We start from the raw sequence: 72,089 nt of genomic DNA on the forward strand, positions 1-72,089 counted from the left end.
GGAGGATCAAGGGCTCAGACTCTCCTCTAGCAGCTTCCTTTACTTAAGCATAAGGGAAAAAGGGAAGGAACACATCCTTATAGAGTGGACATCACAGAGTGAACTCTGCAACTACGATGTGAGGCCACTTGGAAATACAAGCAAGCCGAGCGGCTCTGAGCCCTGCGTTGCCTGGGACAGGGCGCAGGTAATTAACATCTAGGAGCAGAGTCAGAAAAAGCTGCGTTCGAGTCCTGTCTACACTGCGCATTGGCAGCAGGAGCCAGGGCAAGAGGCTTACTCCACCGACCCTCGCTCTGTTTATAAACATGGATGGGATCGTGCCTATCTCAAATGACGCTGCAAAGATTAAATGAGACGTTTGCAAATGTCCTTAAATCTTACGCACACGGCACTCAGCAGGCCTTCAATAAATGGTACCTATTACATGCTAGCTTTAGTGTTCAGTTCAGCCTCTCAGTCGTGTCTGAGTCTTTGCGACCCCATGGACTGCAGCAAGCCAGGCCTCCCTGTCCATCACCAACTCCCCGAGTTTACTCAAACTCAGGTCTATTGAGTGGGTGATGCCATCCAACCATCTCATCTTCTGTCGTCCCCTTCTCCTCCCACCTTCAATCTTTCCCAGCATCAGGGTCTTTTCAAATGAGTCAGCTCTTCCCATCAGATGGCCAAAGGATTGGAGTTTCAGCTTCAACATTAGTCCTTTCAGTGAATATTCAGGACTGATTTCCTTGAGGATTGGCTGGTTGGATCTCCTTGCAGTCCAAGGGACTCTCAAGAGTCTTCTCCAAAACCACAGTTCAAAACCATCAATTCTTCGGCGCTCAGCTTTCTTTATGGTCCAACTCTCACATGCATACAGGACTACTGGTATGAAACATGTTTTCAAGTTCTAAATAAGCAGGAAGCTGGTGGGGATAAGAAAATGCAAAATTAAATGCAGAACTGGCTAGAATCAAAGGAGGTGGGGACATGCATGAATTTTAGAAATTCTCCTACCGCTAAGGAGGGATCAAATCTTGCCTTAGCAAAGCGAGGAAAACAGGATTTGGCGCCTTGGGTCTCCAAGGCGTGGCTTCCTACTGGGCAGGAATTACATCACTCACATGGGCGTGGCTCCAAGTGTGACGTATCCCGCAGCGGTTGGTCAGGGAAGCGGCAGGAGGTGGGGGCGGAAGTAGGGCGGGAGATGGGCGGGGTGGGTGGCGGAAGGGGCGGGCCGGGGGAAGCTTTTCCTGTGAGCCCTTTTCCGGTGCCAGGGGCCGGAAGTTGTGGCCCGGCTGTGTCAACCCGGGGGCTGCGGGCTGGGGGTGCGGCTGAGACCGCGACCATGGGCGGGAAGAACAAGCAGAGGACCAAGGGGAACCTGAGGGTGAGTGCAGGGTGACCCAGCTGGCGCGGGAGTCCTCTCATCGCTGCGGCTGGCCCTGTCTGCCCGGCGCATGGCCGGAGGTTGTGTGGAGCGCGACTGTGGGGTGGCATGTGTTTGCGTGTCCAGTGTGACCTCTCTGTTGTGTGTGCGTCCCTGCGGGCGGGGTGGGATATATCTGAGCAGAATGGGGATGTTAAGCAGAGGGGAAAGATGTTACGTGCCCAGCTGTCCCCAGTTGAGCACACTTCGTAGCCACCCCCCCGCCCCCACTCCCCCCACCCCCGTTTTCGTTAAGAATTGATTCAGTGTCAACTTCACCTGGAAGGCTACCTGGCCAGGGTAGCAGGGGGTAGCATCCTGAACAAGGGAGTGGAGTGAGAGATAGTTAAGGTGAGCCTGGAGTGCACGGAGTCTCGGATCACGTCGCTCCTTCCCTCAAAAGCCTGCTGTGGCTGCCCACATCCATCAGGGTATAGGCAAAGCTCTTACGATGATATATATACGCGATATGGGGTCTGCTCCGGCCCCTTTACATCTCCGACCCCATCTTTAGCTTCCTTGTCTCTCACTCCATCAGGCCACACTGATCTCTTCCCGAACCTTGACCTTGCATGGCAGGCTCCCAACGCTCTTTTGTAGGTGGCTCCAAATCTTGCTCGAGACATCTCAGTGAGGTCTCTCATGATCACCCTATTTTCAGTTGTAACCTTCCCCTCCACCCCCACCCCGCCACTGCTCCCTGTTCTCTTTTCCTGCTTTATTTTATCCCATTGCATATCCGACTTCTAACATACTATTTGTTGGTTGTCCTGCTTCATTTACTATCTTGCTTCGTTAGAATATTAGTATAGGACCTAAGTATTTTATGAAGGTAGGTGGTGGTTTTATCTGCTGCTATTTATTATCTTTGGAACCTAGACCAAGGATTAGCATATAGCAGAAGTTCACTAAATACTTGTTTAAACCCCAGGGTAGACTAAACATACAAGACTGAGAATGTCATAATGGTGTATTTTTATAAAGATATTTTTATGGTACTTTAGGTTTTTAATAGCGCAGTCTAATTTCATGAAGATGCTTCTTTCTGATCCAGTTCTAGTGATTTCAGTACCATGGTTTTCTTAGATCTGTCAGTCTTCTTTTGTGGTTAATAATGTCAACAATAGTAACAGTAACTAGCCTGTATCAGTACTCTTTTAAATAGTTTACTTCCATCCTCATTTAATTTTAATTTTTTATTTAAAAATTTTTCTCAGTGTTTAGTTTTAAAATGTTCCAAATATGAGGATAAGTTGCAAGAATATTGAAGCAACAACTTATAAGTTCTTTACCTAGAAATAACAATTGGTAGGGCTTCCCAGGTGGCACTGGTGGTAAAGAACCGGCCTGCCAGTGCAGGAGCCACGAGAGATTTGGGTTCGATTTCTGGGTAGGGAAGATCCCCTGGAGGAGGGCATGGCAACCCACTCCAGTCTTCTGGCCTGTAATCCCATGAACAGAGGAGCCTGGCGGACTGCAGTCCATGGGGTTGCAAAGAGTCAGACACGACTGAAGCAGCTTAAGACACACACACAAACCAGTTGGTAATCCGGTCACGTTTGCTTTCTCTTTCTAAATATATGTATTTTGCCAAACCATATGACAATTAGCGGCAGAAATCATGACCCTTAATTCCAAAATACTTCAGCGTGTACATTCTAAAAACAGCAAATTTCTTCTTCATAGCCATGAGAAATTATCACATGCAGAAAATTTAACTTCAGTATAATACTATTGTCTAATGATATACAATATTATGTTCACACTTCTGTAGTCATCTCAGTATTATTCTCTATAACCTCTGTTTTCGATACAACAACTTTAAAAACATTGGCGAGCCATTGAAGGATCATTCATTCCATCTACATCTAGGCAGTTTCTTAGTGCCTTTTTTGTTTGTTTTTTTGGAGGAGCATTCTTTTATAGCATGAACAATTTGGCAATTGACTTGCTTAACGTAGACTTGTCTAATTGTTCCTCATAATTGGATTCAGGTTAAACAGTTTTTGACAGAAATCCTTCCTTGGTGATGTGTCTTTCTTAGCGCCTCTCACACCAGGGAGACACATGGTGCCTGCCTGTCCCATTACGTGTGGTGTATGTTTAATCACTTGATTAAGCTGATGTTCATTGTATGGGTTTCTCTTTCCATTGACTAACAGCACATAATCTGTGGAACGGTAGTTTGAGGTTAGGACTAACCTCTTGCAGAATTTCACTTAATGGTTTTGAGCATCCTTTGATGATTCTTGCTGAAATCAGTTATAATTATGGTAGTTTGAAAACTTATGTTTAATCATGACTTCACCCTAAGTAATGATTTAGTTACTGTTACCTCATTTTTTTTTTTTTTTTTTCAAGTCTTGTGTTTTCTGTATTTCCTCAATACTGCTGGGAGCTGCTGGATTCAGTTTCAACACACCTTGCTGCTAAGTCGCTTCAGTCATGTCCGACTCTGTGCGACCCCATAGAGGGCAGCCTACCAGGCTCCCCCGTCCCTGGGATTCTCCAGGCAAGAACACTGGAGTGGGTTGCCATTACCTTCTCCATGTTACCTCATTTTAATGGAGAAGGCAATGGCAACCCACTCCAGTACTCTTGCCTGGCAAATCCCATGGATGGAGGAGCTTTGTAGGCTGCAGTCCATGGGGTCGCTAAGAGTCAGACACTACTGAGCGATTTCACTTTCACTTTTCACTTTCATGCATTGGAGAAGGAAATGGCAACCCACTCCAGTGTTCTTGCCTGGAGAATTCCAGGGACGGGGGAGCCTGGTGGGCTGCCATCTATGGGGGTCACACAGAGTCGGACACGACTGATGCAACCTAGCAGCAGCAGCAACCTCATTTTAAGCCACCTTCCCTAGTGGCTGAGAAGCTAAAGAGTCTGCCTGCAATTCAGATGACCTGGGTTTGATCCCTAAGTCGGGAGGATCCCCTGGAGAAGGAAATGGCAACCCACTCCGGTATGCTTGCCTGGAAAATCCCATGGATGGAGGAGCCTGGAGGGCTACAGTCTACTGGGTCGCAAAGAGTTGAGTCAAAGCTATGGTTTTTCTAGTAGTCATGTATGGCTGTGAGAGTTGGACCATAAAGAAAGCTGAGCACCAAAGAATTGATGCTTTTGAACTGTGGCGTTGGAGAAGACTCTTGAGAGACCCTTAGACTGCAAGGAGATCAAGCCAGTCAATCCTCAAGGAAATCAGTCCTGAATATTCATTGGAAGGACTGATGCTGAAGCTGTCAATACTTTGGGCGCCTGATGCGAATAACTGACTCATTGGAAAAGACCCTGATGCTGGGAAAGATTGAAGGCGGGAGGAGAAGGGGACGACAGAGCATGAGATGGATGGCATCACCGACTTGATGGACATGAGTTTGAGCAAGCTCCGGGAGTTGGTGATGGACAGGAAAGCCTGGTGTGCTGCAGTCCTTGGGGTCGCAAAGAGTTGGACACGACTGAGCGACTGAACTGAATAACTGATCCCCTTTGCCGTATACCTGAAAATAGCAAAACATTGTAAATCAACTAGATTCCAATAAAAAATAATTTTTTTTAAAGTTTGCTGTTAAAAAAAAAAAGATCAAATTGTGAAAAGGCATGACGTATGCAGAGACCTTTGTTTTGAATTTGGGACTGGAACACACATGGTGGAAACAAAATTAAGAGAGGAGAGGAGGGAAGTGGATGAGGGGAGAAACGAGTGGCAGGAAGGTGACTGGAGAGGTTGAGTCCAGATGGTGAAAATCTTGAAAGTCGTCCTGAATTTGGTTTTTAAACTGTAGACTCAGGGTTGCCACCTCAAATGCCTCTAGAAGCTGGGCACAAAAGAATGAAGTAGGTGTGGTATAAGAAAGTTAACTTCCAGAAATAGAATCCAAGTTCTTAATTTTTGAACTGTGGGTACCAGTCGCTAATCCACAATGGAGAAAGTAACGAGAAACGGTAACTACATTTTAAATTCAAATCAGACCTTGAAAAAGATATAATTAGTTAAAAATAGTTTGTTATTTTTGAAAGTAGAAATCTGATACCTTTTCTTCTGCACTATCAGCTCTGATCTTAAGGTCAGTTCAGCCTTGACTCCTTCAGCTTTTTATACTATTTCATTATTCTGTTTCACAATGAAACTTTACTCATGAGTTTATAGAGAAAATTTCAGTGTCTTAGTGGCATCATGGTTGGTTTTCAAAGTTATACTTCACTGACTTCCTTTGTAGATCTTTTAAAAAATTAATTAATTTTATTTTCTCTTTGGCTGTGCTGGGTCTTCATGGCTACACACGGGCCTTTTCCAGTTTTCCTGGGTGGACTTCTCCCTGCAGCGTCAGTGTGGTGCACAGGCTTGGTCGCCTTGCAGGACGTGGTGTTTTCCTGGACCCGGGCTTGAATGCATGTCCCCTGCATTGGCAGGTGGATTCTTAAGTCCGTCTTTGCAGCTCTTTATTCATGTGTCAGTATTGAGAAAGGTGAACTGAATAATGTTAATTCATTTTAATGAAGTCTTCAAATAGAGAACCTTTTTTGAAATTAGTCTTAAATGCTTCTGTTTTGGGGGGAAAAAAATGAGTCCATTTTCATTTCTGGTCACTCATTTCAGTTCAGAAAGTAGTCCAGGTTATTATTTCTTGATAAATGAGTTTCCCAAACACAGTTTTGCTGGGTATCAGCAAACTAAATCACACATTTGTATTTTCCGACATTCTTACAGAGAAATAAGAAACAGATGAGTTTAGATGGGTTGTGATGTCATCCTGGACATTGAGCTGAGGCATTTTCGTATTAATGACAGTGAATACATTAATTTCTTTCAACAGTTTAGGTATTTTCTGTATCTGTCACAAAGAATCCTACTGGAAGCTACCGTATTATGTAGCTTCCAACAAACCACTGACTGATTCAAAACTAAAGAATGTATCTTATATCCTGACCACTGTATTTATTTTTATGTCCATAACTAATGTAGTTTGTAACCATTTTAGCCCATTAGGCTAGGCTTTGGTATGTGGAAATGAGTGTGTCTGCCCACAGGGAACTCTTGGTCTAGAAGTTGCTGTCATTAGACTTATCCTGTGATAGTTGTTTAGTAATTTCTTGAATGAGTGAATGAATGAAAAGATATAATCCATTTATGAGTTAAGTTTGTGTCACTACATAGCACACATATATGTGTATACATACTATTTATAAAAAAGCTTGAAATAAAAAACTTCACAAAACAGTACTTATTCTCACCACATGTGATGTATTCTGATTTTTTAAATTTTGTTCCTTTTCTTTAAAATGACCTACAGGAGCCTCTAATGACTTGTGCGTGTGCATGCTCAGTCACTGTATAGTGTGTCTGATTCTCTGCGACCCCGTGGACTGTAGCCCCACCAGGCTCCTCTGTCCATGGGATTCTCCAGACAAGAATACTGGAGTGGGTTGCTATGCCCTCCTCCAGGGGATCTTCCCAATCCAGGGATCGAACTCATGTCTGCCCATGTCTCCTGCATTGCAGGTGGATTCTTTACCCACTGAGCCATCTGGGAAGCCCCTAATGGCTTGTAGTCATAACTTCAAAAACGTTGTTCTGATGTTTAGGAAACTGGGAAATAGCTCCTAGGATCATTATCATTAAGTACTCGTGACAGAGTATTCATCTTTGGGGAACATTACAATAGAGGCATAAGCTATCGGGAAAATGTCCTCAAATGAGTTTGCTTCCTGGTGGGAATTGTCAGGGAATTATTCTAAAGAACTCAGTTAAATTTTGAACTCTTCCTGAACTCTGACTGTTCCTCCCCCTGCTCTCTTACCAGCCTTCAAACAGTGGCCGAGCCGCAGAACTCCTTGCCAAGGAACAGGGAACGGTGCCTGGATTTATTGGTTTTGGAACATTTCACAGTGACCTAGGCTATGTTCCTGCTATTCAAGGAGCTGAAGAAATAGACAGTCTTGTGGATTCTGATTTCCGAATGGTGCTGCGGAAACTTTCTAAGAAAGATGTCACAACAAAACTAAAAGCAAGTTTTGTTTTCATTAAAATGATCAAGGGAATCTTTTTGTTAAAATGTCATTGGTTTTTTTTTTTCCTGGCCAAATTGCACAACCAGAGATCTAACCTGCGACCCCTGTATTGGAAGCATGGAGTCCTAACCACTGAACCGCCAGGGAATTCCCATCATTAGCATATGTTATATAAAGAACAGTGAAATCATTTACCACTAATAAATACTTCTACAATTGTACTTTTTTTTTGACACATTTTATACTTGTCTTTTGCATTATAAGTCAGTTTGTTGTTCTGCACTTTTTAGAATCACTTTGGAATTCTGACTGTACATTTTTTCCTATTAGATAATGTAATTTTGACCCTATAATTGTAAGTGGGTTTTTTTGTTTGTATATGTTTTGTATTTTTTAAAAAGGGGGGAAAAAGAAACGTTTCTCCCATAGTGATCTGTGATGGAACTCTTAAGATTAGTATTATATGGGACAAACAGAAACAAAGTATTCTCATGTTATGTAAAATATTTCTGCCATTTTAAAAAGCAGAAATATAATCAATAGTTAATATTATGGCTGTTGATTCATTGCTAACGATTTTATTTTTTTTATTATTTTTTTGTGTGTGTGTAATAAAGTTTTATTAAAGTATAAAGGAGATAGAGAAAGCTTCTGACATAGGCATCAGAAGGGGGCAAAAGAGTACCCCCTTTGCTAGTGTTAGCAATGGAGTTATATACTCTCCAATGAATCCAAAGAATGTCTGGAGGCTGCAAAGACCTCACCAGACCCACTCCCATAATTTACATTTTAAGATAACAGAGTTGGCCAGAAGGTTTAATCCAAAGATTGTCCTCAGGCAGTATACATCCTTGTAAAGACCAGATCTACTCCCATAATTTATGTTTTAAGATAACAGAATTAGCCAGAGGGTTTAATCCAAAGACTGTCCTCAGGCAGGATACATTATTGTTATATAATCCTAAGGAATGTAGAGGAAAAAAAGTAAAAAAGTCTGTCCTTTCTTCCTCCTTGAATATCCCAGACCTCTCTCTCCTTGGGGACCCCTAGACTTCTTATCAACCTGCCTAGGAAATGATTCTCTCATTCCCCCCTTTTCTTTTAGGAGAATTATGTTGCCTAGGGAAAAGGGGTGTCGTTCTCATTCCATAACTGCTTCCGAGCTGACAAGGGGCATTGTCCCTAAATTGGGGGGGAACATATTCTCCTAATCCTCATAGTGAGGATGTCTGATCCAGGGGCTCCAAGTAATAGTTGGAGGAGGCTGTGGCACTCATAGGAGCTCGGACAACTATTTGTAAACTAAAAGCTTTTAGACAGTTAGAAAACCCCATTATACAGTTACAGATGTAAGGCAAAATAGTCATTAAACCAAGTTAAAATCAAATAAGTCACATTATGTCCATAGTTACATCAGTCCATCTTAAGGTTGTTAGATGTCATCAGTTTAAGAAGAGGCATCACATGCGATTGTTGAAGGTATTTGCAGACTTGGAGAAAGTCCTTTCCTTGAAGTGGAGATGTCCACCATGGGAAGCCTTCCACTGATGAAGAGGGGAGTGCTCCGCAGACCCAGCAGTTAGACCGATTGTGGAATGCAACATAGGAGTGAGTCCAGGACAGGAAGGCATTGTCTTGAGGATCAAACGGCAGACTGAGGATTTCTGGAGACAGCAGAAGTAGGCTCACATAGATTATCAGGCCCATCGGAAACATACAAAGTCAGAGCATAGAAAGTAAAAACATAAAAAGGACAAACAGAAACAAAGTATTCTCATGTTACGTAAAATATTTCTGTCATTTTAAAAAGCAGAAATATAATCAATAGTTAATATTATGGCTGTTGATTCATTGCTAACGATTTTAATAAATGACTTTTAGGCCATGCAGGAATTTGGAACTATGTGTACAGAGAGAGAGACAGAAGTTGTAAAAGGAGTTCTTCCATACTGGCCGAGAATTTTCTGCAAAATTTCGCTTGTAAGTATTCAGACTTCCCTAGTTTATTTCTGTTGTGTTGATGTTTTGTTTTTGTTGAAGTTATGAGGACTATCAAATTTTTATGATTCATTTTTGGTGAGGGTTATGGATTGTTATGTCAGTATGGTTATACAGATTAGATTATGTAGGTTGTGCAGAGGAGTATGTGTTTTCGGAAAATAGGTCGTTACTATAGAATTACCTAGATACTTGTGAAAAGTGAAAATGAAAGTCATGTCCAACTCTTTGAGACCCTGTGGACTATACAGTCCATGGAATTCTCCAGGCCAGAATACTAGAGTGGGTAGCCTTTTCCTTCTCCAGGGGATCTTCCCAACCTAGGGATCGAACCCAGGTCTCCTGCATTCCAGGCGGATTCTTTACCAACTGAACCACAAGGGGAGCCCAAGAATACTGGAGTGGGTGGCCTAACCCTTCTCCAGCGGATATTCCCAACCCCGGAATCGAACTGGGGTTTCCTGCATTGCAGGCGGATTCTTTACCAACTGAGCTATCAGGGAAGGCCTCCCTAGACACTTTTAAGTCATAGTAAATTTTGACAGGGCTTCCCTGGTGGCTCAGCAGTAAAGAATCCGCCTGCTAATGAAGGAGACACAGGTTCGATCCCTGGGTCTGAAAGATCCCCTGGAGAAGGAAATGGCAACCTTCTCCAGTATTCATGCTTGGGAAATCCCAAGCACAGAGGAGAGTAGCGGGCTACACTCCACAGGGTGCAGAAGAGTTGGAGGCGACTTAGTGACTAAACAGCAACAAATTTTGACAATGTAATTTCTTTGTATACTTGCTCTGGAAGAATGAGAATGAAATGCTTCATTATCCCAGGAGTAGCCTTGACTCCATCTTGAATATAGTTCTTTTTATCTCATTGGGAAAAATGAAAAATTAATCAGTTTTTCTATATAATTATGGATTTTCCTTTAGTTCTGCACACAGGTGAATTCTTATTAATGGGTCTTCATAGAATACCCAGAAATGTCTTTATTTGTTTTTATGGGTTAGAACTGTTTTAAACCTTACTGTGTTTTCAATAGGATCATGACCGCCGGGTTCGAGAAGCCACACAGCAAGCTTTTGAAAAACTTATCCTTAAAGTAAAGAAACACTTGGCTCCTTATTTAAAAAGTTTAATGGGTTATTGGCTGATGGCTCAGTGTGATACTTATACACCAGCTGCCTCTGCAGCAAAAGATGCCTTTGAAGCAGCTTTCCCTCCGAGCAAGCAACCTGAAGCCATAGCATTTTGTAAGGATGAAATCACAAGTGTAAGTCCTAAGAACCTTTCCATGTCTATTTTTTAAAGTATTTAAGGGATATGAGACATATTACAAAGGCACCTCTTTCATCTAGTATTGTGAAGGAATGAGAAATGAAAATAGTTTCAGTGGAAGGTTGCCTTTTTTAAATGGTGTATAACAAAATTGACCATTTTGGCTTTTTAAACATAATTAATTTTTCAAATTGGACCATTCTTAAATTATTTAGGTTTTTCCTTCTTTATTTATTATCTAACTTACCATGTCTAAAAGATTGAAGTATGTGCTTTGTAATATATAAACTAAAAAAGAATCCATCTAAAAATTAAATCTAAACTTTTTTTCTCCCATATTTTCAAATCAATACATGTATATAGATATATTTCATCCTGATAATCCTTTGTATTTATGTACTACAGTTTATTTAACGTCTTTCACATTTGTATACCTTTGGGGTTTTTCCCCATTTTTTTATGGTAATGAACACTGCTTCAGTGAACATTTTTGAATAGATCTGTTCATAAGCTGTAGGTATGGGAGTTACCAGAACTTCTAGTAATTGAATATGTTGGGTCAAAGGATAAGAACATTTAAAATTTTTATAGCTATGGATAAATTGCCCTTCAAAAGGCCATCCAAATTTATACTCCCATTAACAGGTATACATTTCTCCAACACTTGGCCAACACTTTTACCAAACTGATATTGGCCATAGCTTTTATGACTCAGTTTGTGTGTGTAATACTGTCCTTTTTTCATTTTTTCCCTCATTTGCCATTCCTAATATATGAACTAGAAAAAATAAATTCCAGACTTGTTAGTATTATAGCAAGAAGTAAGAATAGGTGAGCCATGAGTCCATTGAGGAGAGATGAGGTTTAAAAAAAATCATGCCCTCATTCATTCCCCTATGTAGTACTCTTATATTTCCATAGCACCCTGTGTATAATCCTACTTAAACATCCTCTCTCTCTTTGCCTCCCTCCCTCCTTCCCTTCCTTCCTTCCTCCTTTAAATTAATCACCCTTTCTGTGGTTCCTATTACCCTTACAAATTCAAATTGCTTCTCTTGGCCTACAGGATTCTTCATGATCCCTTATTACATATCTGATCTCTTTGCCCAGCATCTCTCTACACAGGCACACATATGCATTCTAGTTCCTCATTTAAATTCTTGGTCTTCATTCTTTGTTTTTCTGGGGTACCAAAGTTCATTTTTTAGAGTGAGGGTTTCTAGCTTTAATCATACTCTCAAAGGGAGTTCTCTGACCCAACTGTAAATTAGGAATTATTGGTTTATTTAAAATATCAAGCATAAATGTTATGAGAGTTAAGTGTAATGAGTTTGAACACTTAAAGAGTTTTAGGAAATGGGTTTTGAGACAATTAATTTGGCTCTTCCTAGTTTTTTGTTGTTGTTGGTTTTGTTATGATTGGATAACTGATCATTGAATACGAGGATTAGTTCCTATGTTGTTTTACCTTTAGTTGGCTGTGTCACAGCTATACAGATACTGGTTTGAACTCTTCTGAGTTCAAAATCAATTTATTAGCGAGGAGTAAGACAAATGAGATTAAAATGTCATAGTGTCTGTCAGATCATGGGTTCTGGCTCATACCATTGGGTTCCAGTCCCTCTCTGCCATTAGCTGGGGTGTTTGACCATGAGCAAGTTTCTCGGCCTCCATTTCCTCATCTATTAAAGTGGGAATTCCCTGGTACTTCACTGAGTTGTAGTGAGGATTAGTTTAGGTAATGCATGGGATTCCTGGTGGGTGGAAAAGCTCAGTAAACGCTGGCTATTGTTATTGCTGATAAAATTGATACTGGAGCTGTGGACTTGCTGGTACTCCACCCCGAAGTAAGCAGTCTTACTCTGCATTTCAAATGGAACCTTAGACCGTCCTCTGTGATGGAGCAGAACACTATGTGTGTTCTTCCCTGTGAGCAGGGAGGTGCTCGAAAAAGCCGGGCGAGGGAAGCAGAGCCTGATTCTGTCCCAGACCTACTAATCAGCTGTCCTTTCACTTCACTACTGCCTGCAGAGAGGAATGTAAAAGCAAGAGGACAAGAGTATTTAGGGAGAAGTTCCTCCTGGCGGAAGCTAGAGATGTTTGAAAGAAGTACCCTATCCTTCTTTACCCTAACAGCTGCCAACCTTGGGAATTAGTAAGGGAATAAATTGGTGAAATTCAGACCTTTTAGTTTTGCTTCTTTTGCGAGGAAGAGGATTAAGAACTTTTAGGTAAGATGTAGTTTATACTCTTGTCTCTTCACCAAACAGTTCAATAAGATCTCAATCCCCCCCTGTAGGTGCTACAGGATCATCTTATCAAAGAAACACCTGATACCCTCAGTGACCCACAGTAAGTTGTATTGTGTCTATGTGACTCAGGTTAAGTGAAACTCTGTTGCACTCATTGGTCATAGGTAACAAGAGGATAATTTCAACATGATGTTGAAAAAAGGGATTCTTTAAAAAAGAGAAAAAGGATTCAGAATGTAGAGATGAAGATACTTAATGCAATGTTATTTACCGGGTGCAGTTTTAAGTGCTTTTACCTGCAGGTTGTCCCTCTATTTAATTTGAATTATCTGGGAGCTCATACATTTGGTTCTTTTACAAAAACATGTTTTTAGATTTTTTTTTTCCACATTTGCCTTTTGACAGTCTTAGAAGGAAACATTTTAAGGTCTGGATGAAAATAATTGAAGAACTGTGAATAGTTCTATTAAAAGAATAGTAAGATTTTCCATGTGCCTTTTACTCTTGTGTTCTAATGAAGCTATTAAGAGTCTGTAAGGGAAAGCAGTCTTAGATGCAGTATTATTCTCCAGAATCATCCAGTTAACTGCTACTGAGGGTGATGTATACATGTACACTTATTTCAGGCCACTCCTTTTCATCTACTTTAACCTGGTAGTATTCAAAAAATATGTGATGAAAACTGTATGTATATTCGTATTTTGTGGGGCTTTGACACACGGAGAATGAGCATAGAAATAAAGTAACTTTGGTAGATACTCAGTGATAAAACGTCTAAAAAAGAAGTTCTGCATGCGCAGCTTGTCTTATTCTCAGGCCTTATGTATATTTATTTTCTTTTGACATCAAGAACTGTTCCAGAGGAAGAGAGAGATGCTAAATTCTATCGAGTCGTAACTTGTTCCTTATTGGCATTAAAGAAATTGCTTTGCCTGTTACCTGATAATGAGCTTGACTCTCTGGAGGAGAAATTTAAGTCTCTTTTATCACAGAATAAGTTTTGGAAGTATGGAAAACACAGCATACCTCAGGTATCTCAGACTTCTGGTTTTAAGACATTTCGCTGATTCCTTTTTCTCCCCGATCTTGTTAGTTTTCATTTATGCTTAATGTTTATTGTTTATCTTTAAACTCTGCAAACACATTTTTGTGCTGGGACTGAATCGCCTGTCTTACCAGAATGTTACCGTATTTCCATTTTTTTTGCTTAGTTATTTGGACCTCAGATGCAGAATTGAATCGTCGTCTTCCTCTGTTCATGGCACTTCAAAACTTGTGTGTGTGTGTGTTTAATGCTTTTTCATTTAATGGATTTGTGTTTTCCCTTTTGTCTTTCTCCCTTCTCCACCTCCACCAGCTGACCATTCTAAATGTGATTAATCTGTGTGCTTTTGCCTGTGTAGTTGTCTCATTGTTGATGATAATTATATTCTGTGAAGTGCACAAACCCTGCATACTGAAGCATTGCTCTTAGGGTTCCTGTGAGTCTCTGGTCACAACATTTCGGTAATTGGTCAGTACATTACCTTATTTTATGTTTGTCTGTTTAAAGACACCTTATTTAATATATATTGTTGGTTCACTAACTTTGAACTCCCACACAGCATTCATGCCTGAGTGAAGTTTATCTAATTTTCTTTGTTAGGCATGTCCCAACCTATGTGTTTTTAATTCAACATGAACAATTCCGTGTTATATTTCATCTCGTTTATTGCTTTTTACTTGGTAATTTTTTTTTAAAAGTACTGAACTATTTCACATTCCTGTATGTGTACAGTTGGTCCGTGGCTTCTCACTGATGGGTAGTACTCAGAAGTTTGCGTTCATTCCATTTTATACCTGTTCACTTCCCCAGTGATAGACACCCTGGTTGCCTCGGACTCTCTGCTCCCACAAATAAGGCAGCAGTTAGCATCTTCATTCATGTATCCCCGGATCTGTGAGAATTTCTTTTTCTGAAATCCTCTTAATTTTTGAATTGCTGAGTCAAAGAGTATATGCATACTTAATTTTCTGAAGTAGCACCAGAGTGCTCACCTGATGGGCTGCATTGCTCTAGGCTCAACCAGCAATACGTGATGAATACTATTGATATGTATCTTATATTGTAGCCAGGACCAGGCATCATTCAACTTCCTATTTTTTTATCAGTCTCAAATGAAGCTGTCTTTAAGTTTAATTACTCTGTTAACTGGCGACTTACCATCTCTTCATAAGCTTTTGAAATGTTTGTGTTTCCTCTATAAACTACTTGTTCATATCTTTCTTCTCTTTTTTTTCTACTAGAATTCTTTTTCTTATTCTATAGGAGTTCCTTGTATATTTTCAGTATTAGTCCTTTTGTCACTTTCAGGCATTGGAAATTATCCCCCATTCTGTTACCTTTCATGTATCCTCTTTTATAAAAAAAAAAAAAAATCTTAATTTCGATGTAATCAAAACCACTGGTTTTGCTTTATGAAGACCTTTCTCACTTAAGAAAAATTTTTTTTTTTTTACTTATTATTACTTTGTGTTTGGCTTGGTTTTGTTTTTTTTTTTTTTGGCCATACCACACAACTTGTTGGATTTTAGTTCCCCTGGCCAGGGATTGAACCTGGGCCCTTGGCAGTGAGCACTTGGACTCCTAACCACTAGACCACCAGGGACTTCCCTGTATCTGGCTTCTTTTGCTCAGCACAATGTTTTGAAGATTCTTTGTTGTTGCTTGTATCAGTATTTCAAAGTGGTTGTACGGTTTCCACTCTGATCAGCAGTGTATGAGGTTTTTATTTCTATTTCCTTACTCTGATATTGTCTGTTGTTTTAAGTCATTGTCTCAGATGTGGGATCGGGGATCAGTTCATGAATCAAAATCTGGTACAGCTGACCTGTTCTTGTGAATCATTTTTGTATTGTTTGTGGGTGCTTTATGCTACCATGGCAGAGTGAAGTAGTGACAGGGACCATATGGTTTGCTCAGTTTAAAATGTTTCTTTTCTGGCTCTTTAAAGAAAATGTTTGCTGATCTCTGGAGTAGAAACTTTTCAATGTGGTTTTAATTTGCATTTCCCTCAGGGCTGATGATATTGAACATCTTTTAATGTGCTTATTGACCATTGTATATCTTTTTTTTTTTTTTTTTGGCCGTATCATGTGGCAAGTGGAAAAGCAGAAGCTTAGTTCTATAACCAGAGATCAAATCCAGGCCCCTGCAGTGAAAGTGCTGAGTCCTTACCACTGGACTGCCAGGGAATTCCCTATTTTTTTTTTTTTTGAAGGGTCTCTTTAACCCTTTTGCTCATTTTAAATTTAATACATTGTATCTTTTATACCTAGAGTTTCTACTTGATTTTTGTATCTTCTGTTTCTTTGATGAAATTTTCTACTTTTTAAAGAGCAGTTTTAGGTTACAGCAAAATTGAGGGAAAAGTGCAGATATTTCAAATATACCTCCTGCCCCTCACATACATAGTTTCCCCCATTATCAACATCCCTATACCAGAGTGATACCTTTTTTTTTCCCCACAATTGATGAACCTACATTGAAACATCATTATTATCCAGAGTCTATAATTTACATTAGGGTTCATGTTGATGCTGTATGTTCGGTAGGCTTGGACAGATGTATAGTGACATTTATCTCGTGTTTTTCCATTCGTTGTTACAGTTTTCTTTACCTTACTGAGTATAGTTATAATAGCTGCTTTAAAGTCAGTGTCTGATAGTAACATCTGGATCATCTTGGGATTGGCCTCAGTTAATTATCTTATGCTTTGAGATGGGATCACATTTTCTTGGCTTATGTATGTTGAGTGATGTTAGGTTTTATCTTGGACATAAATATTTCGATTATAGCCTGGCACATTATGTTTTGGAGACAGGATTATTTTACATTGCTCCAGAGGGTGTTGATGTGTTTGTGCTCGTGGGCAATCAGCTTGGCCAGACTCAAACAGCAGACTCCTGATTAAACACAGGACGGGCACTGTCTTCTCTCTGCAGGTCCCGGCCACTCTGCTGCAGTCTTGGCTACCCTGGCTCCTTTTCCTAGTTCCTTCAGTCCCCCTAGAAGGGTTCAGGCCACTGTAGCTGCCCCTGTGCCTCTGGTGGCAACTGCAGCCACCTTCAGGGCAGAGCTGAAAAAATGGGAACTCGGTATGTGTGGACTGCTTCCTCCAAGTGCTCTCACCGCCTCCAAAGTGTATATTTCAGTCTTCAGAGACCTCAGATCGTTTTTTGGGTCTGGTTCACAGAGTCTGTAGTTCTTTGCAGGAAGATCGACGTATCAATCTTACTATTCCATATTCTTTTGCCTATTTGTAAGTTGAGGTTTTGGTCTTTATTTTTGAGTTATAAATGTGCTTTATTTATCCCGTATGTAAGTATTATGTCAGATAAAACATCATGAATGTTTTCTTCTAGTATATACCTTGCCTTTTCACTTTTTTCATGGTTTTTGGAGAGTAGCTGATTTTGAAGTTCCTTTGATCTTTTTTTTTTTTTTCATTTATTTTTATTAGTTGGAGGCTAATTTTTTTTTTCTTTTACACTTCATACTTTTGATGTCTTATCTAAGGAATCTTTGCCTGTTTGAAAGATACAAAGATTTTTTAAAATATTTTATTCTAGAAGTTTTATAGTTTAGCTCCATCTAGAGTTAATTTTTGTGTAGGAATAAAGGTGAGAGTCAAATTTATTTTTGTATAGGTATCTGTTGAAAGATTACTAACTCCCTGCCTCCCCCAACCACAGCTGTGACTTCTTCGTCAAAATTCAGTTGAACATATGTGTGGGAATTTAATTTTGTGCTCTTTTCCCATTACATCTTATGTCTCTCTTTATACCAGTACCACACTCTTATTATTGTTTTATGATAAGTCTTGAAACCCTCCAACTTCGCTCTTCTTTTTCAGAATTCTGTAGGCTCCGTAAGGCCCTTGGCCTCCTGGAATCATGTTTTATAACATGCTGCATACTGAATGTGGTTTCCGTCACTGTTGTGACTTTTTTTGATCCCACACTCCGCTTGGTTTCTACTGTTGTGTAGGGATGCTGCGCTTTTGTTGCACGGTGCTGTGCTGTTGTTAATTTTGTACCCAGCAACTCTTCCAAACTCCAGTTAGTTTTATAGTTTGCCTTTAAATTCTTTAATATTTTTATAGCCTATTATTTTGCTATGATTATAGATAGACTTGGGTTACTTTCTAGTTCTTCCCCTGCACCCATTTTCCCTCTGTATTTATTATGTCCTCAGTACTATATTGAATAGAAGTGGTGGTAGCATGATGCTCTTAAACTATGAATTGTGCTCTTATTTATTTGTGTATCTACTTTTGGTTTAGAAATTGTCAGATTTCTAGATCTGTCAAATTTCCACATCTGCTGTGCTTTTTCTAAGATCCTTTTCCCTTCAGATTTCTTTAAACTTTTGTTTCTTTAAATGTAACAAAGATTGTTGATATGAAGTTTGTAACTGACAGATAATTCTAAACTCTAAAGTCTCAGATCTCTGTGCTATCTTTTGTTTCTGCTCATAGTATCTTGTTTGACTGTATTCAGCTTTGTACTGACTGGTATATTCGTAGGAATAATTTGAGTCCCCAAATGAAGGCTTCTGAGAGTGGAGATTTCTATTTGCTTGAGCCAAAGAAGTAGAAAGTTGAATTCTTTGTGCCTTCACTTTTGGCTTGGTAAATCCTAATGTCTTTTCAGCCATGTGGTGGCCTTAAGGTTTTTTTTAATGTTAAGATTCTTAAAAAGTTTTTTCTAACCCTTTTAGTTTTATTTATGGAAGGTTAGTATGGATAACCTACCTGCCAAGGCCATAAATAAAAAAAATTTTTATCATATCTTTACTAGACTTTAAGTCAGCTTTCTACTTTTTCTTTCAGATCCGCTCAGCCTATTTTGAGTTAGTTTCTGCTTTGTGCCAGCGTATTCCACACTTGATGAAGGATGAAGCATCCAAAGTGAGCCCATCCGTTCTTCTTAGCATTGATGACAGTGATCCCATTGTATGCCCTGCCCTCTGGGAAGCTGTACTTTATACACTTACAACTGTTGAGGTAAGTAAGAGACGTATGTTTAGTGTATCTGGGAATACTTGTCTTCTTAATTGTGGTTTTTTTTTTTCATAGTTATTTGGCTGCACTGGGTCTTGGTTGCAGCATGCAAGATCTTTGATCTTTGTTGTGCACACAGGATTTTTAGTTGCAGCATGTGAAGTCTTTTGGGATCTTCAGTTGAGGCACATGAACTCTTAGTTGCCTCTTGTGGGATCTAGTTCCCTGACCAGGGATGGGACCCTGGGGCCTCTGCATTGGGAGCAAGGAGTCTTAGCCACTGGACCACCAGGGAAGTTCCTTTAATTGTATTTTAGAAGCCTTACATACCATGCAAGAGAGCCTATCAGGTTATAATTTTTAAAACTTGCTAGAAAAATGCTTTCTTGGACATCAAATACTTTAATCCAAAACTTGGTATAAATCTTAAACTGACTATAAAATGAAATAGAGTTTTTATTTTACTTTCATTTTAGTCAATATCAATTCTTGTACGGCTTAACGAAGTCAACATATCTGAATCTTACATTTAAGACTCTAGGAGATATTGAAGGACGGGGCAGCCTGTTGTGCTACAGTGCATGGGGTCGAAAGAGTTGGACACAACTTAGAGACTAAACAACAACAATAATTGCTGTCACTTTTAGAAAGCAGCTTTTTTTTTTTTTAACTTGTTTAGAACGCAGCTTTTTTTAATCTTTCAAGTTAAATAATTATTTTTGATCCATATTGTCCTGGAAGCATGTTGGATACCTGGTTACCATATGTAATAAATTTCTTATAATTTCAAATTTTTAGTTTGTACTGACAGATTTTTTTACCCCCTTTAGGTAAAATACTTGAATTTTATTTTTGAGAGTCTCTATGTCTTTTCTCTTGATTGGGAAATGTATGTTTATGATCTCTAATTACTATTATAATCTTTTGTTTTTTTCTTGTTAAGGACTGTTGGCTTCATGTAAATGCCAAAAAAAGTGTGTTTCCCAAGCTGTCAGCTGTGGTTCGTGAAGGAGGTCGGGGTCTGGCTGCTGTGATATATCCTTATCTTTTGCCCTTCATCAGCAAACTCCCTCAGTCCATTACAGATCCAAAGCTGGATTTCTTCAAGAATTTCCTCACCTCCCTGGTTGCAGGGTAAGGTTGTTTGTTTATCTGGTTTGGCCGTGCTGGGCCTTCACGGCTGCTTGGGCTTTTCTCTGCTTGCAGTGCACGGCTGCCTCACTGCAGCGCCTTCTCTGCTTGCGGAGCGTGGGCTCTGGGGAGCGCCCGCTGCAGTGGTCGTAGCACGTAGACTCAGTAGTTGAGGCGTGCAAGCTAGTTGTTTTGCGACATGTGGGATCTTCCCAGATCAGGGATCGGACTTGTGTCTCCTGAATTAGCAGGCAGATTCTTTACTACTCAGCCAACAGGGAAACCCGAGGAATTTGAATTTTTGACCTTTAAAGCCAAATGTATTTTTTTCTTATTTTTATAACTGGACAGAATGACATTGTCATACTTAAATTTCCTCAGATTGTTTTGCTGTTCATTAAACACTTCTAAAGTTTTCAGACAATTATGATTGGAATTCTTTTTTGTGATACTTTCAAGTCTTCAGTGATAGACTAGCAGAAAGTGAGGTAAAGTATTGTAAGACCCTTTAGGTGGAAATAGGCTCCTTTTCAATGACCCATTTTTTTGTATATTGGTAAATACAAATGCCCACATGCAGAAAATCAACTGGTGACGTCTTCCATTAACTTAAATATAATAGCTCTTTAAACTCACACTTAAAATGTCATTTCAGTGTATTTGTTGAACTTAGTAAAAGATACCCAGTTTTATTAATGATTAATTTTTTTTCACAACACTACCATCTTTATTTGTTTAAAGCTTCTCTTTGAAATTTGCAGATGGATTGGTTCATGAATAGAAAATAAATGTTATCTTCTGTGGACCCATTTTTGAAAATATGCTTTTTTTCAGTTCTTCAAATTCATATTCTAATAGGGCTGTATTTTGGTTGGTTGGCGTTAGTTTTTCATTTAAGAATTTTATTTTTTAGAAATCGTTTTCCATGTCTTTATTTTGGTGTTTTTGAATTGCTTATTTTCTTTTTCATGGAAGAATAAGACACACATATTTATTATTTCTTAGGCTATCAACAGAAAGAACCAAAACCAGCTTTTCAGAGTGCTCAGCAGTGATATCTGCTTTTTTTGAATGCTTACGTTTTATAATGCAACAAAACTTAGGGGAGAAAGAGATAGAAGAGATGCTCGTCAATGATCAGGTATTTATATTGTAAAACTCATCACTGCCTTTGCACACTACATGTAAAGAATCAAGCTCAAAAAAAAAAAAGAATCAAGCTCATTGTGTGTGTTTCTGTCATTTTTATTAATTAGCCTTCCTTGTAAAGATTTCATTATGATTTGTAACTTTTTATACAGTAATGTGTATTACTGACCAGATAAATAAAATTTCTGTATTATTAGTTACTAACATTATACCATAATGTCTATGGAAAACAATTTAGAAGATGTGATTTTCAGTCTTTTGTGTTTTATTTTAAATTATATAATAATCATCCTGTTCCTTCTAAAATATGTAGTACATCTATCCTTTTGTGAATAACTGTGCTTAGCTTTTAGGACTAGTGATAAAAGCGGATTCTGGAATAAGGTTCCTTAAGGCAGGAAATTAATTACTATGATTATAGAAGCCCAGATTCTAGTTGATCTCAGATATTTAATTTTCCTTATCTTTGTAATTTAAGAGAAAGCATTCTGAATTCTTTGGGTCTTATATTTCTTTCATATTGGTTTAGAAAAAAGCAAAAAACTTGAGTAAGTTCAGAAGATACAAAGAAAACTGTATTACTTGTTGATGACCAATAATCTTGGTCAGTTATACCATGAAAAGTAATTCACAGGAGAAGCAGTGAAATCATTAGGCTCTTTGAATGATGTGAAAATTATTTTCCAGTTCAACTTAATTCTTTTCAGAGTTTGGGGTGAAAATCATGTTTTTCAGTTATTAAATAAGAAAATTGATAATACTTTACAAATAAGGTTCAGATTTTATTTCTCCTGAAAAGTGAACTTTTATATTTCTGCCTTCTCTTTCAGTTGATTCCTTTTATTGATGCAGTTCTCAAAGACCCAAAGTTGCAAGATGGGCAGCTATTTAACCATTTGGCAGAAACTTTAAGTTCCTGGGAAGCCAGAGCTGATTTGGAAAAAGATGATAAAACAGCCCGCAACTTGGAGAAAGTGCTGCTGAATTTCTGGGAAAGACTATCAGAGATCTGTGTTAAGAAAATCAATGAGCCAGAAGCTGATGTTAAGTCAGTTTTGGGTGTTTCTAATCTATTGCAGGTGCTTCAAAAGCCCAAGAGCTCCTTGAAGTTAAATAAAAAAAAAGTTGGTAAGGTTAGGTTTGCTGATGAGATGCCAGAAAATAATAAGGAGAATGAAAAATGTGTCTCCTCAGAGGGAGAGAACAGTGAAGGCTCTGAGTTAATGACTAAACCTTCTGTCTCTCCGAGTTGCTCTGACCTTATATCCCCGCTGAGGAAAAAACCTTTGGAAGACTTGGTCTGTAAACTTGCAGAGATGAGCATTAATTACGTCAACGAACGAAAGTCGGAGCAGCATCTCAGGTTTCTTTCCACCCTGCTCAGCTCGTTCTCCTCAAGCCAAGTGTTTAAAGTGCTGATCAGTGATGAAAAGCAGGGCGCTGTCAAAGACAAGCCTCTTGAAATAGCCAAGCTTGTACAGAAAAGTCCGGCGGTACAGTTTCTGTACCAGAAAGTAACCGGTTGGCTAACTGAAGATCAAAGGAAGGATGCCGGTTTCCTGGTGGACATTCTGTACAGTGCCCTCTGTTGCTGTGATAATAATGTGGAAAGAAAAGCGATTCTGGATGATCTTACTGAGGTATTATTGTTCTGTACCTTTTTTTAAAATTAATTAATTAATTTATTTTTGGCTGTGCTGGGCCTTCATTGCTGCGGGGCTTTTCTCTCGTTGCGGCGAGTGGGGGCTGCTCTCTGCCTGGGGCGCGCGGGCTTCCCTCCAGCGGCTCTCTGGTTGCGGAGCTCGGGCCCTAGGCACTCGGCTTCAGTGGTTGTGGCTCCCGGGCTCCAGAGCGCAGGGCTGGTAGCTGGGGCCATGGGCTCCGTGGCTGCACGGCACGTGGAGTCCCCCCAGATCAGGGGCGGACCCCGTGTCTCCTGCATTGGCAGGTGGATTCTTCACCGCGAGTCGCCTGGGAAGCCCCTGCTCTCTTTCAGCTGTAGTGGTTTATATACTGGCGCACTGATGACAGATGAGTAGAATGAGACCCGGATGGGGGTTATTTGAGATTGTTTCTTGACCACGAATGTCAGTTTGCAGACAGTGTATTCTTGATTGGGATTAAGAAATATGTGAGCCTTCTGGGTCGCTGTCCAGTAAGAGTAAATATGTTGAGATGACAAAAACTTGGTAATGAAACGGTAAGTTCTTGCAGTCTTTAAAGTTGGACTCTTTAAACTAGGACTAGCTAAAAAGCACTTTAGTTTTGTAGTGATGCCATGCTCACTTTTACTTGTAAAAAGTTTTACCAGTTACTGTTTGTTCTAGCAGATTGTTTCTCTCTTTCTTCTTTTAGGTGGAGCTGAAATGGAACTCTGTTCTTCAGATCATTGAAAAGGTACCTTAGAGATACTGTCTTTTTTCTGTATTTATAGGTGTAGGAAAAAAAAAAAAACTACAGCCATATTCATATACTAGTATGTGATCAGGTGTCTCTGTTAAAGAACTTCCCTATTACTGTAACTTTCTTCACATAATTTGGGAAGACTTAACGGTGTTCACCTTTCTATAGAATTATTTTTCTGGTTAGGAATATCAGGGAAAAATGAACAGATTTCTGAAAATCTAATGTTTCTTCCCTAGTGGGTAACAAAGGAAGAGTTAAATGCTCTATCTTTTATCTTAGTTTATATTTTAAGCTAAGATTTCCTCTTGTTACCCTAGTTGTTTTTTCTTCTCTAGAGATGGATTGAGTGTTTCTAAGTTTAAGTAGAACGCATCAATAAATTAAGTTTGTTTTACCCTGGAGTACCATACAGGCAAACTAAAGTCTTCCCACCTTTATTTAATTGCCATTTGACTAAGGAAGAAAATTAGTGATGAGTAATTAGTAAAAAGAAGTCAAGGAACATAAACAATTTAGAAAATTTTCTAAATGACTTAAGTATTCTTTCCTAATGAAGTTGTAAATTATATAATGTAACACTTTTCCAACCAAAGAAATATTATGACTAGTTACCTAAAAGTTTTCCTTTTTTAAAAGCATTTTTCCATTATTTTAAAATTTTACATACATAACTCTAGTTTATGAAAGTTTTTGTTTTTTCCTGTATTTTAAAATTATGGTAAAAAAACACATAAACTCTATCATCTTTAACCATTTCTAAGTACAGTTTAGCAGTGTCAGAAGTGTTGTGTTAAGTGAATATTAGAAGTGTTCAGCATTAATATTTACGTTATTGTGCAACCAATCTCCAATACTTTTTCACCTTGCAACACTGAAACTCTATACGCATTAAGCAAAAACTCCCCATTTCCCCCAACAGTTTATTTTTACAAAACAAACACTGAGTATTGATTTACTCTTTTTCAATGAGAAATATAATTTATCAGGCACACCGTTTGAATTACTTTATCCAGTACCTCTCTCCAGATAGGCAGGCTACATGAAAAGCCAAATTATGATAAAACTGCTGGATAAGTCTAAAATCAGAGCAAAAGTTGTTACTAATTTGATAAGAGAAGATTGATACATCTGTTTCCAACGTAGGAAGGTACCACATAGTTCAGATATCTCTCTTTGGAAGACTTGGGCAGCATTTGGGAGTTCATAGCCAGTGTTTGCCTCTGTACTTCGATGCCTAACTAGCTTCCGTATCCTTTGGTCAGATTCTTTCTGTGAAAGTGTTAAAACATTGAGAGGTTGGACTTCATGTTTTGATAACCTGAGAGACTTTTTACTCAGGAGTTTACTTTCTGGATTCTATAGATTGGTTTTTATTTGGTAAGCTGCCTTAGGAAAGCCAATATTAATAGCCATCTAAATTCTTGTTTTTCTTATGTTTTTATGCAACTTCTTACTTTATGAGCAGAGTCCTAAAGCCAGCTTCTTTAAAAACAAACCTGAATTTTGTAACCAGAAAGGACCTTACAGATTTTCTAAATTAATGTTCATTTTTTAAATTAGGAAATAGGTCTGGGTTGATTAAGAGCTTTGTATAAGGTCATAAAGCCAGAATAGTGATAAAGCTTGGGCTAAAAATAAAAGCTCTCGTTACCTACAATATTTTAAATAAGGAGATAAAATAGTTTTTCAGACACTACCCAATCCGCATTTGGATTTTTTTTTTCCAGATTGCTTTGAAATGAACCAGGTTGCAAATTCCTTTCTTCTCAGCCCTTAAACCAAAAGAAGCTCTGGGAACATGGATCACCATGCTTTTGGGGGTGGATTTACAGTTTTTTTCCTTGACTTCCCCACCCCGTGAAAATAAACCAGTTGCTGTCAGATATCTGGCCTCAGTAACTATTTCATAAAATTTGGGCAAATAATAAGTCCCATTGTTCATATTGAAGTAATTTGCCTCTATTATATGTTAATTATTCTTTAATTTTAACAAAATTAATGGACAACAATTTAACATTTGTAGAGCATGTTAAAATCTGTCTTTGAAGTTCATCCATTCATTATTTGTTGAACATATCTGCAGTGTTGATAGCAGGTATCAAAGAAGTTTAAGACAGTCTCTGCTCTCAAGGAACTTACAGTTTCATTGGAAACAAGACATACACAGATGAAACATTATTTGCTCTAGAAATTCAGAGAAAAGCAGTGATGAGTATGGGCTCTTATGGGAGACTTCACAAAGCAGGTGGGGTTTATACTGAATATAGTAATGGATGTAATTTTGATAAATGAAAGAGAGGGGGAATATTTATGGTTGGGAAGATAGCATGAACAAAACATGGAAGTGTACACAAGCGAGGCTTAGTGGGGAGTAGGGAAGATACCAGCTTTCTTAGCATTTGAGGAGGAGAAGTGGGGGGTAAAGTTGGGGCCATGCTGATGAAGGGAGGTACTCAGGTGCAGGTAATATTTTGGGCAGGTACACTTTTTTTTAATCAATCTTGATCCTGATCTTTGCTATGATTTTTATGGTTTTAGGCATGCTCTAGTTCAGATAATCATGCTTTAGTAACGCTGTGGCTCAAAGGAGATATCCTTGGAGAGAAATTGGTAACCTTGGCAGAGCACCTTTGTAACAAAGACTTGGAAGCCACAGTATCTTCTGAACCTTACTTCTCAGAAAGATGGACTCTTTTAAGCTTGGTGTTATCCCAACATGTTACAAACGGTAAGTAAACATATGGCTTGTGTTTTCAGTAGGAAGGGAGTCATTTTTTTCACCTTTTTTTTTTTTTTTTTACTTTTCACCTTTTTGGGGGGATTCCATGTTATTCAGTTAGCATAGTATTAGTTGAAAATAGCAGGGTTTAGTTCATTCAGATATCTTCATTTTGTAAACACCCTGTTGTTGTTCAGTTGCTCAGCTGTGCCTGGCTCTTTGCAACCCCATGGACTGCAGCACGCCAGGCTTCCCTGTCCTTCACCATCTCCAGGAGTTTGCTCAAACTCATGTCCGTTGAATCGGGGATGCCATCCAACCATCTTGTCCTCTGTCGTCCCCCTTTCCTTTGTAGCATGATTTGAGATATTTATTACTTTTAGTTTTATATTTTAAAGGGATTTGAATTTAACTGTTCATGCTAATTTTGTCATTTTTACTTAATTTAAAACTTTTTTTATGTGAGGGCTTTTATGTGTGAGGGAACAGACTGATTTATTGATGTAGTATTCTTCTATCTAATACATAAACACCTTGTTTTTTAAAAAACATGGAGAGACAAGGTGAAATATTAACCCAAAGTAAAGTATTAAAATATACCAATTGAAAAAGATTGAAAGAAAATTCACTGTTAATATTATTTATATTTTGTCTGCCCGAATTTTTTTCTCTAGATTACTTGATTGGAGAAGTTTATGTTGAAAGAATTATTGTTAAACTCCATGAAACTTTATCCAAAGCAAAGAAATTGTCAGAAGCTGAAAATAATGACTCATCAGTGTCTTTTATCTGTGATGTGGCCTATAACTACTTCAGCTCAGCGAAAGGATGCTTGCTAATGCCATCATCTGAAGATTTATTATTAACTCTCTTTCAGTTATGTGCTGAGAGCAAAGAAAAAACACATTTGCCAGGTAATAGCCTACTGCTCAAATGTTTTGTTGGGATTCTCCGGCTCTGACCTTCATAGTGTAAGTGCCCAGGCTTTATTAATTGAATCATAATGTGTTTGCCAGTTGAAAGCATTTTGAGTAAAGGGATACAAATCTTAAAGCAGTTTGAGCTTTAGAAACCAAGTTTCTAAACCAAGATGAATGTAGACATTTTGTCTCAAGTTCTGACTTGATGTTGAGGGAACTGTTTAGAAGCTGCTGTGATAGATGAGTTAGTCTTAACCCCTTCACTCGTATCTCTGGCAAGTTGCTAATTTCTTGATGCCTGTTTCCATATTCATAAAGGGGTATATTAATATCTCATTCTCTTAATAGTTAGAAACATTCAATCTTGGTATATATTAAAATGAAATTGAGATTCTTATCATTTTTACATTTATATGGCATGAACTAGCTTGTACCATCACATATTTATGACATAGTTATTTTGTTTTGGCAAGCAAATAATAGTTTTATGTTTTCTTAATGGTACCTTAAAAATCTGAGATCTGCAGTGAGTGCTTTAAAGTATTTGTATTGCTGATAGTTAGTTTAGAGGGACTACAGATTGCTGTTGACATCTTGATTTTAGACTTTATCATCAGTAAACTGAAAAATACTTGGCTCTCTGGTGTGAATTTATTGGTTCATCGAACTGGCGACACATATAAACAGAGCACCTTCCTACGTTTATCTGCTCTGTGGCTGAAGAACCAAGTTCAGTCTTCGACTTTGGATGTCACAAGGTAACCTTTTTTTGATGCTCCGTTGCAGAGTATCTCTTTAATAACTGATCATTGTCCTTAAATAAGATTTCGTTATTAGTGTGAGTGCCTGTGAAAAATGACTTGTTACATAAGAAGCCCACAGGATTCTAAGAGAAGATCCAAATAGGTTTTTCCAAAAGGATTTTGTTTTAATGATCATCTGTTTGAACTCAAGTCATTGAAGAATGATTTGTTTTTGCTTACCTGCCGAACTCCTGACTTATGGTCACAGATGTGACGTGTTTCTGTCCTGGTCTTGCACTGGTGTGAGCTGTAACTCTGTAACCTCGCATGGCCACCACAGACAGTGATTGTCCTTCATTGTTGGTTTTTTGGGGGGTCTGGTAGACACTGTTGTAAGTGATTGAAATTGTAGGTGTTTTTCACATCTCGTACTTAAATCTATAAATAAAAAATTGAAAACTAAGAGAACGCATCCAGAGCTGCCATGGTTGGGTTAAATCTTTCTCTGAGTATCATGCTCTTTTCATGAAATGAAGTAGCTGTATTTCAGAAATACCTGATCTGAAATAGGTCTCCTTCATTCCGAAATAGAAACAGCACTTGATTTCAAATTATGAATGTTGGATGAAATCCCCTGTTTGATTGTGTGTCAGTCATAAGAGAAGGGTGGAGGTGTCACGTACCTTTATTTTCATCTGTCTTTTTGCTCAGGTAAACTGTTATCTGCCATAGGGTATTTAATGTATACCTGGGTGTTCAGATTGGTTGTAGCATAACTCAGCAGTTAAGTTCCTTGCTTTATTTTCAGTCTTCAGGTGCTTTTGTCTGCTGTTGATGATTTGCTAAATGCTCTTCTGGAGAGTAAAGATGCTAATCTCCTGGGAGTTTATATTGGAAGTGTAATGCCAGACAACAGCGAATGGGAAAAAATGAGACAGTCTCTTCCCGTACAGGTGTGTTTGATATTGGAGAGTGCTCATATCATTCTCAAGTTTGGATTTCATGCAGGCTTAAATATTTTAATTTTATTTTGGGAAATAAAAAACGTAAATGAAATGTGTATCTTAGTTTCCCTTTCTGCCTTTGAATGCTCATATATTGGATATTTGATATTTACAAGACAGCAGTTGACACAGCAGTTGACGTGGTACACGGTGAATAGGACATAGTTGTGTCCTGAAGGTACCCTCAAATACACGTGTTGATGATTTCTGTTGCTGCTGCTGCTGCTAAGTCACGTCAGTCATGTCCGACTCTGTGTGACCCCATAGACGGCAGCCCAACAGGCTCCCGTCCCTGGGATTCTCCTGACAAGAACACTGGAGTGGGTTGCCATTTCCTTCTCCAGTGCATGAAAGTGAAAAGTGAAAGTGAAGTCACTTAGTCATGTCCAACTCTTTGCGACCCCATGGACTGTAGCCCATCAGGCTCCTCCGTCCATGGTACTCGCCAGGCAGGAGTACTGGAGTGGGGTGCCATTGCCTTCTCCGAATTTCTGCTAGTAGAAACCAAATTTCTAGGCTTCTGTGCTTTTACTAGTAAGCTAGCAATAGCTTCATTTTTGAAATTATTCTAAGAACATTTGAAGATATTCTACTAACTTCATTAATGTTCCCTGTCTTAATTGTGTAGGTAGTAAATAATTTAGACTGTTGAATGATTTTGTATATAATTTAATGTTTTTTTTTGTTTTTTTTTTTTACAGTGGTTGCATAGGCCTCTTTTAGAAGGAAGACTAAGTTTGAATTATGAGGGTTTCAAAACAGATTTTAAAGAGCAAGATACAAAGAAACTTCCCAGCCATTTGTGTACTTCAGCATTATTGAGCAAAATGATATTAGTTGCACTGAAAAAGGAAACAGTCCTAAAAAATAATGAACTTGAGAAAATAAGTAAGTATATATGAGCATTCAGATAAATAATGAATTAATGAATTGAATTAATTAAAATTAAATTATTTAAAATCTTGAATTTAATTAAAGTTAATTAAAATTTTGAAATAATTTTGATGATACTTTTAAGTTTTTAAAGAATGAAAAATCTTCAGCTTCTTTAAATTATTTTAGTGATTAGAAATTGAGGCCTCTTAAGAGATGAATGTTAAATTGCAAATTAGATGGAATCATACCAAAAAATCTTGCTATAGTCTTGTTATCAGTAGAGTGGAATTTAGTGGCTCAGTCGGTAAAGAATCCACCTGCAATACAGGAGACCCAGGTTCAGTCTGTGGGTGGGGAAGCTCCCCTAGAGAAGGAAATGGCAACCCACTCCAGTACTGTTTCCTGGAAAGTCCCATGGACAGAGGAGCCTGGCAGGCTGCAGCCCACGGGGTCGCAAAGAGTGGGACCCGACTGAGGGAGTAAACCACCGGCACAGTTGCTTTAGCTGCCGTGTCGTCAATAAAAGCAGACCCTGCAGCACATAACCCTAAGGAAAATGGTTAAACAAGTCTTGTGTTTCTTCGGGGATTCTGAATTTTCAATTAATTTTTTTTTCAGTTAATTTTTGGATCAGTCCCTCTGTATGGCTATAATTTTTTCCCCGGCAAGTGGTCACTCAGATGTTGAATTTCAAAAGGATTTGGAAAATGCCCCCCATTCTAGGAAATGGTATAGCATTGCAGGTAGCTATGTGACCTGTACAAAATAGTATGAAGGTGGAGGATTTGAATAATTCCTGTGTTGGGCTTGGTTGTAAGGCCTCAGTGGAGTATGGTTCCTTGCAGAAGAGAATATATGCCCTGTGGAAGAAAGCAGGAACACCTCTTATGGTGAGCCAGCTCCACCTGCAGTTAAGATCAAGGAGCTTAGCCTGCTGTTTACCTTACTCACTGGGCGAATCTGTCCAAAAACAACATTGGGAATTGGGGTAATAAGTTTTGTTGTTTTTCTTAATGTGGAGCTTTCAAGGGATGGGGTTAGATTTTGAACCAGGTTTCAAGTCTCTCAACTCCAAAATCCATACCTGGAGAGTTGTGACTAATTATGTATTAAGAACCTGTGATATGGCCAGATTTCGTGAAACTCAGTCGTTTAATTCTCACAGCCATCCCCTGAGGTAATGTCGTATCCGGGTTGATAACAGTGTATGCAGCTGTTTTGAATTCAGACAGGTCTGTCCCCGAGGCCCTTCCCTGTGTACTGGGTCACGCTCTCTTCTTTTCTTAACAGGTTGACTTGAACTTCTCAGGTCTTGGGTCCCCTAGTTGTTTATCCTGGATGCAGCATCTTACCATTTGTGGCAAAAATAGTAGGAAGCTGCTTCTAGCATCTCTGATAACTTCGGTTCCTGTCACTGTCTTAACTCACCAGAAAAGGGACCAAGTAGGGTTTGGGAGAGGAGTGGTGTTTTGTGTCAGATATGCTCAGTTTTCATTATGATTGTATATCAAAGAGCTGGAAATAGTTCATAGATATTTTAGAATTAGCGGGCACAGCAGTGTTGGAGAACAGGAGACAAGTGAGGACAACTGGAAGGGCTGTTCACGAAGTGCACTGGATAATGTGCTGTCCATTCTGTTAGTTGCAGAACTGCTCTATTCATTGCAGTGGTATGAAGAATTAGACAATCCACCTGTTTTTCTAACTGGATTTTGTGAAACGCTTCAGAAAATGAATATCACATATGATAACTTATGTGGACTTGGTAATACTTCTGGCCTTCTGCAGCTGTTATTTGACAGGTAGGAATCCTTTTTCAATTTTTATTTCATGACTATCTTGCTAGTTTATGGTTTTGTGTCTGTAAAATGTAAGCTCACTTCATGCTAATCTTTGAATCAGAGGGTTGTTCTAAATTAATCTGTCATTAATGATACATACTTTGTGGGTACTAAGTACTTGATTTCTTCTTCTGGGGAGATATTTGTACTTTGCCTGTGTTATTAAATCCATGAATATGATTCAAGGGGCAGGTGACAGTGAAAGAGAGTCCTGTAGAAGTTGTTTTAATTTGTCATATGTGACCCATCCTTCCACTTAAATTTTACCTTAAATTTCCAAGGTAAAATTTAACCTTTTACCTTGTATGTTATTTATTGCAGGTATCTCTTAATATCGTAACCACAAAAGCCTTGCCCCTAGATGAGGAAGTAGGTATGAAAACAGTCATCGTAGAGGTTATAGCCGTGTGATGTTTAGCTGGTTGAAATTACCCTGTTGAACTGCTTTCTCCTGAAGAGTTTTTCATTTGCCTGTAGTATTTTTCATATGCTTTGCAGTATGAGAGGCCTCAGACTGAACAGGTCTTCCTCTCCAGTCCTACTCCACTTACTGAGTCTCAGAACTTTGCGCAGTGAATGTTAATACCCTCCTTGGTTCCTCAGCTTCAGCAATCCTGGTCTCCTCTGGGTCTTTTCTGTCCTCTTTGCGGCAGCAGCCTCTGATCTCCAGCTTAATCCCTAATGTCCTCTGCCCTATTGGGATGAAGGGGCTTTGAGATTGCCTTGATGAGAGCTCAGTAAAGGAGTTTCAGAAGCCTAAGTTGCCAATCCTTTTCGTAACGGCAGTTATTTACGTGCCAAAGTACTGTGTGAAGTGATACTCTGATAAGGTGTTTTATTTAGTTCTGTAACGGGAATCCAGGTAAGCAAGAGTTTCAAAATATTAAGTATACTTTCAAAAGAGAATTTTTTTTTTTCTTTTTTAGATCCAGGAAAAACGGCACCCTTTGGTCTCTTATTATTGCTAAGTTGATCCTTTCCCGAAGTGTTTCATCTGATGAAGTAAAACAGCATTATAGGAGAAAAGAAGGGTATTTTTATTTAAAATACTTTTACTTTGAAATGTATTATGATTGGTCTCTCTGGCAACCCTTGACTAACAACCAGTGTGTAAGGAATCAGGAAAACAGGTTTAGGACATGAGGAAATTAAATGAAAGAATATGAGACTTAAAGAGTATAAAACAGTTCCAGTCATTTTAGGTTGAGGACCTATCTTTTTTTAATAGATGTTTTTAACCTTATAACATTTTGTTGAAGAATTTTATATGTGCTTTAAAATAATTAGCATTTGATAAGCTTATTCTCTTTTTCCCAGAAATCTCTTGGGTAGAATCTTTTCCCCTCTCTCTTACAGCCTTCTTCTATCCCTTTATTTGCTAAATGGAAGTGATAAGGAAAGTTACTTACTCTTAAAAATAAGGATCATCCCACTGAAGTGAATTCTAAAAAGACAGTAAATATATTCCTAAGGCAAAGAAAATAGATAGTGAGGTTGGACATACTAGAGATTTGCTAGAGCTGATTATATTAGAGAAGCTGAGCATTCAGATTAAACACTTACCTGAAATTTACCAAGAGGCATTTTGAATTTACAGATTTATCAAGAAGAATTTGGAAATTATATATATGTGTATACGTATGTGTGTGTGTATGTATGTATGTCCTGGCACAGTAAGATTGTAAGCTAAATTTTGATTTTTTAAATCTTAAATTTTTAAAATTTATTGTTTTGAGTTTAGTTAATGTGGATTATAGGTTTACATGCAATTATAAGAAACACAAAGAAATTCTATGTACCTTTCACTTAGTTTCTTCCAAATGGTACCATTTTGGGTAGCTTTTGTGCAATTTCACAACCAGGAAATGACATTGACACCGCCCACTGACTTGTGACTTGAGATAACTTGTGCCCACGTGTGTGCTCTGTAGACCACGTGTTGCCACCACATCCCAAGGCACAGAATAGCTGTTCCCAAGGATCCCTGTGGTGGCCTTTCCTGCCACAGCCGCCTGCCTCCTGCCATTCTCTTCCGCTCTGCCAACCAGTGATCTACTCTTTCTATAATTTCTACCAGTTTAGGAATGTTACACAAATGGAGTCATACAGCATATGATCTTTTGATATTAGCTTGTTTTATTCAGCATAATTTAAAATTTTCTTCTGTTTACATGCATCTGTTTACATTAGCTAAAGAACTACTGGAACTAATTACAAGTGAGATGGATATATACTTGACATACAAAAGTCAGTATCTTTCTTATTCACCAGTAATAATCAATTTTAAAATGGCATAGGAAAAAAGATTCTTTTCACATTGACAACAAAACTGTAAATACTTAGAAATAAATTTAATGAAAAATTACAATTGTAAAACTTAAATAAAGATCACAAAAGAAAGTGGGAAGATAAATTGTAAAGATTGTTGTATCTAATTTCAGTGTAATGTTAGTCAAGATTTCAGCAGCATTTTTTGGAAAACTTCACAAACTTTTCTAAACATGGTATACATTTAAAGGAAAAAGTGCTCAGGAATAGCTAGGAAATTTATGAAAGAGAAAAGTGAAAAGGACTTGCCCTACCAACACAGTGATTAAGCAGTATGAAATTGGTGAATAGATACATCCTTGGATCAAATTATGGAGTCCAAAAACCAATGGGCACATAAATTAAAATTTAGTTTTTGATACAGGTGGTCTTTCAGATCAGTGAGATAGGAAAATTGAACCTGCATTTGGAAAAAAAAGTGAGACCCACTCCCTTGCATTATACATGAAAGTAAGGTCCAGATGAAAATTAAATGTAATGAACGGGTCTATAAAAGTATTTGGGGAAAATAAGAAACTGCATAGTCTTGGCACAGAGAAGATCTTAAGCAGAGCCCAAACCCAGAATCCACAGGAGAAACAGTAGGTGCCTGACTGTGTAAGAGCGAAACCTGTGTGTCCATCACCAGATGGGTGGGTAAGCAAAACGTGGCGTACATTGTAATGCAGTATTACTAAAATAAGGCCTTAAAAAGGAAGGAAATTTTGACATACTAAAATGTAGATGAACCTTGAGGACATTGTGCTAAGTGAAACAAAGCAGTCAAAAAGACAAGTACTGTATGATCCCACTTACATGAGCTGAAAATGTGAATTGATTATTATTCTTTGAAGAACAACTTGAAATTATCAGAATATAATACATTCAGATCCTTTGATTTTGCAGTTCTACTTCCAGGAATCTAGCCTAAAGAGGTGTTTGCACATATGCAGAATAGTACCTGCTCAAGGACAGTTATTATAGTGTTATTTATAAGAGCAGAAATTTGATGGAAAAAACCTATATGTTCACTAATAGAGAAATATTTAAATTATGATTGTATGGAATATTTTGATTTTGTTTTTAATCTAGCTATGTAGTTTTAAAATAGAATACTTTGTACCTGTATGTCCTGCTGTAAAGCAGCCTAGAAAGTATATATAAGTAGCAGGTGATGTAAGATTTAGATACATAAAACCCAAGTGTATATATGCACATAATGAGTATCAGTTCATGTGAGCAATATGTAACTGGTCCTCTCTAAATTGAATCAGTTGTCTCTTAAAGACATCATAATCATGTACTGTTTTGTATAATTAAAATCATCCATGGGGAAAGTTATATATGCTTATTATTTGAAAATCAGAAACATGTGAAAAGGACAAGCAGAAAAAAATAATTGTCCACAGTTTCATCAAACAGAATCGGCAAATGTCAACCTCTTTCATAGTTTCTTTTATTCTTTTTCTGTTCAGTTATATAGTGGAAATTCTAGTCTTTTTAAATTGTATGAGTAAGAGGAATTTTATGAAATAACTAAATATTTAGGGTAAATATAATTCATACCTTTTTTTTCCTCTTTAAACAGCTTTTTTCCGCTAACAGAAGGTAATATGCATACTATTCAAAGTCTCTGTCCATTTTTGTCAAAAGAAGACAAGAAAGAATTCATTGCTCAGTGTATACCTGCCCTTTTGGCCTGGGCCAAGGAAGATGTTTGCCGTATCAATGGTTAGTTACTTGGTAATAAGTATTTCATTAATTTAATTATTGCTTGAGATGAAAGAAGTGTTTTTTAACATCTAAATCCAAATCTAACAGAGATAAATTATAGCTAATTTTTTTCCTAGTTAATGTTCTTGCTACATAACAAGTTGACTCAATAGGATAAGTGTCATTCGTTGGAGAGCGACTGTTATTGTGCAGTACAGAAATGCTGCAGCCTAGGGGAAGGTGTATAACCACAGGTACCCTCTAATCTTTTCTGTACCACGTGTAGCTCTTCTTAGCTGTGCATCATTTCTCCCTAGTCAACCAACCAGTGAACTTACAAAAGCAAAAGAGGAAGCAGCCTTTGTTATGTTTTAAACTTTTCGGACATTCTGTACTCTTGTTAGTTCATTTGCTTGCTAATTTAACAACACTTATTGAGCCCTGCCCATGTGGCAGTCTCTTTTGTAGAGAAGATAAATAGAAAGTTATATGATAACTGATATGGCATAAAGATATCATATGTGCGGAAGTGCAGAAAAGGAGTTTTCCACTTTGCTTTGAGATGTCAGTGGCTCTTTCACGAAAAGAGATATTTTAGCAGTGGTAAAAGATACTTTTCTTTATAGTTAGGGAGAGGCATTCCAGGTATTCAGAAACATAGAAGTATGCAGATAGCTTCATTTTGGCTGGATTTAAGGTAGAAAGTTGGGGACAAAGAGTATTAGGGTGCCCAAGAATATGAATCTTGAGAATGGTAGGGCACAGATCATAAAGGCCTCATTTTGTCAGTTAAGGAGTTTGGACTTTAAGTGGTAGGAAGTAAGGAGTTATTGGCCCAAATTAGGTAGGAAAGTAGTCAGACTATCATATTCACATTAGAAAGATTATCTTGACAACTGTGTGAAGGGTGGATATGGGAGAAGAGAGAAATTAGGGGTAAAAGACCACAGATAGAGAGCCATTCGAATAATCAAAATGAGAGGTAAGAACTCTTGAATCAGATGGAAGAGTGGAGATGGAACTGAGAGAGGTTGGTTATATTTCTGGATTGGGCAGATGGAAGTGCCATGAGGCCTTGTAGGAAACCCTGCCAGGAGCCCTGAGGGCTGGACGGAGGGTGGCGAAGGAGTATACAGGGAGCGGATGTTAAGTTTTGGACACATGAGATTACGATTGAGGTGGCTATGGAATAAGTATTCAAATGGGGATTGTCAGTAAGCAATAAATAGGCTGTTGGCCGGATGGACATACTGCTTTCAGAGTCCATGTCATGTAGGTGGTAGTATAATCTGTAAATGAAGATGAGCTTGCTGGGGAGAGTGAAGCGTGAAAAGAATATCAAGGGAACACCAGTACGTAGATTTAAGGGGTATGTGGATAAAGGGACGCTTGAGAATAAGGACTGTAGGTTAAAAAAAGCAAAAGCAAGAGTTTAGGTAATATTTATCACCTGTTAAATGCTGCAGCTCAGATGAAATTAGAGACTGAAATGTGGAATGAATAGCGGTGAAAAAGTAGGGCCAGATAGTCTGTTCTTAAGGGTTTGGTAGAAAGGGACGTGGAGAGCTTCCCTGGTGGCTCAGTGGTAAAGGGTCAGCTGCCAATGTAGGAGACACGGGTTCAGTCCCTGGTCCCGGAAGATCCCACAGGCTGCGGAGCAGCTGAGGCGTGCACCGCAGCTATTGAGCCTGTGCTCTATAGCCCAGGGACTGCAACTCCTGAAGCGTGCGTGCCCTAGAGCCCATGCTCTGAAACAAGAAAAGCCAACCCATTGAGAAGCCCATGCAGAGCAATTAGAGAGAAGCCTTCAGTCGCTGCAACTGGAGAAAAACCTGTGTCCCAATGAAGACCCAGCACAGCCACAATAAAATTTGAGAAAAAAAAGGGGGAAGTGGAAAGAAGTGAAAGCTGGAGATGAATACAGGGTCAAAGGGGGAGAAGGAGGAATAGAAGACGGAATAATGAATGGTAGTTCCCACTGAGAAGGTGAGAGAGGAGGGCGTGTAGGAGTGGATCGAGAGCAGTTAGAAAAAACCACCATGACAGAAACAGATGTAGAGAACAGACTTATGGTTACCAGGGGGAAGGGTGGGGAGGAAGAGAGTTTGGGGCTGACTTAAACACCCCACTGTATGTAAAATGGGTAACCATCAAGGACCCACTGTATACACAGGGAACTCTGCTCTGTATTATGTAGCAACCTGAATGGGAAAAGGTATGAAAAGGAATAGATGTATGTAACATGTATAACTAAAGCACGTGTGGTTAATCAACTGTAGTCCAGTGTGAAACAAAAAATAAAGGGAAGAAAGAAGATACCAACCATGTATAAGTGGAGGTTAGGTAAGGAGAGCTGTTGGATGGATGCAGATGTAGATACAGAGAGTATAGAAGGGTTTGGGAACTTCATAGCATCATCTCTCTCTAGGTTGTCTGATGAGTGGCAACGGGATTGTATTTTTCAAGAAAGGTAGTGAAAGTTTGAGATAGTGGAAGAAGAATATGCCATTAGCAAACACAGTGAAACAGAATTGCTTGATAGCATGATATCAGACATAAATTTTTGTGGCATTAAGCTTTACTGTTGAGTTCAGTTGCATAGTTAAACTGTGGGATTGGGATGGCATTGGCAGGAAAGGGATGCAGTTGAACGGATTGTATATGGAAGAGAGGATTACCTCATGGGAGTGCAGGTGGCATCTCCAGCACAGGTTGTAACAGAAGGACGGCAGAAGACAGGACTGTGTTCACACAGCTGTGTGCTGTTCATACGCGTCAGAAGGCGCCCAGCTGTGCAGAGGCCAACAGGGAGAGGAGTGTTGTTTTAAGATTTGACAGTCGGTTTTTCTCTTCTAACCCAAGCGATGAAGCAGAATTAGCTAACGAATACTTTTCGGTTCTTAGAACATGAGTTGTTTCTGATTAAACTTGAAACCTCTTCTATTGATATTTTGTCAGGAAGATTTAAAAAAAATTCTTCCTCTGCCTTTAAAGGAAGACTGCATTGTTATTAATTAATTAATTTTTGCTTTCTTTGTTGGTTCTCTTTTGCCTATAGTATAAAAACTTAAGAACTTAGTTTGGCCTGTAAGATGTTTATAATCTTATTGCAACCAATTTCTCCAGTTCAACCTCTTTTGCTTCCACTCTGGACCCTGACCATGCTAAATTGTCATGAATTTTGATCAGTCTGTACTTTTTTTTTCATTTATTTTTGTTAGTCGGAGGCTGATTACTTGACAATATTGTAGTGGTTTGTACTTTCTTACAACTCTGTGCCTTAGCACTCCTTGAAACGTCCCTTTTCTAGTCCTGCAGACTTTGATCTTTTGATAAATCCCCATTCACACACCAACTTTGGGAAGCCTTTTCTGACTCAGTATAGTTTCCTGCTCTGGGTTCTTGGTTTTTGTACATATTATTCTAATCTGTTTTTAAGTCTGCCAGTACTGCTGAGTAAGTCCCTCCAGGGACTGGATTTTGTTCAGCTTTCTTCCTGGTATCTGTCTAGCAGTGTACCTTGTATGCATTCATTTATTTGTTCTTTATTTAGTCAGTCAAAATAAATGTATCTCGGGCATTGTGTTAGGGGGCCATATACGGTGATGAGTAAAACAGACAAGGTTCCTGCTTTCATGGAGCTTACTTCCTAATGAGATAATAGCAAACATCAGTGCTGTAAAGGCAACAGACAAGTGATCCTAGAGGAGTGAGGAGGGGCATACTCTACGTACTTGGGAATTTTGGAGTGGAGGCAGTGTTTAAGAATTGAAGAATAAGGAGGAATCAGGGAGTCTAAAGAGTAGGGAACCCCACAAGAGCTTTCTTGACATAAATGCTTACTGAGTGAATGCATGACTTATAAAGCAGTATGTTCTATTTTCCAACTTTATTTAACTTTGTACTCTAGCTAGAGATTTGTTTGTTTTTTTGAGAGGTGGGTATGCCGAATAAGTCCTATACGTAAGGAAATAAAGAAAAAAACAGCATAGGCTAGTTTAATGCATAGTGTCATTCACGTGCTTCCCCCTGCCTTCCCCTCCCCACTTTCTTCTCGGTCCTGGGTGCTGGGTATGGTGGCAGGTCCCTGCCTGTGGAGCTTATAAGTCATTTGTTGACTCTCTCTTTCAAGTCCTAATTTTAGAGTTATTAACCTGGACAGTTTTGAAGAAAGTTTTTAACCTATCTCAGCATAGGCTTTCTTTTTTTATAGTAGCATTGCAATTAAAAAATGTTTTAATTTTGCTATAGGAGGTTTTGGACATCTTGCCATTTTCAATTCTTGTCTGCAGACCAAAAGTATAGATGATGGAGAGCTATTACATGGTCTATTAAAAATTCTGATAACTTGGAAAAGAGATCACGAAGATATTTTTCTTTTCAGTTGGTAGGTAATACTTTATATTTTTCCCTCTGTGTATGATGTAGACTCAGGTTATGTATCTTATAGTCACTATTTTGTAGAGTAATGGGATGGTAGACATTTAAGGCAGTCTGTTATAAATATATAAGATTTTTTTAAAAAGATTTAAATTTTTCTCACTGAATGTCTGTATAATTCGTCAGTGTCTTGTTTTTGTCTTTATCACAGTAATCTGTCAGAAGTGAGTCCAGAGATACTGGCTGTAAATATAGAAATAATCCGTTTCCTTTCCCTGTTTCTGAAATACTGCTCATCTCCTTTGGCAGAGAGCGAATGGGACTTCATCATGTGTTCCATGTTGGCTTGGTTGGAGGTAAATTAACCTGCGTCATCACTGCTGTTGGGTTTTCATGTATGTCTGTGTGCCAGAAGTATTTTATCCTCTTCTTTAAGTAGTGACTGTAGTTAGCTCCTTTGCAGACATTTAAACAGTGTAGAGATGTATTCCTTGCCGACTGCTGCTTCACAGGTCAGTAAGATGATTGAGGTTTAATGCTTGCCGGTGTCATTCCGTAACCATTCTGCTAACTGCTTTTAAAATGGTCTCTCCGTTAGCTCATTTTAGTGTCATACTTGCAGCATAGCCCTTTAAGGTTTTCTTTTCATGAGGAGGTTTTTGGTCTTTTGCTTCTGTTCTTACAGTGTACTGTTTCATTGTTGCCAGAGGAGGGCAGTAAAGATTAAACAAATTGAGAGGGAGTTAGGGTTCTTTGTATGGCCCCAAGCAGCCGGCTGTGTAATACCTATGGGCTGTCATGCAGCCAGTCAGGCAGTGTTGACTTGGTCTAATCTCTACTCTGCCTGCTGTTTACTGGGTGGCTTAGGGTGTTAAGGTTTATCTAGTTGAGCTTCAGTTTCCTCGTTTTAAAATAACTTAATAATGCCCAATTAGTAGGGCTTCTGAGAAGATTATAAATGTGCTCTTAATGTATTTAACTTGGTATATGGTAATTGATATTATTTTCCTTCATGGTTGCAGAAATAAAAAAGAACAGTTCACAATAAATGGGTTAATTCTAATTCCTAACATTTAATTCTGAAAATAAGTTATTTTGATATAAAATATATAAATGTCTCCTGAGACTATACATTCAAACTGTTTCTTATTTTCGAATTTAGAGAAATGTAAGGGACTTCTCTTTATTGCCTTGACATGTAATATTCTACAGGAGGTCTGCTTACCTATTTAATTTTTGTTTCCTCAGACAACAAATGAGAATCAGGCGCTGTATTCCATTCCACTGGTACAACTGTTTGCCTGCGTCAGCTGTGATCTGGCCTGTGAACTCAGCGCTTTTTTTGATTCCACAACTCTGGGCACCAATGGCAGCCTTCCTGTAAATCTGATCAGTGAATGGAAAGAGTTTTTTTCTCCTGGCATCCACAGTCTGCTTTTACCTCTTTTGGTGACCGCTACAGGCAAGTGAGAAAGGGAGGAATAGTGAGAGCCATTGAAAATAACTTGTTTTGGAAAAAAAAAAAAAAAACAAAAACAGAAAATACCCCAAAATCAACTTTGGATGTTTAGGTCACACAACACAAAATAGTAAGAGAGCCAGAGAGAAAGTTTAGCATCTCAGAGTCATCGTATATTCTTCTGCTTTACAGACAAGAATTGAAACATCACAGGATACCTAAAGACCACAGAAAATTAGAATAATACTAATTCAAGGAATATGAATAAATTATTTTAACTCAAACTTCTTTTTTTTTTTTTTAAAGGATAAGATAATAGAAGTCATTAAATAGTTGAGATTATCTGAAATATATATTCAGTTCATAAATATATATTCAGCTTCTAGTTTGGACTGCTTTAATGTTTGTCCAGTTTTTCTTTCATTTTCTTAAATAACATTTGGTTGTCTATGAATCGGTCAAGTTGTATTACTCACTTTGTTTGGGGTATGACTCTTTTTTTCCTTTTTGTCATCAGGAGAAAACAGAGATACATCTGAAACATCATTTCAGAATGCAATGCTGAAGCCCATGTGTGAAACATTAACTTATATACCAAAGGATCAGCTATTGAGTCAGAAACTCCCTGCAAGATTGATTGCTGGTCAGAAAACAAACTTGCCAGAACACCTCCAGACTTTGTTAAATACATTAGCCCCATTACTCCTTTACAGAGCTCGGCCTGTGCAAATTGCTGTCTATCATATGCTATACAAGTAAGAATTCTTTCAGTTGAATCAGTATTGTGGTGGTTTTTTAAAAAATGAAATATAGTTTTGGGCTTCCCTGATAGCTCAGTTGGTAAAGAATCTGCCTGCAGTGCAGGAGACCTGGGTTCAGTCCCTGGGTTGGGAAGATCCCCTGGAGAAGGGAAAGACTATGCACTCCAGTATTCTAGCCTGGAGAATTCCATGGACTGTGTAGTCCGTGGGGTCGCAAAGAGTCGTACAAGACTGAGCGACTTTCACTTTCACATAAAGTGAAGTCGCTCAGTTGTGTCCGAATCTTTGCAACCCCATGGACTGTAGCCTACCAGGATCCTCAGTCCATGGCATTTTCCAGGCAAGAATACTGGAGTGGGTGGCCATTTCCTTCTCCAATGTAGTTTTAATTTTTGGCCATTAAAAGAATGTCAAAGTAAAAAGAATCTACCAAAAAAAAAAAAGTCAAAGTAAAAACTGGAACAGGGTAAGCTCGACTAAGCTTACAGGAATTGTCACTGTTCTCCATGCACAGTTTACATTTATATAGTCCTGGCCGTGGTGGATTATTTCAGAGAAAACTCAGTAAAAGGATATACTCATTACAAAATAAGTATTGGACTTTCTATTGCTAAGCATGACTTTAACAATGAACCATTTCATGTAACTTAATATTCTGACTTCCAGATTGATGCCTGAATTCCCACAATATGATCAAGATAATCTAAAGTCATATGGAGATGAAGAAGAAGAACCAGCCTTGTAAGTGACTTTTAATACATGTCTTCCTCAGTTTACAGGGTTACATCCTTATTGTAAGTTGAAAACAGTGTTGAGTCAAAGATACATTTGATACAGATCACCTGCTGAACATCAGCTTAGACTAGCCTACTGAAGTGTGTTCAGAACATTTCCATCAGCCTACAGTTGGGCAAAGTCATCCAACACAAAGTCTGTTTTATGATAAAGTGTTAGATATCTCCTGTAATTTATTGAGTACTGTACCAAATGTGAAAAGCAGAATGGTTGTCTGGGTAAGAATAGTTGTGAGTAGTTTGGTTGTTAAACCTTTGTGATCACGTGGCTGGCTGGGAGCTGCAATTCACCTCCACTGCCCAGCATTGTAAGAGAGTATCATTCTGCGTATAGCCAGCCTGGGAGAAGGTCACAATTTGTAGTATAGTTTCTCCTGAACACATCGCTTTGACACTATTGTAGTGTTGAAAAATGAGAAGTCAAACCATCATAAGTTGGATTGCTTCGTTAAATTCTCATAATCCATCATGATGACTTTAGAAGACTGAGGCAATGCAAAAGCTCTAAGTTTAGTGTATACATTCATTCCACAAATCTTGTACGTTTATCTGTAAGATATAAATGAATTTTAGAGCTCACTTGAAGAGATAGTTACTCTCTCTTCTAATTGTTTCTAAGTCATTTTCCCTTTGTTGCTGTTTAGTAAAACTTTCTTTGGCCACATAGTAACTGGGGAAAGAGTATACACATTCAAAAATGTATTGAGCACCCCTTTGTGCAAGTTTTAATTAAATGGTGAGGGGAGAATATAGTGTTAAGTAAACTGTTTTCTTAAGGAGCTTATAATCCAATTTAGATGTATTACCCTAAAACTGAATGGGCTTCTCTGGTGGCTCAGAGGTAGAGAATCCACCTGCCAATGTAGGAGATGTGGGTTTGATCTCCACGTTGGGAAGATCCCTTGGAAAAGGAAACGGCAGCCCGCTCCAGTATTCTTGTCTGGGAAATGTCATGGACAGAGGAGCCCTGGTGGGCTGTGGTCCATGGGGACACAAAAGAGTTAGACATGATTGAGCGACTAAACAGCCACCCTATAACAGAAGGCAGTGTGTGACAAGTGATAAGAAAAAGGATGATGTTCGTGAGACACAACTGCTGTGCCAAGAAGGGAGGACACTGATACTGACTTTTCAGATTGGGGAGCGTTTCGGCCGGCAGGGAAAAGTTACAGGGACACCACGTGCAAAGGCACTGGGATGTGACCGCATGATGTGCTTGGGGAATATCGAGTTGTTGCCTTGTGACATGTTTTTTAAATTTTCTAAATCTTCTTCCCCTGGAATATAGGCTGTGTGAAGCTTTTAGTCTCTTATTCCTCACTTTTTTCCCCCAACACCCAGTTGTTGACCTTAAATAGTTATGAATAATCCTCATTTGTTGAGTAAAAACAGAATAAATGAGGGATTCTCCTGGTGGTCCAGTGGGAAGAATCTGCCTTGCAATGCAGGAGACATGAGTTTGATCCCTGGTTTGGGAACTAAGATCCCACATGCTGGGGAGCAGTTAAACCTACGTGTTGAAACTACAGCGCCCACATGCCACGGCTAGAGAGAGTCGCTGTGCCGCAGTGAACGATCCAGCTGATGCAGTGACGTCTCTACGTGCCGCAACTAAGGCCCAATGCAGCCAGATAATAAATGAGTATGTGTGGAGTAGGCAGGGAGCGTGCAGTGAAAGCTAAAGCTGGGGGGTAATGAGGGCCTTCAAAATGACATTTTCTAGAGATCGGGGCATTGTTTGGTAGAAGATGGGATACCATCAGCTGATTCTGCAGAAGTCTGAAGCATAAACTATACAAGTAGCAAGCAGAGCTGGAGGCCATTCCAGAAGTTCCAAAGTGCATGGAGGTTAGTGCGTAAAGTGGAGAGTTGTTCTTTGTAAAATCTGCTGATGGTTGGTATGGAATGGAGAAGGGTTGCTACATGAGGTGGTGGTGCGGAAGGTAAAAACTTAAGGGCAGAGCTTGAAGAGAACTTTTACTTATGGGCCGGTAGTAGGAAGCCACAAGGAAAGAAAGATCACAGAGGTAAAAGAAGAGACTGAACCCAGAATGTCATAGAGAACTTGACTGGAGATACACACAAGTCTTTGGAAAAGACCCTGATGCTGGGTAAGATTGAAGGCAGGAGGGGAAGAGGGTGACAGGATGAGATGGTTGGACGGCATCACTGATTCAGTGGACATGAACTTGGGCAAACTCCAGGAGATGACAAGGGACTGGTGTGCTGCAGTCCATGGGGTCGCAGAGTCAGACACGACTTGGCAACTGAAGAACAACACACGCAAGTATTTCACTTCCTGAGACTCTTACAAGCTCGTCTGAAAGTGTTAATAAGTACACTACTTCCATAAAGAAGAAAATTACCTTACATTGCCATGAGTTAATATAAATGTTAAATTTCCTTTAACATTCCTTTAACTGTATTGAAAAGACAATACAGTCTTAGGATCTTCTAACCCTTTGTTGGTTGATAGAGGACCTGATAGGATTTGTTAGCCCTAATTGTTCCCCTGGCTAGCAAGGGACTTCAGACTAATCATTTAGCCTCTCTGAATGTATGATTTTTTTTCATCTATAAAACAGAAGGTTGAAATATATGTTTTCTGCTGGATCATCAAAAAAGCAAGAGAGTTCCAGAAAAACATCTACTTCTGCTTTATTGACTATGCCAAAGCCTTTGACTGTGTAGATCACAACAAACTGGAAAATTCTGAAAGACATGGGAATACCAGCCCACCTGACCTGCCTCTTGAGAAATCTGTATGCAGGTCAGGAAGCAACAGATCTGGACATGGAACAACAGACTGGTTCCAAATAGGAAAAGGAGTACATCAAGGCTGTATATTGTCACCCTGCTTATTTAACTTTTATCCAGAGTACATCATGAGACATGCTGGGCTGGAAGAAGCACAAGCTGGAATCAAGATTGCCAGGAGAAATATCAGTAACCTCAGATATGCAGATGACATCACTGTTATGGCAGAAAGCAAAGAAGAACTAAAGAGAGTGAAAGAGGAGAGTGAAAAAGTTGGCTTAAAGTTCAACATTCAGAGAACTAAGATCATGGCATCTGGTCCCATCACCTCATGGCAAATAGATGGGGAAACAGTTGACTTTTATTTTTCTGGGCTGCAAAATCACTGCAGATGGTGACTGCAGCCATGAAATTAAAAGATGCTCACTCCTTGGAAGGAAAGTTATGACCAACCTAGACAACATATTAAAAAGCAGAGACATTACCTTGCCAATAAAGGTTCATCTAGTCAAGGCTATGGTTTTTCCAGTAGTCATGTATGGATGTGAGAGCTGGGCCATAAAGAAGGCTGAGCACCAAAGAATTAATGCTTTTGAACTGTGGTGTTGGAGAAGACTCTTGAAAGTCCCTTGAACTGCAAGGAGATCCAACCAGTCCATCCTAAAGGAAATCAGTCCTGAATGTTTATTGGAAGGGCTGATGTTGAAGCTGAAACTCCAATACTTTGGCCACCTGATGCAAAGAACTGACTCAATTTGAAAAGACCCTGATGCTGGCAAAGATTGAAGGCAGGAGGAGAAGGGGACGACAGAGGATGAGATGATTGGATGGCATCACCGACTGAATGGACATGAGTTTGAGTAAACTCTGGGAGTTGGTGATTGACAAGGAAGCCTGGCGTGCTGCAGTCCTTGAGGTCACAAAGAGTCAGACACAACTGAGCAACTGAACTGAACTAACTTCTAGAGTAAATTTTACAGCATATCTTACACATTTATAAATACGAAAATACATGTATATATTTCCATATCACTTTATGCTTTTCAGATTCTGTAATTGTCTTTATACAACATTAGGGGTCAAAATTGAACCTATAAAGGGGAACTTGTAAAATGGTTTTTGGAAAATAGAGGAGAAGGAAGATTTTTCTAAAATGCTTCAAATTTATACATGCTGTCAGTTTGTTAAGAGACAAATTATGAAGAAAATTGTGGTATTTAATCATTGATTCTTAGGTCGCCACCGGCTGCACTGATGTCTCTTCTTAGCACTCAAGAGGACTTACTAGAAAATGTTTTGGGATGTATTCCTGTTGGACAGATAGTTACTATCAAGCCACTGAGTGAAGACTTCTGTTATGTTCTGGGGTACCTCCTCACTTGGAAATTAATACTTACTTTCTTCAAAGCTGCTTCATCTCAGGTAAATAAAATGAGACAACTTTTGACAGTTCTGTCCTATATGTGTTTCTCTCTTACTATCCTAAGCCCTTTCATTCCCCTCCTTTTGGAGAAAAATGAGGAAATGTCTCATATCTTAATCTAATCTTATCTGGCTCATTACAGACATTCTGCTAAATTTATTTCTGTCTCTACTTTGTCACCCTCCCAGTTTTATGCTTAGATCAGTTTTTTTCTAACTGAATGTATCCACCAAGTCTGTTTATTGCCGGAAACCAGGTTTCTATCATTTACTTTTGTGCTCTCATAGTAACAGTTTCTAAAGAACCAGATCTTGCTATTTTTTTTTTCCCCCTTTTCTGACTCTTGTGGGAATATCAATGAATACATCACTGGAAATGCACCTTATTTGAAAATCAGTGTTTAGAGAAAGATCTATGAAATATTACCATATGTAATTCAAGCTGTTATCACTAAATAATGAAAATATCCTATAGTAATTATTTTGCCCAAATTATTTTAGCAACCACTAGATGTCTCTGTTGTCTCACGTTTAAGAAGGAAGCTGGAAAGCTCTGCTCCAGTTAAAAAAATTCTTTTAGACAGATGCCTGCTTTTAAAAAAGTTTCACACATTGAATCAGTTTAATAAAGTAGGTAACTTCTTTGTCAGGTTAGTACAAGACTTAAATCGCTACATATTTAAAGTGTGACTAAATAATCATGGCATTCATTTTCAATGTGATTTTTCAGAATCCTTAAGTTATAACTTACATTGTTGCTAATAACCCATGTTGTTGTTTAGTCACTTAGTCCTGAGTCTTTGCGACCCCATGGACTATAGCTCATGGGATTCTCCAGGCAAGAATACTGGAGTGGGTTGCGCTTTCCTTCTCTAGATCTTCCCAGACTGGGGATCAAACCCATGTATCCTGCAACGGCAGGCGGGTTCTTTACCCCGGAACCACCAGGGAAGCTCAATAATCTATTTCTTGGTACAAATATATCAACATATACATTTTTGCATTTGTTTATCTAAGGAGAATATGAGATCACAGAGGCAACACTGATCTAGATGTTCAGATGGTTTTATTTCTTTTCAGTCTTAACACTTAGGTTTGTGATTTGAGCTTGTCTTAATTCACTGGTTATGTATTTTAAGAACTACTGTTGGGCTTCTGCATTTGTTTTTTAGAATACTGTTGATCTCTAAAATTGCGGCATATTGAGGCCTTATGGGATCACACAGAGTCGGACACGACTGAAGTGACTTAGCAGCAGCAGCAGAGGCCTTAGACATGTCTAAGAATTTTGTTCTTGTTATCTTATACTCAGAAATTAGGAATAATTATATGATTCTTTTACTCAGAAATTAGGAATACATCATCTTTTTCATTAAGTCAGGCTGGGGGAGGGGCACAAAGAATTAGATCAGCATTTATTGAGCCTAGAAGTTGAACTGAGCTATCAACAAGTAAACCATCATAACTCAGTAAATAACAGTTATTAGACGAATCCTAAAACAGACTGTTTTTTAAATAAAGTTTTGGTCCTTAATCTGGGTTGTTTTTAATATTCTTCTCAAAAGAATTAGTGAATTGAATTGGAAACAAGTGTGTGTGTGTGTGTGTGTGTGTCTTATAGTTTTGCTGAGGTGTATTTCACGTATCATCAGATTTGCTTATTTAAAGTGTGCAGCTTTGGGGACCCTGGCAGTCCACTTGTTTAAGGCTCCATACCTCCACTGCAGGGGGCACAGGTTTGAACCCTGGTCGGGGAACTTCAGATCCCAGTGTGGCCAAAAAAAAAAAAAGATACAGAGTACAGTTTGGTGTTTGTAGTGTATTTCCAGAATTGTACACAATCACTACCATCTAATTTTAGAACATTTTCAATATCCACACACATCGACACCCAGCCCCCCTCCCTCCCCACCCCCCAAAAAAACACCCTTACCCACCTGCCGTCCCTTTTCCTTTCAAAACCCCTGGCAACCACTGATCTATTTTCTGATCCTATGATTTGCCTACTGTGGACTTTTCACATATATGGCCTTTTTGCATCTGGCTTATTTCTTATAGCACAATGGTTTCAAGGTTCATTCATAATTTAGCGTGTGTTAGTATGGCATCCTTTTTTATGTCCAAAAAATACTTGATTGTATGACTATAACGCATTTTGCTTATGCAGTGTTTAGGTGGTTCCCACTTTTTGCCTATTGTGAATAAAGCTGCTGTGAATGTTTATGCCTCGGTTTTTGTGTGTACGTTTATTTTCATTTCTCTTGTGTTGTATACCTATGAGTGAGACTGCTGGGTAGTAGACATGTGTTTTTCAAAAGCCCATTGATAGATGCAATAAATTTTTTAAAAAATTCTACTTTCCTTCCAACTTTTTATTTTGAGAACTATTCAGATTTACGGAGATGGTAGACACTGGACGTCATGATGCTTTTAAACATGCATGTCCTAGAATTGGCCCTCCCAGATAGTGCAGTGGTGAAGAACCTGCCTGCCAGCACAGCTGACACGAGAGACTCGGCTTTGATTCCTGGATCAGGAAGAGCTACTGGAGTAGGAAATGGCAGCCCGTCCCAGTGTTCTTACCTGGGAAACCCCATGGACAGAGGAGCCTGGCCAGCTACAGTCCATGGGGCCACAAAGAGTCAGACACAACCGCGCTCACATGTACACACACATAAACTCCTAAGATAAGAATGTGTTTCATCATAAATGTAATACAGATATTACCCTCAAATTTAATTTTGATGCACTAATATTATCTAGTTTGTATTTAACATTTGCCCCCTAAAAAAATAAAAATTTCCCAGTTTTCCCAGTAATGTCCATTATAGCCTTATTTCCTTTTCTATTGAGGATTCGGTCAAGGATTATGTTTGTATTTGTCTGTCATATTTCTTTGGCTTATAATTCCTCTACCTTTCTTTCTTCTCATTCACCGAGTCAGTTATTTGGTGAACTCTCCTCCAGTTGGGATTTGTCTGGCAGTTTCCTCGTGTTATATTCTGGTTATTTTGCAGCGAGGACTCACTGCACAGTGGTGCTGCGCGCTCACTGCCGCCTCAGGAGCACAGAGGACCGTGTGTCCTCGCGTGGGTGATGCTGAGTTGGGTTACTGGGTAACAGCAGTGTCCTCCGCATTTCCTCATGTAAAGGTCTTTGGTCGATTTTTTAAGAATCCCAAATGCCAAATCCTATGGCTTGATGTTTGTATTTGAGCATTCATTGTGTCCAGAAAATGGTGTGTGTGTACTCTGAGGAAGCAATATGGCATAGTGAAACAAGTAATTTTAAAACAGGTACTAACACCAAAGAACTGCAAGGTAAATGTGAACAAATGAAGACCACATGATTGAGGAAAAAGTTTCTGAAGCACGTGTCTCATGTAGATGCCTGTAGTATACCCAGTGGTGCCAGATTTTTCCTCTTTTTAAGAAAGAAAATCAGAAAAAAAAAATCCATATTATTATTTGAAATTTCTTGATTTATAAAATGACTCCAGGACATTGTGAGCTACCAGATTGTGCTGTCATTAAGGGATGCTGGAATGTGTGGTATAGGGTGAGGGCAGCCATGACAATGGGATTGGTCTTGAGCAGAAATTTTGAAAGATTAGAGATTGTGGTGTGGAAGATTCGGGAGGAGAATGAGTGAAGCATCTGTGGGCAATGGCAAATAGATTTTTCTCAGCTCAGACTCCAAGTGGAGGTGAACTTATCAACAGGAGACAGTTTGAGAAAGATGTTAGAGGCATATGTCTGATAACGAAGGGATAGTGAAGACTTCTGCTAGTGTCTGAGCAGGGGGAACAGTGTCATCAGATGACCCAACTGGAAAGTAACACTGTGTGATGTATCTTGTAGGACTCTTCCATGTCATTCTCAGTGTTCAGATAAATGCATTTTTTCATTGTGTTGTTGTACTACACACACACACACACACACACATACACACACACACACACTTTGTACTATATATATATATATATATATAGGTAGTATATATATTTTTAAAAAATATTTATTTATTTATTTGGCTGTGCTGGATCTTAGTTGTAGCATGTGGGATCTAGTTTCCCCGACCAGGAATCGCACTTGGCCCCCTGCATAGGGAGGACGGAGTCTCAGCCACTGGACCACCCCCAGGGAAGTCTCAATCCATTTATACTTTTAATTCATTCAAGTCTGCTGAATATCCTATTTAATCAGGTTTACTAACAAAAATTCTCTCGTTTCCACCAGCTTCGAGCTCTGTATTCAATGTACCTTCGAAAAACAAAAAGTTTGAATAAATTGCTTTATCACCTGTTCAGGCTTATGCCAGAAAACCCAGCCTTTGCAGAGACAGCTGTTGAGCTCTCCAGTAAGGACCCTCGAACTTTCTTTACGGAAGAGCTCCAGTTGGGTATTAGAGGTCAGTATGATGTGTGTGTATGTTTCTTCTGGGGACGAGGCTCAAGTCAGGTTGTGTGACGCTTTACCCTAAGGGCGTGGAGAGTAATCCTGAACGTGGGTCCCCTCTATGATAGTGTTGAAATGCCAGATTTTCCATATTTCTCTATGTAGAATAAATAATTAGATCTTATGGTTAGAGTTCTTGGGAATTTAATTCATTTTTGAAGCTTAGTTTCTTGATTACTGTTACCTTTTACTCTGTAGACAATCATGTTTTGTAGTTCTGTGGATGGTCTTCTGTTGGGGAAACGAAGATGAATAAAATTTATTATTTTTTCACTCCAGGAGCTCACAGTTTAGCTGAAGGAGTAGACATGCATGCATCTGGCTATGCCTCAGTATTAAGAAGGATTTCCTGAGAATAGGAATTGTTTTAAATGTCTTGGAGATCTGAGTTGGAACTTTGTCTTGTGGGTGTTATGGTGGGACTCTAGAACTTCTGTGTAACACATCAGTGAGCTGTAGGGAAAGGAAAGGAGGCCAAATTTTTTTCATAATTTGGGGCTTTCCCGGTAGTTCAGATGGTAAAGCGTCTGCCTGCAATGCCAGGAGACCTGGGTTCGATCCTTGGGTTGAGACGATCCCCTAGAGAGGGAAATAGCAACCCACTCCAGTATTCTTGCCTGGAGAATCCCATGGACGGAAGAGCCTGGTGGGCTACAGTCCATGGGCTTGCAAAGAGTTGGACACGACCGAGTGACTTCACTTTCACTTTCGTAAGAAAAAGAATCTTCAATTTTTCCTCCTCTTTGAAGTGTGTGTGCTTCACTTTATTTGTGATCTTTCCTGCAAAATAGTGCTATTTGGGGGCAGATTTTTCAGTATCCAACAGGGTCTTCTCTCTACTATTCTAATTGTTGATTTCGAATGTGGGAGAAAAAGCTAATATAGAGTCTGGTTACCTTGGAACGTTTGTTTTATGAGCTCTAGCACTAGTGTTTAGGAGTTGAAAATGATTTTCTAAGGGGAGTGCTAATATTAGTCTGCTCTGCGTAAGAGATACATGTCACTAACTGAGAATTTGTTTTTTCCTCAGACACCTCAGCTCTCCCCTACCATATCCCACACTTGGCTTGTTCAGTCTATCACATGACATTAAAAGACTTGCCAGCCATGGTCAGGCTATGGTGGAACAGCAGTGAGAAGCGTGTTTTCAACATCGTAGATAGATTTACCAGCAAGTACGTTAGCAGTGTTCTTTCTTTTCAAGAAATATCTTCTGTGCAAACAAGTACACAGCTATTTAACGGCATGACGGTTAGTATTATCTTGAATTTTTTTTCTAAAAAAGGTTGTCTCAGTATTGGTTATGCCTATCTGTTGTAGTGAGTATGATCACAATTGTAGCTCTTGGTTCAGAAATTACAGAAATCGTCTACTTTATTTTCTGATTCTTGGACATCAGATCTCAAATTAATGCATCGATTGATGTTATAATTTCATTTATCTATGCTAGTTTTTGAATATTTATTAGTTAATTCAAAATATATATCAGCATACCTGTAGATCCCAGTTGCTGTGTGCCAGTTACCTGCAAAACAGTTTAGAAGGGTCGCATTCCTGTCGTGTAACAACATGCAGTCTGATAAAGGAATGAAGGTGATACTGATAATGTTTTTTGCATTGGAAACTGGAAAGTGGCACAATAAGAAGAAGAGTGTTCTGCAATCAGGGTGGGAAAAGTTCATCCAGCTTAGGGGACTAGCTAAGACTTGATGGGGGTAGTTTATTTTGAGGTAGGCAGGATGCTGCTGTGGGTTAAAGCATTTAATATAGAGAAAACCGTACAGCAAAAGCAAAAAGTTTGAAGATGAGAATGTATTAATAATTTCTGTGATTGCTTAAGAAATAATGAATAGCCCAGTATTTGTATAGAGTAGTTTTCATGAAGGTAAACAGAGAACAGACCACTTCTGTGATGAATTGAGTCCATACTGGAAAAGGCATCAACTAATAGTCTTATTTCTTTTTAAAACATCTTTGTCATAACATCACTATGAAATTTATCAGGTATTTGAACCTATTTATTAAATATCTCACATTAGATAAGTAAATATGTTTACCTGTGTTTTGTTTGAATGAGGACTGGCTGCTATCTGTCAACCTGTCAAGATGATTTTTGAATAAACGGGAAGAAAAGAAAATTGGCCAAAAAAAAAAATCACCTTTCACGTGTTGCAGGTGAAAGCTCGAGCTACTACTCGAGAAGTCATGGCCACTTACAGTATCGAGGATATAGTGATTGAACTTATAATTCAGCTGCCTTCAAATTACCCACTGGGCTCAATAACAGTGGAAAGTGGGAAAAGAGTTGGAGTGGCCGTGCAGCAGTGGCGAAACTGGATGCTTCAGCTAAGCACTTACCTCACCCATCAAGTAAGTGTCCGAGTACTTGCACCTTAGGCTTTCTGAGCTAGAGAGAGATGGCTGCTTTACTGTGTGAAAGGGCAGTAAAACTTTCTCTCTTCTGCTTAAGTCGAAATGGATACTATATTTTGTTGAATCCGACAAAGGTCTGTATAGTCGAAGCTATGGTTTTTCCAGTAGGCATTATGGATGTGAGAGTTGGACCACAAAGAAAGGTTGAGCACTGAAGAAGTGATGCTTTTGAACTGTGGTGTTGGAGAAGACTCTTGAGACTCCCTTGGACTGCAAGGAGATCCAACCAGTCCATCCTAAAGGAAATCAGTCCTGAATATTCGTTGAAAGGACTGATGCTGAAGCTGATGCTCCAATACTTTGGCCACCTCATGCGAAGAACTGACTCATTGGCAAAGACCCTGATGCTGGGAAAGATTGAGGGCAGGAGGTGAAAGGGTATGACAGAGGATGAGGGGGTTGGATGGCATTACCGACTCGATGGACATGAGTTTGAGCAAGCTCCAGGAGTTGGTGATGGACAGGGAAGCCTGGCGTGCTGCAGTCCATGGGGTCAGAAAGAGTCAGACACGACTGAGCAACTGAACAGAAACTGAAACAGATATTTGTCTAAATGATTTGACCCTGCCAAGCTTATTTTAATTTTTAAGGCTCTATAGCGTTTTTCCCTGGTGTTTGAGAAGAATCGACGCTTCTTCATTGACACTGTAGATGTCATGGAACAGTGCATGGTATTGCAGTTTGAGAGGGAACCTTTTTGTGAGTCTTGGGACAGCTGAATGTCTCCTGAGCTGCTTTTACTTTAACCTTTCACCTCTCCTTCTGTGGTGAGAGAAATCCCAGTATTTTCAAAGACCTTGTTGCATTTTAAACAAATTGTTAAGTCTTCTTTAGTTTTGTTTGCACATGGTGATGCTTCTCAGGCATTCTACAGTAGAGGAAAAGTATTTTAAAACAAGTCTATTCACTAATATTGTAGAGCTGGAACAAATCGACATTTGAATAGGTGAGATAGTTAATTTCATCATATTTAGTTAAAAGTTAGGAGAACTGATTCAAACGACTTAATTATTTAAAAAGTTTCATCAAATAACAAGCAAAGACTATAAAAATTGAAAATTGGGGCAGAAGACTTTTTTCAAGTTGACATTTAATGGAGAAACTTACCTGGATCCTAAATCGTGGGAGGTTATTTTGAAAACCAGTATTCATAAAACTTAGAATTGTGAATATAGCCAAGCAGACACTCTTCTCTCCAGATTATAATACAACTTTAAAATTTGTGAAATTGAATAAAGATAATATTGGTGATTTAAAGTGTGTATTAACTTTATTATTTTTTTTCCCTTGTTAACAGAATGGAAGTATTATGGAAGGCTTAGCATTATGGAAAAATAATGTAGACAAACGTTTTGAGGGTGTTGAAGATTGCATGATTTGTTTCTCAGTCATTCACGGTTTCAACTATTCTCTTCCCAAAAAAGCCTGTAGAACATGCAAAAAAAAGTTCCATTCAGCCTGTTTGGTAAGTCTAAAGAGAAACTAGCTTATTTATATCTTACATATATTAATATTATATGTGGATGATATCTAACCTTGGAAAACAGTGGATGTTAAACTCTTAATTGTGGTTAATGGGAGACATATTAAAAATGATTTTTCAAAATCTGTAAAAGAAAATTAGTAATTTACTGAGACTGGTGGCATCAAAGCACTTTAATAAATGGAAGTTTCTAAAATAGCTCCTGGCACTTAAAAGACGGATGGTTTTGTAAGATGTATACCTTAAGGGAGACGGAACAAATTGGAACTGAGAGCTATCTGGCATAAGAGCTTTCTTGCTCTTTTTAAACATTGTAAAGAAAGTCTCACTGTGTTCAGTTTCATCACAGCTGGTTTCTTTATACACCTCCGTGTTTGTGAGCGTGAGCCTAAGTGCAGAGAGCCGCACTGGCATTTGGAAGGAGTACTGAGCTGTGTTGATATGGAGATGAATGTAAAGAACAAACATTTCAGTATTCTCCCTTTTCTTACTTCAGTCATTTTAAAGTTACTTTAGTCAGCAAAGCACCAACTTGCTGACTTGAGTTTCAGTTTTCTCATCTGTAAAATGGAGATAATAAAACCTTTCTAAAGGTTGTTGAATGGATTAAAAGAAGATGATTTATGTAAAACCTAGCACTATTTAAATTGGAATGTGCAAAGCTGAGCACCACTGTTCAATAAAGGAGTGCTGTATTCATCTTGTTTTATTAAAAAAAAAGATAATATTGTCTTTTCAACTTGGCCAGTTTGATAAGAGATGTTTGCTTTAATTTGCACTTTGTGTAATTAATAAAGTAAATTTTTATATAAAAAACTGTTACTTTAGATGCATATGTAAAATGACAATGTGAAAAGTTTTTAACACTTAGACTTTTCTTTTTCAGTACAAATGGTTTACATCTAGCAACAAATCCACTTGTCCACTCTGTCGCGAGACCTTTTTCTGAGATTTTTGTTTTCCCCTCATTGGAATTGATCTCTGAAGTAATTCAAGCAAAGGCAGTGGATTTGGATTCATCTTGAAGTGTTGATGTGAGGAGGCCACTGAGCATTACTTTCAAATAGGGCCTTCTCTGGAAAATTATTTTGGTTCATGTAATGATCCTAAAATCAGGTTTACTTATCTTTAGATTGCTTTGTAAATGTTTGGAAACCTTTTCTTTTACATAAAAATATTACATATTGGAGAGGAAAATATTTATATTAATAGTTTAATCTCTTTGTACATTTAAAAATAAATATGGAAAAACCCTAACATACAGAGTCGGAATCGGTGAAGGCATTGCACAACTGTATTATACTGATAAACTCATTCAGTTAGTTGATCTATGTTTAGAACAGTCCGAGTAAGATAAATGAATTGAGAGGATTGATTTACATCCACAGATATTTTGAGACTTATTTATTAGTTACAACAACAAAATTAATTAGTATTCTGATATTTGTAGATTATTTTAATGATAAAATGACATTAAGCTATTAATATAGCTTATCTTAAGCTATTTAAAGCATGCTCTGAAAGCCTATGTAAAAGAGTATAAACAACTTTAAGGTGCCTCCATTTATTAAGGGTTTTGAAATTCAGAAAATTAAATTCAGAACACTGACCTTTTTACTGTAAGAGAATTTCCTTGTGCTCGTGAAATTTGGATTGCAGACGTGTCAGTGAATTTATTACTCAGTTGCAGTGAGTCTCCGGAGGGTGAGAATTTGAGAGAAACAGAAGTCACCTTGTTTTATTCATGAAGCAGAGTGGTGTTCCTCTGTCAAGAGCAAAGAAATAGTGAATTATTTGTGAAACTTAAGAGTGGTGGAAAAAGCAAAAAATATAAAAATACTGTAGGAGGCTTTAAATTTTGTAAGCAAATTTTGCTATTCTTACTGGTCAGAATTACACTAAATTAGAGAGAGTTTAGGGGAGCTAATTTTTTCTAGCCTTCATAAGTGCGAGTTAGACATTTTAATACTAAGTATAATTCAGTGTAACAGGCTCAAACGGGGTAGGTGAAGACCTGTGTTTTGCTACAGCATTATTGCCCTTAAAAACTGTGCCCAAAATATAAAAGTGTGAAAGTTTGGAACTTGGAATAATTTTATTGCAGTCTTCCATCAGATGGGAAATAATTAGCCTATCTCACAGCAGGGTTACTTGAAAACTCAGCTAATCATCTCTGTTGCAAATGTTTAATTGGCAAAAAGCAACTCATGTTAAATAAAATTACTGCTTACTATCAACTGGGTAAAATGGTTATTATTGAAATAGTATGAATGTGGTCAGAGCATTGTAGTGGAGACTGAAGTATTATGTGTGAGTTAAAGATCTTGAGTTGTATTGTAGATACAGTGTCCTGCCCAGTTTTATCTGTCTCCTAAAATTTTCTCTGTCATATTTATTACCTTATAGCCTTAGGCTCAAGGAGTACAGATAGCAAAATTCTACTACCTCTTCTTAACCCCTTTCTTAAAATATTCTCTCTTTTTCTGTGTCTCTCTCTGACATAGTAAACCCAAAAGATTGTGTTACTCCTCTGTGAAAATTGCACCCTTTTCCTTAAAATTGTTTTATAGTAAGGCTTTGTTTATAACTTTCCCAGTATTGGTACGTCTTGGCTTCTGACCCAGACCCCAAGGAGAAAAGAAAGGGGAATGATGGAGCATTTTCCCACATTATTCTTCAGGGCATCAGGTTCTCGGGTGAAACACTATAATTAAGTGAGATACCTACTCCTCATACTTAGGACTCTTGGCACATTTCTTTGAGACTTGTAAATACAAATGTAAAGCTTGTTATTGTTTATACACTAAAGAAGAAGCTTTCCAAAATAAAACTGAAATTCAGAATATCACATATTAAAATTTTGTTTATATAGCTTTGACAACTCAAGAGCATCCCTTAAAATTCTAGCATAAGGACATTTTAAAATTGCATGAGATTCAGAGCCCATTAGCAAAATTGTTAATTTAAAGCCCTGATGTAAATTGCAAATTTTAGAATTTATTTTTAACTCTTATTTATCACATGCTGTAATGTATGTATATAAGTTTCTGTGGCTTAAAGCAATGTCATTACTTGAGTTTGTGTGGTGTGAATAATTATTTGATTGTTATACTATATGTGCCCATTAAAATTCTTTTTAATTGCAAAATATTTCAAATATACATAACAGTAACAATAATATAAATGCCCTTGTACTCTTCATAAACTATTTTGCCATATTTGCTTCTGATTTTTAAAGAAATAAAATGTTACTCTTTTGTACTCTTCCCTGAGACCATCTCCTCCTTCCCTCATTGAAGCTCGCCCACCCTCCTGAAGCTGGGATGACTCCTTCCTGCTTAAGATTTTGTATTTTACCACATGTTTGTGTCCATAAATAATGCAGCAGTTTTTCAGAATTTTGTGATATCCTATCATATGTGTTCTTTTGTAGTTTCCCTTTTCGTTCAATATTACTGCTGTTTTGTATCATTGTATCAGTTTGCTTGTCATTTCCCTCACTAATGGTCATTTCAGTTGTTACTTTTTGCCATTTTGAACGGCGCTGTCAGTGTACGTTCTTGACAACATTTTCTTACGCAAATGAAACGTGCTAGGTATTCTGAACACACGCCCCCAGGTGGAATTTCAGGTGATAGATATTCTGATTTTAGATATGTGCTCTGTGACTTTGCTGTTTAGTGTCTAAGTTGTGTCTGACTCTTACGTGTTGACAGATTGCTCTCCACCCTGGTGTGTAAGTTTGTGCTCTCAGTGGCGGTGCAAGAGGATTCTGGTTTTCCTAGGTCATCACCAAAACACTTAAGTCTTCTCACTTTTGAAGTGTTCCAGTCGGAGCTGTGAGATAGCAGCTCTTTGTTTTCCCTGGCTACCATGAATCTTAGCTTTATTCCATATATTTATTGGTCCTTTTTTTGTGAATATATCATCTATATGCCTGTTTTCCTTGCAGATCGCACATGTTATTGATCCTAATATTTTATCTTTTACAGGGATTCTTCTGGCAGGTGGCTTGACGTTAACATGGTCTTTGGCTGTCTGTAATTATACAGAATTTTTCAGTTAAATTTAGTCAAATTGATCATTCTTTCCCTTTATGACTGAGGCTTTTCTGTGTTAGTTTTTAAAAACTGGTTCCTTCCCTGAGGTTTAAAAATATATATGTCTATATTACATATTTTGTTCTAAAAGTTACAAATTTCACCATATACCTAATTTACCTGAAATGCAATGTTGTGACTGTTAGGTAGAAATCCTACCCTGTATGGGTAGCCAGTTTTCATAATATTATTTTCTAAATAGTCTGTCCATCACCCATTGACTTCACAGTGCCTCCTCACTTTTACTACCAAATCTTGTATGTATATTGGTTTCCCGTCTCTGTATTCTATTCCAGTGGTCTGTTTATCTGTGTTAATTCTATGTATATATATTTTTTTCTTTAAAAAATAGCTTTACAATTAACCTTGCAGAGTAGGCGAGCAGTCTTCTAGTCTTGTTCTTCTCTGAGACTTTCTGAGACAGACATGTCCTCTGCTGTCCAAGAACTCTCTTAACTCCCCTTCCCCTGCTGTATTCTCTCGTGGCCAGTTTGCCCTTAGGATGCTGAGGCGTCTTATGGAAGAATCTGGTAGGTGTCCACCCTCGGCTTTCACTGGTGAGGTTTTACAGTCCAATTATTCTGTTTGTATGGTTTGTTTTTTTTTTTTTTTTGTATGGTTTTTAAAATTAGAGGCAAAAATTTTGTGTGTTTATGAATGAAATCCTTGAACCTCTCCATGAATTTTTCTTTCTGTTTTATAAGAAGAACGAAGAAAGTTTTAGTCGCTTAATTGTGTCTGTCTCTTTGCAACCCCATGGACTGTAGCCCGTCAGGCTCTTCTGTCCATGGGATTTCCCAGACAAGAATACTGGAGTGGATTTATACCTGTTTTATACAAGTTTCTGCAAAAGGACTTTTGGGCCAAGCAGAGTATTTAGCATGACGGTCAGCTAGTTCCAATAGTTTTGACAATGTCTTTTTTTTTTTTTAACTGTGATTTTCTTTTTAAGGAGAGCAACTTCTTTGGGTGCATGAAGGCATAAATAATTTGTATATTTGTTGTCCAGATTTTATGGAGGTACCTGAGGAGGTTAAGAAACCTCAGTTTCCATGACATTCCAAATTGATGTGTTATCTCAAAAATACTGGCTGCAGTATATCAACTTACTCTTTTGTCTTTAGGAATATTATGTACCCTATAGAAGACCGTAAGTTTGACCGCTGGAGTCTACCTACTCAAGTATTGGATACTAAAAAACTCTGATATGGTTATTGTATAGCCGGAGAGTATTGCTCCTTTTCATTTTTTTTTTTTTTTTAATTTTTTATTAGTTGGAGGCTAATTACTTCACATCATTTCAGTGGGTTTTGTCACACATTGATATGAATCAGCCATAGAGTTACACGTATTCCCCATCCCGATCCCCCCTCCCACCTCCCTCTCCACCCGATTCCTCTGGGTCTTCCCAGTGCACCAGGCCCGAGCACTTGTCTCATGCATCCCACCTGGGCTGGTGATCTGTTTCACCATAGATAGTATACATGCTGTTCTTTCGAAACATCCCACCCTCACCCTCTCCCACAGAGTTCAAAAGTCTGTTCTGTACTTCTGTGTCTCTTTTTCTGTTTTGCATATAGGGTTATCGTTACCATCTTTCTAAATTCCATATATATGTGTTAGTATGCTGTAATGCTCTTTATCTTTCTGGCTTACTTCATTCTGTATAATGGGCTCCAGTTTCATCCATCTCATTAGGACTGGTTCAAATGAATTCTTTTTAATGGCTGAGTAATATTCCATGGTGTATATGTACCACAGCTTCCTTATCCATTCATCTGCTGATAGGCATCTAGGTTGCTTCCATGTCCTGGCTATTATAAACAGTGCTGCGATGAACATTGGGGTGCATGTGTCTCTTTCAGATCTGGTTTCCTCAGTGTGTATGCCCAGAAGTGGGATTGCTGGGTCATATGGCAGTTCTATTTCCAGTTTTTTAAGAAATCTCCACACTGTTTTCCATAGAGGCTGTACTAGTTTGCATTCCCATCAACAGTGTAAGAGGGTTCCCTTTTCTCCACACCCTCTCCAGCATTTATTGCTTGTAGACTTTTGGATAGCAGCCATCCTGACTGGCGTGTAATGGTACCTCATTGTGGTTTTGATTTGCTCCTTTTCATTCTTTAAGACCCATTAACAGTCAGTTATCTATACAAACTTAGGAGTGGCGTGTTCAACACATCTATTCTGAGCGTGGATTTCTTTAACTGTACCTATAACCATGGAAATTTATTTCATCAGCTAAAGTTAAGACAGTTTCTTGATATGAGAGGGCATACATTTCTAGTGTATAGTTGATAGTAAAATGAGGAGAAAGTGAAGATATACATCATATAGTATCAGATTTACTTTTGCACATTGATCTTGTACCCTGCAACCTTGCTGAACTTGTTTACTAGTTCTAATTGTGTGTGTGTGTGTGTGTGTGTGTACAACTTAGAATTTTCTATATATAACGTCTTACTATTGGCAATAGTGATAGTTTTATTTCTTTTCCAGTCTGGATGCGTTTTATTAGACATCTGACTAGAAACTCCAGTATTGAATAGCAGTGGTGAGAACAGATAATCTTTGTTTCGTTCCTGATCTTAGAGGGTAAGGTTTCAGTCTTTCAGCATTATGATGTTAAGCTGTGGTTGATACAATCAAATTTAAAAGTGACCTAAGTACAAATTAGGAAGATACTTCAACTAATTAATCTAGGCTGCAGTTTCTTGGTGCAAGAGAGAGTAAGCTGGTAGCTCAAAGGATGGGCTATAGGAGGCAACATATTTTTTATTTTTGTCATGCTCTTGAAAAACCACTAGAGCAGAAATTCTCAGCCTCACTACTGTTAGCATTTTGGGCTGCAAAATTCTTTGTTTTGGGGACTGTCCTGGGCATTGTAGAATGTTTATCCGCATCCCTGGCCTGTATATTTGCTCAATACCAGTGCACCATCCTTGTGAGAACCAAAAATGTCCAGGCATTGCTAAATGTTCTCCAGGTGGTAAAGTTGTCCCTCGCTGACAGTCATTGCCTTATAACATGGACCAATCAGGCACCATTCAATAAAAATACAATGTGAGCCACATATGCTATTTTAAGTTCTCTCGTAGCCTAAAATTTAAGAATAGGTGAAATTTTAATAACACATTGTGTTTAACTTGGTATCCAAAGTACTATTTCAGTATTTAATCAGTAATAATTAGCTACCTTATATTATTTTCTCATATTGTTTTTGAAATTCAGTGTATTTTAAATTTATAGCACTTTTCAATTTAGATAGGAAATTTTCATCAGAAATACTTTATTTGATTTCAGAAAATTTACTGTTAAATAAATTCACGTGCCCAAGTCTTTCCCAAATGCACTTGAAGGTCTTCCAATAACTGGATCTGGTGTCTCTTTTGAAATTTTCATTAGTTAAAATTAAATAAAAATTTGAAATTTTGTTTTTCAGTCACACTGGCCACATTTCAAGAGATCATTAACCACATGTTGCTAGTGGCTATTGTATTGGACAGTACAGGCCTAACCTTACATGTCCATACAAAAAGAAAGGTTTATGAAAATCTAGGACGAATCAGCCTAGACTCTCAAACTCATCTCCAAATACTCTACCTATGTCTTGAGAGTTTTTGCCTATAAAATTCTGGGATCATAGCTTATCCTTTGGTTAATTTTTGAATCATGCCTAGTGTAGTTGTATGTCAAAATCAGCTATACTTTGGTCATATGTAGCGTTTTCCAGAATTTTGAAAAATAAGTCTGCATTAAATTTTACGTGGCAGTTTCATTTATGAAGCAAAACTTACCTCTTAAATGGTTGTATCATGAGGAAAGTACTAAATTCTGATAATGGTCCCAAAATAATCATTAAAGATTGTTGGACATTTCCACTATTTGATTGGTTTTAGTAGTCTGAGGGATCTGATATTCTACGGTTCTAGAATTATTGGTATGTAAAGATTGCCATATCTATATATCCTTGTTCATCTGTATTTAAAAGATCAGGGCCCTGGAGAAGTGAATGGCAACCCACTCTAGTATTCTTGCCTGGAGAATTCCATGGACAGAGGAGTCTGGTGGGCTACAGTCCATGGGGTCACAAAGAGTCAGACACGACTGAGCGATTAACACTAACTAACTAATGTTTCCTGGAGTAAGTTACTGGGGAGATTTTGGCTAATTGTCCTGTTTTTCAGTCATTACAGAACATGCATTCTTCTCCTGGCCTTTCTGCTTGTGGTACACAGCTGCCCATTTCTCATAGAACAGAGAACCTTTTGGTCTTATTTTTATTTTGTGTATCATCTGCTTTATCTTGAAGGTCAGAGGTTTGTTTTGATTTCTAGATTTTTGAAGTATTTAGTGACATGTTGGAGATCATCTCAATTGGTACTTCTGGAGTCCATTTTCAAAAAAATAGGCAAGCCCATCTTTACGTTTGCTTTTGAGGATTCTCTAGAATGTTGTTTGAAATTTTTTCTGGATTTGTTTTGGGATCTGCTACTTACTCATCTTTTTATGTTTGTTTGTTTATAGTTTTGATTTTCATTAAGACTTTTCCTAAGGGAAAGGCATCTGAAATGCCTTCATTGTACATTTCCTGTTTGCTTACTCCTTCCAGGTCAATTAGGAAGAGCTGAATATTTAAAACATCTCCTAGGTTTTTGTGTTTTTGTTGTTGTTGTTGTCAGTGTTTTCGCTGGTTTTGACTCTTTTGCCCTCATCTTAGGGGCTGATAATTAAGTGAACTGGTTGGTGCAAACTTAGTAGTCCAGGGCAATAAATATCTTACAAAATCTGAATTCTGTATAAACTTGTCTTCCTAAGGCTAAGAAAATCCTTGATTAAAGCTCTCAACTTGATTCTAGATCAAGGTTCAAAGATCAGTTTCTTTAGATCTGTATTCTGGTGTATTAGTTTTGAAGGGATATGTATAATGTAAATGATCTATGTTAAGAAAAACTTGTAGGAAATGATTACTTGTTTTGGAGGTAAAACAAGGTGCAGAAGGCTAGAAGGGGTTTCGGTGGATGGTAGAGACACAGCTGGGTAGAGAGGGAGGTGGAAGCAGGGTGGGTTTCAGAAGGTTATAATGGAAATGAACTGGTATAAACTTTGACTTATCAGAAGTTCCCTATAATGGTTATTGTAACTCTAAGACAGTTTAGCAGAAATCTCCCTTTATCAAGGTAAGCACCAGGGCTTGGATTATTGTGAGAATTCTGCCAGGAGAACGTCAGTCATGCCTTTGACATAGACAAGGAGGAAAAGGCACAATTTAAGTCAAGTGTGTTTGTTAATGACAGTGAGGTGTGTCTGCTAATTAGCGGCACTGTTTGTTAATTCAGTGAGGCAGAGGATAGGAAGGAGCCACGCGATCAGGGGCCCCAGCAATTGGTCCTGAAATACGGACTGAACAAAATGAACTTCTTTCACAAACTGCCAGGCCTTGCAGAGTACTCTTAAGAGGATCTCACTGGGGACCCAAAGCAAAGTTTGACCTAGTCATTTTAGCAGCCTGTTTTCATCCATCTAATGAACCATTAGTCTTTAGGGCCAACTTGTGTTGATTTGGAGACCTAGCTTACGCCTCCATCTGTTCCCTCTGAAGCACTTCCTTATATGTTCAACAGACACAAGACAGTAAGGGACAAAATAAGAATATATAAGATAAGAATTCATATAAATAGATGAACAAGAAAGTGAAACCAAACCAAGCAGTGGGTCTGGTCATCATAAACTCATGTCTAAATGTACTCAGTAACCTTATATGAAGATCTGTTATTTGTTAGAACTCTCAGATAAAATAAATTCAGCAATCGGAGCTCGAAGAACCTAGTCAAAGCTCAGATTGTTTTTGAGAGACTCATCTGGCAACAGATGTGAGAACTATTGGAGTTTGGGACTCGAGAGGCCCCTGGTCTTCCTTGGTCCAAGGGTCCCCGGGGATACTGTCAGTGAGGTGTTATAAAAAAAAATCTTGACTTGAGGATTGTCCAAGGAAGAGATCAGGATTACCACTTGATATCTGAAACAAAATCTGTATTGTTTAAGGGAAAGTTATGCTGGTTAGGCCTGTCATTTTGAGTAAATCCAACTGCTAATTTTACATAAGGTTTTTGATCCGGGTATTGTTTTCGGGTTATGTTGGTTACAGAGGTGGAGTGGGTTGACGTCACCCTTACACACATGGTTATTCTGGCAAGACACATTGGCCAGCTGGCTTTCAGAAGATTTAGTGATAAGTTTGTTGACTGGTTGACCTTCAGAAGTGTGAGACTCACTGAATGATTGGCTTCCAGAGGCAAGGTTACTTGATGAAGTTATTGTTGATTAAATAGATTCTGAGTTGGTTCTAATTCACTTTTTACTGGCTGTAGAACAATCAGTCTTTTATCAGGACTGTGGAGAGAGGGGCTTTTTTATTCTTAATGGATTTGTTAAATAGCTTTTGCTGAATTTACTTCTTTTTTTAATAAAGCAAAATGCATGTAACATAAAATTAAGTATTTTAAATGAACAGCCTAGTAGCATTTAGTCCGTTAAACAATTACTCCCCAACCTCCCACGCTGCCCCTGGAGACTACCAACCTGCTTTCCGTCTCTGTGGATTTACCCATTCTGGGCATTTCATATAAATGGCATTGTATATAACGTGTGACCTTTTATGTCTGTCTTCTTTGACTTAGCATACTTTTGAGGTTGTAGCATGTATCAGTACTTCATTTTTTTATGGCTGAAGAACATTCCATAGCATGTATATACCACAACTTGATTATCAGTCTTCTGTTGATGGACACTTGGGTTGTTACTACGTTTTCATTTTTGTGAATAGTTCTTCTTCTATGGACATTTGTGTTCAATTATTTTTATGATTACCTGTTTTCAGTTCTTTGGGTATGTACACAGGAGTAGTAAAGTGAAGTAAAGTGTTCGTTGCTCAGTCATGTCTGACTCTGTGTGACCCCATGAACTATAGCCCACCAGGCTCCTCTGTCCATGGGATTTTCCAGGCAAGAATACTGGAGTGGGTTGCCATTTCCTTCTCTAGGGGATCTTCCTGACCCAGGGATCAAACCCAGGTCTCCTGCATTGTGGGCAGATTCTTTACCTCTGAGCTACCAGGGAAGTCCGTACATAGAAGTAGAATTGCTGGTAATTCTGTATTTAACTTTGTAAGGAAATACCAAACTGTTTTCCACAGCAGCTGCCAAATTTTACATTCCCCTTCAGCAAGGTCATTGAGGGATCCACTCGCTTCAAAGTCTCTCCCATACTTGTTATTTTGCATTTTTAAAAATTACAGCCATCCTAGTGGATAGGTAGTAGTATCTCGTGGTTTTGAACAGAATTTCTCTCATGACGAATGATGTTGAGCATCTTTTCATATCCTTGTTGACTGATTGTGTATCTTCTTTGGGGAAATATCTTGTTCATTTTTGTTTGGTTTAAACCCTTGTCTAGCCTTTTCTCAAATATTTCTGTGGTGTTGGCTGTGCGTTGCTGCACACGGGCTCTCTGTAGCTGTGGAGAGCAGGGACTACTCTCCTGCTGCAGTGCGAGGGCTTCTCTGTGCAGGGGCTTCTCGTCGCAGAGCTCAGGCTCTAGGGCACAGGCTTCAGTAGTTGTGACCCGTGGGCTCAGTGGTCGCAGCTTGCGGACTCTACAGAGTGCAGTCTCAGTAGTGTGGCTCACGGGCTTCGCTGCCCTGTGGCATGTGGAATCTTCCCAGACCAGGGATCGAACTTGTGTCCCCTGCATTTCAAGGCAGATTCTTAGCCACTGGACCACCAGGGAAGGCCTGTTCATTTTTAAATTGGGATAACATTTTGTTGTTGCTGTTTTTTTTTTTTTTTTTTTCTTATTCTCGAGATACTAGACAAGATCTAGTCTAGTATTATAAGGATATTAATATTCTTCAGTTTTAGAAGTTCTTCTGAATTCAGTATTGATTAGGTTTGGCTCTGTGTGACAAAAAATCCAAAGTAAATGTGGTTTCCACAAGAGAGAAATTTCTCTCTTTTGTAAATGAAGTCTAGATATAAGCAGTTTGGGGACCCAGGTTTCTTATGCATGAATATGGACCTAGGTTCCCTTTGTATGTATATAGACCTAGGTTTTTTATGCATGAATATGGACCCAGGTTTCTTATATATGTATATAAACCCAGGTTTCTTATTTATGAAGATGGACTTAGGTTTCCTATGTATGTATATAGACCCAAGTTTCTTGTGTATGAAGACGGACCTAGGTTTCCTATGTATGTATATAGACCTAGGTTTCTCATGCATGAATATGGACCCAGGTTTCTTACGCATGAATATGGACCCAGGTTTCTTATGCATGAATATGGACCCAGGTTTCTTATATATGTATATAGACCCAGGTTTCTTATGCATGAATATGGACCTAGGTTTCCTATGTATGTATATAGACCCAGGTTTCTTGTGTTGCTGCTCCACCGTCCTCAATGTGTGACTCCACTCCATGGTCCAAGGTGCCTGCTCAAGCTGCAGCCGTTTGGGGTACTTTGCACTCAGCACCGAGTCTCGCTGCTTTGTGAGAGCTTCCTCCAGCTGCAGTGAGCCAGGGACTGCTCTTCGCTGCAGTGCAGAGACTTCTCCGTGTGGCTTCTCTTGTTGCAGGCGTGGGCTCTGGTGCACAGGCTCAGTAGTGGCGGCACATGGGCTTAGTTGCTCTGTGGCATGTGGAGTCTTCCTGGACCAGGGATTGAACCTGTGTCCCCTGCTTTGGCAGAAGGATTCTAATCCTCTGTGCCACCAGGGAAGTCCAGAAAGGATTTACTTTTTGACCCTAGCAGCAGGCAGTTTGCATAAAAACAGATCACTGGGAGAATTAACTAGTTCACAACTGATCTTCAGTCCTTTTGAGGGTTGGTATATTTACATTTCATCCAGCATTCTTTCACTTCAGCTGATTTTGAACTCCAGTTTTGGTTTATCCCCATACCTATAAGACTGCGTTCAGCTCTCTTTACCTTATCAACCTCTGGACTACCATTTTCTGCTCAGCTTTTCCCACCTTTAGCTTTTCGGTATTCAGTTCCATTCACTTCAGTCGCTCAGTCATGTCGGACTGTTTGAGACCTCATAGACTGCATCATGCCAGGCTTCCCTGTCCATCACCAATTCCCAAAGCTTGCTCAAACTCATGTCCATTGAGTCAGTGATACCGTCCAACTGTCTCATCTTCTGTCATCCCCTCCTCCTGCCTTCAGTCTTTCTCAGCATCAGGGTCTTTTCCAGCGAGTCAGTTTTTCTCATGAGGTGGCCAAAGTATTGGAGCTTCAGCTTCAGCATCAATCCTTCTAATGAACACCCAGGACTGATCTCCTTTAGGATGCACTGGTTGGATTTCCTTGCAGTCCAAGGGACTCAAGAGTCTTCTCCAATACCACAGTTCAAAAGCATCAACTCTTTGGTGCTCAGCTTTCTTTATACTCCAACTCTCACATCCATACATGACTACTGGAAAAACCATAGCTTTGATTAGACGGACCTTTGTCAGCAAAGTAATATCTCTGCTTTTTAATATGCTGTCTAGGTTAGTCATAACTTTTCTTTCAAGGAGCAAGCATCTTTTAATTTCATGGCTGCAGTCACCATCTGCAGTGATTTTGGAGCCCCCAAAAATAAAGTCTGTTACTGTTTCCATTGTTTCCCATCTATTTGCCGTAAAGTGATGGGACCCAATACCAATGATCTTAGTTTTTTGAGTGATGAGTTTTAAGCCAGCTTTGTCATTTTCCTCTTTCACTTTCATTAAAAGGCTCTTTAGTTCCTTCACTTTCTGCGATAAGTGTGGTGTCATCTATGTATCTGAGGTAATTGATATTTCTCCTGGCAATCTTGATGCCACCTTATGCTTCCTCCAGCCCAGCATTTCTCATGATGTACTCTGCATATAAGTTAAATAAACAGGGTGACAATATACAGCCTTGACGTACTCCTTTTCCTATTTGGAACCAGTCTGTTGTTCCATGTCCAGTTCTAACTGTTGCTTCTTGATTTGCATACAGATTTCTCAGGAGGCAGGTCAGATGGTCTGGTAGTCCCATCTCTTTAAGAATTTTCCACAGTTTGTTGTGATCCACACAGTCAAAGACTTTAGCATAGCCAAAAAAGCAGAGGTAGATGTTTTTCTGGAACTCTCTTACTGTTTCTGTGATCCAACGGATGTTGGCAATTTGATCTCTGGTTCCTCTGCCTTTTCTAAATTCAGCTTGAACATCTGGAAGTTCACAGTTCACATACTGTTGAAGCCTGGCTTGGAGAATTTTGAGCATTACTTTGCTACCATGTGAGATGAGTGCAATCATGCTGTTGTTTGAACATTCTTTGGCATTGCCTTTCTTTGGGATTGAAATGAAAACTGACCTTTTCCAGTCCTGTGGCCACTGCTGAGTTTTCCAAGTTTATGGGCGTATCGAGTGCAGCATTTTCACAGCATCATCTTTTAGGATTTGAAATACCTCAGCTGGAATTCCATCATCTCCACTAGCTTTGTTTGTAGTGATGCTTCCTAAGGCTCACTTGACTTCGCACTCCAGGATGTCTGACTCTAGGTGAGTGATCACACCGTCATGGTTATTTGGGTAATTAGTATCTTTTTTGTATAGTTCTGTGTATTCTTGCCACCTCTTCTAAATATCTTCTGCTTCTGTTAGGTACATACCATTTCTGCCTGTTATTGTGCCTATCTTTGCGTGAAATGTCCCCTTGGTATCTCTGATTTTCTTGAAGAGATCTCTAGTCTTTCCCATTGTATTGTTTTTCCTCTGTTCCTTTGCATTGATCACTTCGGAAGGCTTTCTTATTGCTTCTTGCTATTCTTTGGAACTCTGTATTCAGATGGATATTCTTTCCTTTTCTCCTTTGCCTTTTGCTTCTCTTTTCTGAGCTATTTGTAAGGCCTCCTCAGACAGCCATTTTGCCATTTTGCATTTCTTCTTCTTGGGGGTGGTTTTAATCACTGCCTCTTGTACAGTGTTATGAACCTCTGTCCATAGTTCTTCAGGCACTCTGTCTATCAGATCTAATCCCTTGAGTCTTATTTCTTACTTCCACTGTATAATCATAAGGGATTTGATTTAGGTCATACCTGGATGGTCTAGTGGTTTTCCTTACTTTCTTCAATTTAAGTCTGAATTTGGCAATAAGGAGTTCATGATGTGAGCCACAGTCAGCTCACAGTCTTGTTTTTTCTCACTGTATAGAGCTTCTCCATCTTTGGCTGCAAAGAATGTAATCAGTCTGATTTTAGTGTTGACCATCTGGTGATGTGCATGTGTAGAGTCGTCCTTTATATTCTTAGAAGACTCTCTTCTAACAACAACTGGTTTGCTATGACCAGTGTGTTCCTTGGCAAAACTCTGTTAGCCTTTGCCCTGCTTCATTTTGTGCTCCAAGGCCAAATTTTCCTGTTACATGAGGTATCTCTTGACTTCCTACTTTTGCATTCCAGTTCCCTATGATGAAAATGACATCTTTTTTGGGTGTTAGTTCTAGAAGGTCTTATAGGTCTTCATAGAACCATTCAACTTCAACTTCATGATTGGGGCATAGTATGATATTGAATGGTTTGTCTTAGAACCATTTTTGTCATTTTTGAGATTGCATCCAAGTACTGCATTTCGGACTCTCTTGTTGACTATGATGGCTACTCCATTTCCTCTAAGGGATTCTTGCTCACAGTAGTAGAAGTAATGGTCATCTGAATTAAATTCGCCCATTCTAGTCCATTTTAATTCACTGATTGCTAAAATGTCAATATTTCCTCTTGCCATTTCCGGTTTGACCACTTCCAATTTACCTTGATTCATGGACCTAACATTCCAGGTTCCTATGCAGTGTTGCTCTTTACAGCATCGGACTTTACTCCATCACCTGTCACATCTACACCTGGGCGTCGTTTTCACTTTGGTTCAGAGCCCCTTCATTCTTTCTGGAGCTGTTTCTCCACTCTTCTCCAGTAGCATATTGGGACCTACCGACCTGGGGAGTTCATCTTTCTGGGTCATATCTTTTTGCCTTTTCATGCTTTTCAGTCTCGGGCCACTGCTCATGAATTGGCAGTTGCCGTAAGGGGAAAGCAAATGCTAAATAGCCTCATTTCTGTTCTTTCCTTCTGGGCAGGGTCTAGATCCTTCAGGTCCTTACTGCTTTGGTGGCCCTGGTCTTTTCAATTAGACCATAAAGATCTCTCCATCTTTATATTTGTATCTATGGTGCTGGTT

At 38.6% G+C, this 72,089-nt stretch overlaps 1 protein-coding gene across 2 annotated transcripts; it reads left to right on the plus strand.

The window, feature by feature from the left end:
- The first annotated feature begins 1,248 nt into the window (after positions 1-1,248).
- On the plus strand, positions 1,249-59,009 carry LTN1 (listerin E3 ubiquitin protein ligase 1). Of its 2 annotated transcripts, XM_061134297.1 has the most exons (30): positions 1,249-1,372; positions 7,216-7,419; positions 9,305-9,403; positions 10,456-10,686; positions 12,991-13,043; positions 13,794-13,974; positions 18,817-18,990; positions 19,931-20,121; positions 21,124-21,259; positions 22,098-22,907; positions 23,623-23,664; positions 26,212-26,401; positions 27,067-27,306; positions 27,917-28,070; positions 28,864-29,008; positions 29,761-29,947; positions 31,578-31,737; positions 32,703-32,807; positions 35,672-35,814; positions 40,048-40,183; positions 40,388-40,532; positions 41,425-41,638; positions 42,153-42,390; positions 43,063-43,137; positions 47,183-47,369; positions 51,608-51,779; positions 52,857-53,077; positions 54,002-54,196; positions 55,557-55,724; positions 56,629-59,009. In XM_061134297.1, the coding sequence occupies exons 1-30, from the start codon at positions 1,331-1,333 to the stop codon at positions 56,689-56,691; spliced, it is 5,301 nt and encodes a 1,766-aa protein (XP_060990280.1). In that variant the 5' UTR covers positions 1,249-1,330; the 3' UTR covers positions 56,692-59,009. The 2 variants fall into 2 exon arrangements, with proteins under 2 accessions (XP_060990280.1, XP_060990281.1); XM_061134298.1 differs by lacking the exons at positions 12,991-13,043; positions 13,794-13,974.
- Positions 59,010-72,089: the final 13,080 nt, after the last annotated feature.

The sequence above is a fragment of the Dama dama genome, chromosome 31, assembly GCF_033118175.1.
Source record: "Dama dama isolate Ldn47 chromosome 31, ASM3311817v1, whole genome shotgun sequence".
In the NCBI taxonomy this organism is placed as follows: Eukaryota; Metazoa; Chordata; class Mammalia; order Artiodactyla; family Cervidae; genus Dama; species Dama dama.

Coding starts and splice junctions, on each gene's coding strand:
- LTN1 (XM_061134297.1), top strand. CDS start 1,331: ATGGGCGGGAAGAACAAGCAGAGGACCAAGGGGAACCTGAGG. Junction 10,687..12,990: donor GTAAGGATGAAATCACAAGT/GTAAGTCCTAAG, acceptor CCCCCCCTGTAG/GTGCTACAGGATCATCTTAT. Junction 40,533..41,424: donor CCATGTTGGCTTGGTTGGAG/GTAAATTAACCT, acceptor TTGTTTCCTCAG/ACAACAAATGAGAATCAGGC.